A 72,089-nucleotide genomic window follows, 5' to 3' on the forward strand; every position below is an offset into this window, starting at 1 on the left:
GGTGTTCAACACAGCTAGAACACTTACAAGAACACCTTTCTCCTCACTCACTCTTGTCTACACCCAATCTTAGATCCCAAGAGCATTTGTGAGCCCCTTTGAGTGTTGTTCCAATCAAAAGATAGATTGTCTCCTTCTCCTCCTCTCCACCAAAGTGATTTGTGATTTGAGCAAGTTTTGAGCAATCCCCGTGATCTTGTTACTCTTGGAGGTTGGAGACTCCTAGGCGGTAGGAGTCTTCGGAGAGGAATCAAACCATTGTGATTACCCCCGGAAAGTTTGTGAAGGTTTGGAAGCCACCTCAAGGCTTACCACTAGTGGTTGAGAAACGCCTTCGTGGAGTTGTCTCAAAGGGAGAATAGGGTGAGCCTTCGTGGCATTGGTGTGCCTTCGTGGTAACATCCGCCCCTCTAACGGTGACATAGCTTCCCTCCAAGGAAGTGAACACCGGGATACATCCTCGTCTCTCTTGGAGTTTCGGTTATCCCTAACCCTAACTCTCTACTTGTGTTAATCCTTATTACGTACTTGCATTTGATTATTGTTTACGGGTTGCCTTACTTTACTCTAAATAGCTTACTCCTTGTCATTGCAATTATTAGGCTCACGCTCATATTCCGCACCTTTGCCTAAAATTGCTAAGTAACTATTAAAATTTGGAACTGTACCTATTCACCCCCCCCTCTAGGTCCATCTCGATCCTTTTCACCCGGGCATGGTTCATGTGGTCGAGTCGTATGAGGAGAAAATAAGGATTCACAATGGAAAGACTGTCCGCATATTTGGTCGTGCATTTTGGGCATTTGAGCAATGTGTGAGGGCTTTTCAGCACTGTCGGCCGGTCATCTCCATCGACGGCATGTTCTTGACCGGACATCAATCCTTCCTGCGATCCTAGAGCGGAACTCTCATTAAAAGCACCAATGTTGGTGTCAAAACCGGTGGATCTCAGGTAGGGGGTTCCGAACTGTGGACCTTGGATCGATGGATTGCAGGAGACGAAGGAGATAATATTTTCGGGCCCTCTTGAGGAGGTAAAACCCTACGTCCTGCTTGATTATATTGATGGTGTATGAGGATTACAGAGTTGATCTACCTCAAGATTGTACGAGCTAAACCCTAGATGAGTCAACCTGCCTATGCAGACGAAACCCTCTGGTTTATATAGACATGAGGGGTCCCTAGGGTTACATACAACCGACCTTGAGTCGAGGGTAGAGGCACCGACCTAAACTACTAAACTTGGACGATACGTGAGTCTTTGGAGCTTTCCTTCTTGAATACGAAGTTGTCATCCAGTCTGGTCTTCAATAATACGACGCATATGGTCGACCTATAAGAGATGGGCCGACCATCCGAGGACCCTTTAGTCCAGGACTCCCTCATTTCCACCTTCCGCGGTCACGGCAAGTGTCGTACTGTATGTGTGTCACTTGTAACTTAGAGTTTTCTCATTTTTCGTAGATCCGCTATTCAAAATGTTTTACCTCTTAAACCATGCATCGAAATATCGAATCGTTTCCACCGTTTGATTTCTCACATCAAGATCTTCAAACTAGATTTCATGTTGACAGGTTTTGACGAACCATTTTCTCACAAAAAAATAAACAAACAAAACAAACAAAAAACCATGCCTCTTGCGGAAAAAAATTCACGTTTTTTTGCCTCTCGCAAAAGCAAAAGCATGCGAACGTGCCTCTCGTGAAAGAAAAATCATGCCTCTCGAAAGGAAAAAACACTTTTTGCCATTTTTTTAATTTGTTTTTAGTCCAAAAGCTAAAAAGACCGTGAAAAGCCAAAACACCGAAAAGGGGAAAACATTTGAAAAGCCAAAAAATGCATGCAAAAAAAGAAAAAGAAAAATAAAATCTAGACACATGGCGATGACTGAAAACACGTCAAGTGACGGCGTGTGAGAGTGATTCTTGAAAGGTTCCCAAAGAAGCACTCATCACATAGTTGCCGAAATCACTAGTTAGCGAGTACACTTTCCAATGCTTACTCCCACCTCCACAGGTTGCGAAAAATGGCGCACTGCATGCGTGCCACTTGTCGCAACCTGATAGTTTTTCCTTTTTTCGTAGATCCGTATTTTCAAAACGTTTTATCTCCTAAACTGTGCGTCCAAATCTCAAACCATTTTCACTGTTGGCTTTCTCGCGTCGAGATCTTTAAAACTAGATCCCATGTTGATAGGTTTTGATGAACTTTTTTTCAAAAAAAAAATCGGAAGAAAAAAACTGGACGAAAAAACCGTGCCTCACGCGATAGAAAAAAACAAAAAACGTGTTTTTTTCCCGAGAGGCACGACTAGCAAAGGCAAAATCATGCCTCTTGCGAAGCAAAACCGTGCCTCTCGTGAAAAACAATAGAGCAGTAAACACTTTTTTTCCTTTCGGGAGAGACACGAGCGTGCCTCTCGTGAAGGCAAAACCGTGCCTTTCACAAAAGCAAAACCGTGCGTCTCGCAACAAAAAACAGAAACACGTTTTTTTCCTTTCGAAAGAGGCACGGGCGTGCCTCTAACGAAGGCAAAACCGTGCTTTTCGCGGAAGCAAAACCGTGTCTCTAAAAGAACAGAAAACGCATTTCCCCCCTTTCCGCGAGGCACAGACGTGTCTCTCACGAATACAAAACCGTGTCTTTCGCGAAAGCAAAATCGTGCCTCTCACGAAAAAACGCGTTTTTTTCTCTTTCCGAGAGACACGGTCATGCATCTCGGAAAAAAAAACAGAAAACGTGTTTTTTCGAGAAAAAAAACAGAAAATGCAGGTTTTAGTCCAAAGGTTACGAAAGACCGGTGAAAAATTGAAACACCAAAAAAATTCGAAAAAAACTCTAAAAAGCCAAAAACATGTGCGGAAAAAAAAATAAAAAATACGAAGGAAACGTTCAGAGCGCGACACATAACGACGGCTGAGAACACGCCAAGTGACGGCGCGCTAGAGGGTTCGCTGAAAAGGCTCTCGAATGAGTGCTCGCTAACTAGTTGCTCTCCGTAGTTGCTCCTGCGTTAGCGAGAAGAAGAAAAAAACAAAGTATTCAGAAAAGGAAAAAAGAAAACGCGCTGTTGGGCCACAACCTTTGAGGCAGCGCTGCCCTCTGGCTCTACGCGAGTCAAAGCCCAGAACGGACTCCTCGTCTCGGCGAAGGAAAAGGACGCTGGATTTGAAACGGAGAACGGACCAGAGCCAAGCTCACGAACGGTCTCGCGCGAGTTTCCCTGTTCCCCTGCCTCAGGAACCTTCCAGAACCGCCCCCTTTTTTTCCCCGTAAAAAAAAAAACACAGCTTCCAGAATCGTTGAGATCGGACGGCCGCCGTCGGGAACCTTCTCCACCCAATATAATCCCTCCCTCCTCCCACCCCTGCCTCCAATCCATCGACCTCCGCCAGCCGATTCCAATCCGTCGGTCTCCACATCCCGATCGGTCGCAACCCAAGCGGAAGCAGCCAGCCGGCCCAATCGCGGCGATGGCGGCCGACGAGGCCAAGGCCAGGGGCAACGCGGCGTTCTCGGCGGGCCGCTTCGAGGAGGCGGCGGGCCACTTCGGGGACGCCATCGCGCTCGCCCCCGACAACCACGTCCTCTTCTCCAACCGCTCGGCGGCCTACGCCTCGCTCGGCCGCTACAAGGAGGCGCTCGCCGACGCCGACCGCACCGTCGCGCTCAGGCCCGACTGGGCCAAGGGCTACTCCCGCCTCGGCGCCGCGCGCCTCGGGTTGGGGGACGCCGCGGGCGCCGTCGAGGCCTATGAGAAGGGGCTCGCCCTCGAGCCCTCCAACGCAGCCCTCAAGGACGGGCTCGCCCAGGCCCGCTCGGCCCTCCCGCGCCGCCCGGCCTCCGGCGCCGACGCCATTGGCAATATTTTCCAGAGCCCCGACCTCTGGAGCAAGATCGCCGCCGACCCCTCCACCCGCGCCTACCTCGACCAGCCCGACTTCATGCAGATGCTGCGCGATCTGCAGCGGAACCCCGGCAACCTCAACAACTACCTCTCCGACCCCCGCATGTTGCAGGTGTTCAGCCTCATGCTTAACGTGAAGGTCCAGAACCAGAACAATGGGGCTTCCGAGCCCAAATCGCCGGCGCCGGCGCCCTTCAAGTCGTCCCCGCCGCCTCCACAGCAGCAGCAGAAGCAGCCCGAGGCCAAGCCGAGGGAGCCGGAGCCCGAACCGGTGGAGATGACCGATGAGGAGAAGGAGCGGAAGGAGAGGAAGGCGGCGGCCCAGAAGGAGAAGGAGGCGGGGAACGCCGCTTACAAAAAGAAGGATTTCGAGACGGCGATCCAGCACTACACAAAAGCCATGGAGCTTGACGACGAGGACATCTCCTACCTCACTAACCGCGCCGCCGTTTACCTTGAGATGGGACAGGTGAGCTCTCTTCTCTTGGCATTAGTAATTTCCTCGTAATGTATATTACATAGTCCCAATTTTGAGCCTATTTAAATTGCTTGCTTGATTCCAGTAAGAATCTGAGAAATTTCTATATACTTAAGAGGCTAAGCATATACCAATCGTTTTAGATATGGTCTAGTTAATTAGTTGATGGGCTGCCAGTGTGTTTTGCATTAGTTAATCGTTTCCTTGTGACACATTAGTGTTTCTGATAGAGACTACTGGTATTTAGAATGATTTCACTGTCTAGGTGATCCTCACACCTTCATTATTTAATTCATTATATTAAATAAGAGCAGTGAATTTATCTCAACATATCTGCCTTCTTACCTTTTGGGTGATTGGAGCCTTGGACTTGCTCTGTAATTATGTACTCCGTATGATACTACTCCACATTTTAGTTTATTAGGCTTATGGAGCTTGAATGAATTGCCAATTGTAGTGTTGGCTGCCAATGATTTTTCACTGCCAAATGTTAATTACTTAGGCTACCGACGTCTTATGCCTCTGTTGATTTGAGAGCTAATGTTCTGTTTCTCCAAATACTAGTATGATGATTGCATTAAGGATTGTGACACGGCTGTTGAGAGGGGAAGGGAACTTCGTGCTGACTTCAAGATGGTCTCGAGGGCACTGACAAGGAAAGGAACTGCTCTTGCCAAACTTGCCAAGTCTTCCAAAGACTACGATGTTGCCATTGAGACCTTCCAGAAGGCTCTAACAGAGCATCGAAACCCAGACACCCTGAAAAGACTAAATGATGCTGAACGAGCAAAGAAGGAGCTCGAGCAACAAGAGTACTACGATCCAAAACTGGCTGATGAGGAGCGAGAGAAAGGTAAGCAGTGTGAATTTTACTGTTTTAACACTCTTTTACTTGTTTTCCTGCCCCTATTAGTCTTTTCGGTGTTGATGATGAGGTTTTCTGTTCGTGCTACTGCTCTGCAGGTAACGAGTTCTTTAAGCAGCAAAAATACCCAGAAGCAATTAAGCATTACACCGAAGCGCTCAGGAGAAACCCAAAGGATCCCAAGGTAATTCCTCGATGTTTTATATGTTACTCAATTGCTTGAGCTACAAATTTCTGTGAAGCTTGGAATTCATCAGTAAATCTGATGGGAGGAATATTTTGTAGATCTGACACTGACAGGAACCGCTTAAAATTAACAACCAATAATGTAGAGATCTTGAACTGTGAAAATAGATTATACTCCAATTGCTAAGCTATTGGCTACTTGGATTGCATATTTCAGGTATACAGCAACAGGGCTGCCTGTTACACCAAGCTGGGTGCCATGCCCGAAGGTCTCAAGGATGCCGAGAAGTGCATCGAGCTAGATCCCACATTCTCCAAGGGATACACCAGGAAGGGCGCGATCCAGTTTTTCATGAAAGAGTACGACAAGGCGATGGAAACTTATCAGGAAGGCCTGAAGCATGATCCGAGTAACCAGGAGCTGCTCGATGGTGTAAAGAGGTTAGTAACACGCAGAAAGAGCCATGAATCAGTCACTGGCTTCTCATCTTGGATTCCACCAAGCAGCACCTCCTAACCATTGCTGTCCGTTTTCAGATGTATTCAGCAGATCAACAAGGCGAACAGAGGCGAGCTCACCCCGGAGGAACTGAAGGAGAGACAGGGCAAAGCTATGCAGGACCCTGAAATCCAGAACATCCTGACGGACCCTGTGATGCGGCAGGTGAGTTAATCATCGTTAACTCCTGTTTCTTGAGCACAGAGCTTGGTTTGGCGAACGGTCTGACGATGACGCTGAGTTTTTTCTTGTCTGCAGGTGTTGATTGATTTCCAGGAGAATCCCAAGGCTGCGCAGGAGCATCTCAAGAACCCCGGCGTGAAGCAAAAGATCCAGAAGCTCGTGAGCGCAGGGATAGTCCAGATGAAGTAGACCAAGGCTGAGGAGTGTCGGAGTTTAGTTAGTTGATCGTGGAAAAACATTGCTGTGAGCTTTTTCATGTGATGCAGTACATTGGGGGTTAATTTGCCTCCAGATTTGGGTTTGTGTAAAAGTACATTTCGTGGTTGTTCTTAAATGGCTTGCATGTGATGTGATACTCTCTACCTTGTCTGGAATTTCGCACTTAATCATCGTCTCTCTCGTTTGAAAATATGAGATAGCCGCTCTCCCGAGCTTAGGGCATCTCCAATGCTCACCTCCGAAACGGACTCACAACAAAGCCTACTTATCAAGCACCTATATAAGGCCATGTTTGGTTCCAAATAAGTCATCAACTTATAAGTTAAAAAGTGCAAAAAATGACTTATTTTGCCAAACAGACTCAACTTATAAGTCACCCAAACTTATAAGTCATAAGTTGCTTCACCCCAACTTAAAACTTATAAGTCACCCATTTTTGCATGAAAAAGTGACTCAGATGACAACCAAACAGGCGTGACTTATAAGTCACTGGTTTTAAGTCACCTGACTTAAAAGTCAGGTGACTTATTGAAACCAAACAGGGCCTAATTGTTTTCTATGAAGAAGATTTACCCTGGGTCAAGCTCATGTTGGAAAGGCCCCTCTTCAAGGTCAACTAGAAGGATCTTGAGAAGGATTTTTCAGTGCTGTTTTGGCATGATAACTGATGTGAGGAGATCTTATCAAAAAAAAAAGGGCTGCATTCCTATGTCAAGAATGGAAGGACTCTGTCACTTGTTATAGCTACTCCAGATGAGGCAGATTATTCGACACCTTCATCAATTCAAGCTTACAATTAGGTTCTTGCACTTCAAAACCCTTTACCTCATAACAACCACAGTCATTGGAAAGACCGCAGTGGAAATGCCAAAACATGCTCCTTCATTCAAATGTAAGTCCTTTAGGCCTCGTTTGGTTAAGGGGGATTGGGGAGGTTTTGAGAGGGAGGGATTTCAGGGGATTGGGTGAATCCCTTTGTTCCACCCAATCCTCTCAAATCCCCGGGGTTTTGCTTCCACTAGTCCCTCGAGGAGTGTTTTAAAACACATGGATAGGAAGGGATTGAAGGGGAACGGAGAGGATTGGGCTAAGCAAACCCCTCCTACCAAATGGATGCCCGAGGATCTGTGGGGTTTCTGGGCCTCCCGGAGATTTTCCTCTCAAAACCTCCCCAATCCCCCTTAACCAAACGAGGCCTTAGAGGTTCCACTACGGACTACATACGGATGTATGTATATAGACATACTTTAGAGCGTAGGTACATTTATTTTGTTTCGGATATATATAGACATGCATTTAATTTTGCTTCGTATGTAATTTAGTCCCAAGAATGAAGGGAGTATAAGGCACTTATGGGGGACATGGAGTTTCTCAGCCCGAGCTCAAATGAGCTTGGGTGAACAGTAAAATCGTACAGTATTAATTTTTGAAAAACCTTTTTTTTTGTGATAAACATTGACAGTTTTAATATCTCACGAAATTTCATCAGAAAATCACATTTTTGTGAGGCGTGGTAAAAAAAAACAAAATCGATATTGTGAAAATGCTACTTTCAAAAGCATTTTGGAGTAACGATTTTTTTTTTTTGCCACGGCTTCTACAAATGTGATTTCGTAATGTAATTTTGCAGGCAGTTAGAACTTTTGTCAATGTCTAAAAAAAATTCAGATTTTTTTAATGTGTTTTGATTTTTTTTTGGATTTTACTGTTCACCCCGAGCTCATTTGGGCTCGGGCTGAGAACCACACTTTCCACTTATGGGAGATTACCAAGCCCCAAGAATTTTCAACTCATGTGTAACTGTGCCAGCACCCAGCAGACTCAGACAAAAAACCTTTCTGGCTTGCCACACATGATAAGAGCCAACTCCTAAAGCACTCTCAAAAGGGTTCCTTCTTGAACAACTATAGCTGCATTCTTTGTGCTCAAAACACTGAAGAAACTCTGCAATATTTGCTCTACGACTGTGATTTTGCCTACAGCTGTTGGAACTTCTTAACCCCAGGTAGAAGAGGAATGTCTTTTCGTGAGGATTTTGTTCTTGTGTTGGAAAAATTACCAGCCCTGTAGGACATCATCATTCTGGGGTGCTGGAACATTTCGGTGCAAAGGAATGGGAGGTTATTAAGAAATGCTGATCCAACCTTTCAAGCTTGGAAGCACTCTTTTAAAGAGGACCTAAACTTGCTCAATCACAGAATTCGATAGAAGTGTGATGCTTGCTTCCAAGGCTGGATAGCTTCAAGATTTATTATACGATACCTAAAACTGGCATTGCTTGATTGTCTTTCTTTCTACTAGTTCAGCTTAATTTGTTTTTCTACCTTTTGTTCCCCCCATTGTAACTTATATTTTTTATTAATGAAAATACCGTAGAACTATTGTTCTATGGTTCAGGGCCTAAAAAAGAAGACAAAAGACACAAAGGGTTTAGGGTTTAGGGTTCAGGGCCTAGAAAAGGAGAAGACAAAAGACACAAAGGGATAAAGGCAGAGACCTGGCAAGATATAGGCATCAAATGATAAACCATTGAATCAAGATTTATCAATCAATACGAACACCACGGGTACCTTGCCATCTGCAATAACAGCTACACCAAGATGCGGATAGAGCTAGGAGACTTCTTCATAAGAACAGCACACGTTGACTGATCTCTCTGTTGTTCTCATTTTTGCTATCTACTAGGACCATGAATCAGCCCAAACACTCGGCGGACCAGAGGGCATCGTGTCCCACACTAATGTTTACACGATTGGTATTGTGCTGCATTTCATATCAGAAATGACAAAGTTGTGAAGACACAAACAGTGACAATACGCAACTGCAAGCAAATTCTATGCAGCGGATGTGAAAACAGCAAATACTGGACTGAAGCATGTAAGCAAAACTTATAACAAACTGTTTTCTCATTTGTGAGAACTTGACAAGGTCATTATGAAATTATACCAGCTTGCAAAATTATGGACATTATCAGGTCCAAAAACAATGGCAAATAATATCACCCACTGGGTTTGATACTACAAAGCTACATACACCTTGATGTCCTCCTATACTCACCTGCTCTGCCGTCCTCATATATATTATCTACGAATGCCGAAGATTTAAGCAGCAGCTTCCTCTTGTTTTGCCGCAGAAAGTTGGTTCTGGATATGCTGTGGGACAACGTCGAACTTGGCAAGCTGCATTGTGTACGACGCGCGCCCCTTGGACATTCCCCTCAGACTGCTGACATACTGGAACATCTCGGCCAACGGCACGAAAGCATCAACCACCTGCAGTCAACAGCAAAGCCAGTTAAATTCTCGAGATACATTTCAGATAGAAGATCCTGGCAAACTACAAATCTAATTGAAGAAATAACTCTGAGAATAAAATGGCTATCGCTTGACCAAAAAAGGAAAAGAATAAAAGGGTTATTGAATCCTAGATGCCCGGCTAGAGTTGACAATGGATGTTAAGTGCAGCAGGAAGATTTGGTGCACTAGACTCAAAATTAGTACATCTGAGAGGTCAAACAAAAATGCATAATCATACTGCAATTTGTTCGATTTTACTCATGTCGTTATAGTGTTAATCAAAGTAGTATTAGTAGTAGAAGAAGGCCATAAAGGGAGAGAATGTACTGCTTAATACCTTAAGTCCACCTGGCTTATCTCCGAAGCTGTTAACTTGCCCTCTTCTAGAGTTCAAGTCACCAATAACATCACCCAAATGCTCCTCAGGGGTAATCACTTCAACCTTCATGATAGGTTCCAGGAGTCGTGGGCCAGCTTTTCTCAATCCTTCACGGAAGGCCCCCCTGGCTGCAATTTGGAAGGCAAGGACACTTGAATCAACATCGTGGTAGGAGCCATCAACCAGCACTGCTCGTAAATCCACAACTGGGTAACCAGCAAGGACACCGTTGGGTAAGCTTTCTTCAATTCCCTTCATCACACCGGGTACGTATTCTTTTGGCACTGCCCCTCCCTTAATTTCACTCTTGAATTCATACCCACTTCCAGCCTCCATAGGTTCAAACCGCACAATAATATCTGCAAACTGCCCTGAACCACCGGACTGCTTTTTGTGGACATACTGAGTCTCTGCAATTTTGGAAATACTTTCACGGTAGTTGACTTGTGGAGCTCCAACATTTGCCTCAACCTGTTCATACAATTTGAGTGAGTGCAACTTAAAATGACAGATAATACATAAATCTTTTTAGGTTAAGGCAGTTATGACCCCAGAAGTTCCGGTAAGAAATTCAGAAATTTTCATAAGATATTTGAGTGGGAATGATGGAAGTAAATAGCTACCAAAGCATACATGGTACACAAATTAGCCAAGTGAACATTTTACAATCTTATTTTGTAGCTTCGCAAAGCTGGTGAAGAGGGGTAGTGCAAACACACAAAGGAAATAATGCGCTTCATGGGTCTAGTGCAGCACGTAGGTTGCATTGATTGATGACCCAATTGATATAACTTGGATAAAAACATGAATAAATTGTGGGGGATGTACTGCATAAATACAAATAGTCAGAATACTAACCTTGAACTCTCTCTTTAATCTGTCTACAATGATGTCAAGGTGTAATTCTCCCATTCCTTCAATAACTGTCTGGTTAGTTTCCTCGTCTCTAGAGAAGTGGAATGATGGATCTTCCTGAGCAAGCTTTATTAATCCATTTGCCATTTTATCAGCATCAGCTTTGGTCTTTGGTTCAATAGCAACCTTAATGACAGGATCGGGAAATTCCATGCGTTCAAGCACCACAAGGTTATCTGGGTCACAGAGTGTTTCACCGGTAATTGTATCTTTCAGACCAGCAAGAGCTACTATATCGCCTGTCACTGCAACTGTTATATCCTCCTTACTGTTTGCATGCATCTCTAGAAGCCTTCCAATTCTTTCCTTCTTATCTTTGTTTGCATTGAGAACGTATGAGCCAGCGATCAGCTTCCCTGAGTATATGCGGACAAACGTTAGTGACCCCACGTATGGATCAGTCATGATCTTGAAAGCTAACCCAGAAAATGGTTCATCGTCACTAGGAAGTCTTTCAAGAACCACTTCCGGGTCGTCTGGGTCAGTACCCTTCATTGGTGGCAGGTCTAGTGGTGATGGCAAGTAATCAACAACAGCATCAAGCAATGGCTGGACACCCTTGTTTTTGAAGGCCGAACCACATAAAATGGGGACAAAGCTGGCACCTATTGTTCCTTTTCTGATTAATTTCTTCACAGTTGCCTCATCTGGTTCATTTCCTTCTAGATATCCCTCCATAGCTTCATCATCTAATTCAACAATAGTTTCCATCATCTGAAGTCTATAGTCTTGAGCCAACTCCTCAAGATCAGCAGGTATGTCTTGGTATGAAAATTCTGCACCAAGTTCCTCTCCTGTCCAGACAATAGCCTTCATTCTGATTAGATCAACAACTCCTTGGAAATTGTCCTCTGAACCAATTGGCAACTGTATCACCAAAGGCTTTGCACCCAAGTTTGCCACTATCATGTCCCTAGTTCTAAAGAAGTTAGCTCCAAGGCGATCCATTTTGTTTACAAAACATATTCTTGGAACTCCGTACTTATCTGCTTGGCGCCACACAGTTTCAGATTGTGGTTCTACCCCAGCAACACTGTCAAAGAGACATATAGCACCATCCAAAACCCTGAGAGCACGTTCAACCTCAAGAGTGAAGTCGACGTGCCCAGGAGTATCAATAATGTTGATTCTATGTTTGTCCCAGACGGCAGTTGTTGCTGCAGATGTAATGGTTATTCCTCTCTCCTGTTCTTGCTCCATCCAGTCCATAGTGGCTGTTCCCTCATGAACCTCACCAATTTTGTAGTTCCTTCCAGTGTAATAGAGAATGCGCTCTGTTGTTGTTGTTTTGCCGGCATCTATATGGGCCATAATACCAATATTGCGGTAATCCTCCAAAGGCACTTGGCGATCTGGATATACAGTGCAAAGAAGCAACCATTTAAGATATTAAGTTGAACACAACGCTTGATTTTTCAACGGGAAAATGGTAAGAGGGTGGCAAAAGTGAGTGTAAAAAAAGAATCCAAGTGGCTTGCAGACTTCAGAACATTATCTGGCCGATCTATGGCTATGTGCCTCCTTAATGGTGCAGAGGCAGAGAGTAAGCCTTCCATAATAAATAAAATCTGGTTACAGTCTAAAGAACCACTCCCTCCGTTCCATAATAGAAGAGCGTTTTTGACATACGAGTGTCAAAAACGCTCTTATATTATGGGACGGAGGGAGTACTTGAGAAAAGGTTCAGTATTTCTCACATATTATTCAGATTCAGTGCTAAATAGCCCTATATATTCAACTTCCAACAGGAACTTCCATACATAAGATCATTTTTTCCTTGTACTCTCAATAGGCCCATCAAAAGAGCTCGAAGAATCTATTATTGGATTGTTGTACAGTCAAAGCATGCTCCTGTCCGCTGCAGTGAATAAGGTTGGCTCCATTTTCCTTTTAAAATACTTATTCATGGTTTTCTTGATAGATATGGTGTTAAGTGCCATACATAAGAACAACAGGCATAAATGTAAAATAAACTTTGATACATGGCACGACGTTACTATATTACCCTAATTTAGTTGAAAATCCTCTGACAGAATTGCCATATGTTTTGCTCATCATTTTGTTTGGAAGGAAGTAACCCTCGTTAAGACTTGCAGTTTCTTGAGAACTGCAAGTACTTTGGTAACACTTATCCACACATCCCAGTAAAATGAGAACTTACACATAAATTACTTCCGCTGCCTTCTACAGACCAATTCTAATTAAAATAGAACATTATAGTATTTCACCCATGTTACTTCCTTAACTATTTATCCGGCAGACCACACTACCACACTAACAGGCGTGAGCACCACCGCCGGCACTGCTCTAATCTCCTCCCTTTGTGAAAACGGTGGATTACCTAATGACTATCCAACACAACACACCTAAACTCACCATACTGGATTGTCATCCACTGCAACTCACATAAAGAATGAAAGGTACTCCCTTGGTCATTGTATAAAGCACGGCTCTACTCTCTTGGCCATTTTTTAGACAGAAGTCTCTTGGCCATTTCATCAAACACGGGCTCTGCATAGAACAATTCTGCGCCCACACCTAGGCCTGCACACTAGCGCAGTAGCGCTACAGCGAGAACACGTCTCCCAAAGATGGGACGAACTCAAAAGGAATGCCGAAGTGGCCAGCTGAGGCTCGCTCACCATTGCCGGCCATGGCGACGACCGAGAGGCGCGGCCTGCGCGGGCGCGGGCGGAGGGCGGCGGCCGGGCCGGCCACCGCGGCGCGCCCGGCGGCGAAGCGGGACGCGGACGGCGCGAGGAAGGGGCGGTGGCCGAGGAGGAGGCGCGAGGCGGAAGCGGCGGCCACGGACGGCCGGCGCGCCGGCGCGGCGGCCCGCGGGAGCGCCTCGGCGGCCATTGCACCACCGTCTGTGACTGTGAGTGCTTGCCTTGGCCTTCGCTCCCTGCCTGCTGCCGCCTGCCTGCGCTCGTGGGTGAGCGCTGTGGTGGCCGGGCTTATGTGTACTCCGAACCGCTGCTGATGCTGCGGAGGGGAGTGTCTGCAGATAATGTGAGCCCGCGGGGCTGCGCGGACGGTTTCCCGTCTCACGTTTTGGATTTGGCGATTTTATTTCAGCTGTGTAGCTTACCAGATTTCTTTTTCACAAATAACAAAAGAATATGAAGCCTTGTGTATTCTAAAAGCATCTTTAAAGTGACCCCTTATCGTAGGGACCTTTAAAGTGAATATGAAAGCCGCAAAAAAAAGTGTTTTAACGGCTGGAGTGGGTTGCGGCCGAACAGGCACCGTAAAATTGAACCGTAATTCTGTTTTACAATTTAGTTTTGCGGAGTCCGTTCGGCCACAGCCTGCGTCAGTCCTTAAACTGAAAATATAACTTAAACAATTTGACTCTAATTCTGATAAATGGCTATAAATTCAAACAATCATGACCCAAAAGAACATGGCTTTCATCCATGACAAAAAAGATCATCAAAAGCTATCACCACCTCCATGACCATCATCATTCTCCATCACCGGCACCGAAGCCACGACCCGTTGCCGCTTGCTTCCATCTCTTCAAGATCTTCCTCCTTGCAATATCATGCAATTTTTTTGTGATGTCGTTCATGTCATTGCGGTTCATCATCGTGATCTTCTTTTCCTTTTGAAGAAGCTTGGCCAAGGCCTTGTTCTCCTCGACAAGGGCTCTTCTCTCCTCAATGACGGCCTTGCGCAACCCCTCTTCCTTGAGTAATTGCCACTTTTCTTGATTCTCTTGCGCCTCCTTCTCGGCCAACTCCTTCTTTGCCTCCAATGTCTTGGCCACCATCAACTCATTTGATTGCATCATGGCATCTATCTTGTCCCACATGCTTGATGCATCCACTTCTCTCTTAATCTTGTCCTTGGTATTTTTGTTTTCATCGGGTTTGTCATCATCCATCTTGCTGAGCGAACATCTTTTCGGTGGGGGTTCTTTGTCAATCAACTCTCACTTTTGGCCATTTTGAAGCAATTTCCGGCAATGTTTTAGTGTAAATGACTTGCCATTGGAAGCTTCCATGTCCTTGTATCTTTCTTGCACAATTTTGTCCTACAAAATGAAAACAACGTCAAAGTATGTCACATGCAACCACTCCAATGGCTACAAATCATTTGCACTACTTGGGACGTGAAAAAAAACTCACATAATCAGCTTCAACGGTTCCTCTTGAAGGTGCATTATGGACTTTCTCAAAGCAACCACTCCAACGGCTATAAATCGGCTTGATCACATCTCAACGACCTTGGAGTGACCTATAGATGTGTGGCGTCCTCGAGGGATACTTTGTCGGCTTGGCAGTTTGGTCAGTGTCGGTGCATGCATCAAGAGACACAGATTCCCAAGCCTTGATCAAGACTTGATCTTTCAATTGCGTGTAGTTCTTCGATCTCGTGCACGCTTTTGCTTGTGCTTGGTCGAACACCCCCTCCCCAATCTCATGCACCGCATTGTCTTCCTCACTGTGACCGTGCACACCATCATCCATCTCATTGTAGCCGTAATCATTGATCGCGGGCTTGATCAATATCGGATTCCCAAGCCTTCATCAGGACTTGATCTTTCAATTGTGTGTAGTTCTTCTATCTCATGCACACTTTTGCTTGTGCTTGGTCGAACACCCCCTCCCCAATCTCATGCACCACATTGTCTTCCTCACTGTGACCGTGCACACCATCATCCATCTCATTGTAGCCGTAATCATTGATCGAGGCTTGATCAATATTGACATCATTGTTGTCCAACATGTGCACAAACTCGACAGTCGCATCATGCACATCGGTGCTATAATTTCATAAGTCACGAACAATCGCAATGGCGAAAAGTGAAAACAACTAAAAAAACTCAAAGTTCCACACCTTGCGCCCATTTCGTCGAACACCTCGGGGACGACGGTAGCAGGATGGTCGACAAGTGTCCTAGGGTAAGCCCTTGGGGTGGCGATCAAGGGAGGATGTGGCGTGGTGCTCGAAGTACCTTTTGAGTCCGCCTTCTTGCGTTTCACCCCCGTCACCTTGTGCATCTTCATCGGCGGGGTGGGGATGGCCTAGACCGGATTTACAGCTACGGCGGGCAGCGTGCCCTCCCACCGGCGGCTGCGGGAGCGTCACTCTAGATGACGAAGTTGCACTGGCGCTTGCGGGGATGGGCGGTGTAGGTTTCAATGGTGACGGGTGAGACACGACCAACGACAAGAGGGTTGGTGCGTCCATGACTTCCACGACGACGGGCGACGGCTAGGAGGCATCCATGGTGGCGCTACAGAGCCGGGGAAGGTGGTATGAAGTGGGTGGAGGAAGATTAATCGTGGAGGAGGGAAAGGAGGGTGGGAACTTCCGCGTGGAAATGTTCCTCCCGCCAAATCTTGCTATTGATACAGGTCACCCTCGGGTCGGCCTCCCACCACGTGTTTCTAAAGGTTGAGGGGGAGAATTTGCCGTGCCACGCAATTTTTTTAAAGGCCACGGTCCCATACGGTATATGTTTGGACCACTTTTTTCACGCAAAAATGTAAACCGACGGTTATTTTGTAGTTCGCCGTGATATAAGGGGTCTGCTAGAGATGCTCTAACATTTGGTGAGCAACAACTCCGTATTCTTTCTTCATATAAAATTCAGCATAAAAAAAGCAATTGCCCCTTGGTGAAATATTTATCCTCAAGTTCACGTCAAAAAAGAACCCTCAAGTTACTAACAAATTGATTGGCAAAAAGTAGTTACTAACAAATATACTGTGCGACATGTATGCTCCCCCACAAAAAAACCTAGGTGATTAAGTTTCCTCCTCCTCTCGTTGGCGTCGCTGCCAATCCGTCCCACCTCCGATGACCTTTGAACCGTGCAGGTGCGGAGAACCATGCCCCCCCGCCCCCGATCCTGCGTCAACGAGGGGACCCCGCTCTCTTTCTTTCTAGGTACATCGTATTGGTTGGGGTTCTGTGGTGGAGACGATGTCTCTCAATGTGAATAATGCCCCCTACGTTCAATCCTTGTCCCAATGGCGCGTCTAGTATCATTGGAGAGCATGTGGATGTGCGTCTACGTCGGATCTTGTGAAATTTGGTCAACTAGTCTTTGATGGATATGTTTGGATCCAGTTTGTGTTCGTGTGTTTGCAGGTTTGACCATTCCAATCTACACTTCATCATCGGGGGTGGTTGCTGCCCTAGTGCGCTAGTCCCATTGGGGCCTTAGCACAGTGACTTTCCGGTCGTCTACTACAACAAGGTTTGCATGACTTCAGTGAGGGAGGAACAATGACACCAACGAGCCTTCAACTCTCTCTAGTACTTGTAGTAATCGTAGGTGGTCCATGAATCTAGTTGTATTTTTTTACCTATCGCTTTGCCATGGTTGATTATGAATAGATTGAAAGTTTTTCCTAGAAAAAAGTTACTAACGAATAAACAATTCTTAGCATAATTTCAACAATAAGAGTGTAGAGACATGAAGGTTGGTTGATAAAATGAAAAGACTCTGAGGTAATATATTTGCTAATTTGTTAAGGTCTGCATTCTTTTATTATTTATCTATTTTCATTACTTAATTTTATATTTAAAAAAATTCTAATGGATGTAGAGAAATACAATGATGAATAGAAGAATTAAGTTAAGACTGAGGTCTTATACCCCACGCGTTGTTGCAGAAATATGTTTCATTCAAAAAAAAGATGTATGAAACATTTGTATTTGGACTAACAATATGTGAACTGAGACTAAAATACAACTATTTTGCATTTGATTATTCTACAATTGTATGTGTGTTTTCTCTTGCATGATGGGGGTGGTGAGGTGGCATAAATGGTTGAGAGAATTTTTAAGTTAGTGGAAATTGAATATGAGTAACAACTGTAACATGCATAGTCCATGTTAAAATAAGTGTTTTCTCAAACACGTGGCATGATGAGGTGGCATAGTTGCATATTAATTTGGTGAGAACAACGGACAAGTTTGATGGGATCAACTATTTAGGTATACTAGCAATGTGCCCGTGCGTTGCAACGGATACAAAGTAAAAAAATACTTGTGTTGGGTTATGTAGCATAAATTCAAAATTTTCCTATGCCATATTTAGATCTTCCTATGGAGAGACCAGGAACGAGAGAGGTGAGAGTGCATCTTCATACCTTTGAAGATCGCTAAGCGGAAGCATTGCTAGAACGCGGCTGATGGAGTCGTACTCGCGGCGATTCAGATCGCGGTGTGATTCCAATCTAGTGCCGAATCACGACACCTCCGCGTTCAACACATGTGCAGCCCGGTGACGTCTCCCGCACCTTGATCCAGCAAGGAGGAGGGAGAGGTTGGGGAAGATCTCCGGCAGCACGACGACATGGTGTCGATGGAGAGATGAGGTCTCCCGGCAGGGCTTCGCCAAGCACCGTGGGAGAGGAGGAAGAAGAGAGACAGGGTTGCGCCGAGAGAGATGGAAAATCCGTGTCTCCAATGGCCAAAACCCCCGCTATATATAGGGGGAAGGGAGGGTGGCGCCCCCTTCAGGGTTTCCCACCCTAAAGGGGGGCGGCAGCCCTAGATGGGGCTGGAGGTGGTGGCCAGGAGGGGAAGAGGGGGTGGCGCACCCCTGGTGGGCCTTAGGCCCACCTGACTTAGGGTTTCCCCTCCCCCCTTTCCCTCTCTTGGCGCCTTGGGCCCCTGGTGGGAGGCGCACCAGCCCACTCTGGGCTGGTTCCCTTCCACCTTTTGGCCCATGTCACCTTTTGGGGCTGGTGGCCCCTCCCGGTGGACCTCTGAAACCCTTTCCGGTGGTCCCGGTACGCTACCGGTGACGCCCGAAACATTTCCGGCGTCCAAACCCATCCAACCTATATATCAATCTTTACCTCCATACCATTCGGGAGCTCCTCGTGACGTCCGGGATCTCATTCGGGACTCTGAACAACCTTCGGTAACCTCGTATAACAATTCCCTATAACCCTAGCGTCATCGAACCTTAAGTGTGTAGACCCTATGGGTTCGGGAATCATGCTGACATGACCGAGACACTCTCCGGCCAATAACCATCAGCGGGATCTGGATACCCATGGTGGCCCCCACATGTTCCACGATGATCTCATCGGATGAACCACGATGTCAAGGATTCAATCAATCCCGTATACAATTCCCTTTGTCTGTCGGTATAGAACTTGCCCAAGATTCGATCGTCGGTATACCTATACCTTGTTCAATCTCGTTACCGGTAAGTCTCTTTACTCATTATGTAGCACATCATCCCGTGACTAACTACTTAGTCACACTGAGCTCATTATTATGTTGTTCTACCGAGTGGGCCCTGAGATACCTCTCCGTCACACGGAGTGACAAATTCCGATCTTGATTCGTACCAACCCAACAGACACTTTTAGAGATACCCGTAGTGCACCTTTATAGTCACCGAGTTACGTTGTGACGTTTGATACACCCAAAACACTCCTACGGTATCCGGGAGTTGCACAATCTCACGGTCGAAGGAAAAGACACTTGACATTAGAAAAGCCTTAGCATACGAACAAAACGATCTAGTGTTATGCTTAGGATTGGGTCTTGTCCATCACATCATTCTCCCAATGATGTGATCCCGTTATCAATGACATCTAATGTCCATGATCAGGAAACCATGATCATCTATTGATCAACGAGCTAGCCAACTAGAGGCTTGCTAGGGACACGTTGTGATCTATTTATTCACACATGTATTACTGTTTCCTTTTAATACAATTATAGCATGAACAATAGACAATTATCATGAACAAGGAAATATGATAATTGTTGGAAATATGCCTTAGAGGCAATAATAAATTAGTTATTATTATATTTCTTTGTTCATGATAATCGTTTATTATCCATGCTATAATTGTATTGATTGGAAACACAATACTTGTGTGGATACATAGACAAAACACTGTCCCTAGTAAGCCTCTAGTTGACTAGCTCGTTGATCAAAGATGGTCAAGGTTTCCTGGCCATAGGCAAGTGTTGTCACTTGATAACGGGATCACATCATTAGGAGAATCATGTGATGGACTAGACCCAAACTAATAGACGTAGCATGTTGATCGTGTCATTTTGTTGCTACTGTTTTCTGCGTGTCAAGTATTTATTCCTATGACCATGAGATCATATAACTTACTAACACCGGAGGAATACTTTGTGTGTATCAAACGTCGCAACGTAACTGGGTGACTATAAAGATGCTCTACAGGTATCTCCGAAGGTGTTCGTTGAGTTAGTATGAATCAAGACTGGGATTTGTCACTCCGTGTGACGGAGAGGTATCTCGGGGCCCACTCGGTAATACAACATCACACACAAGCCTTGCAAGCATTGTAACTTAATGTAAGTTGCGGGATCTTGTATTACGGAACGAGTAAAGAGACTTGCCGGTAAACGAGATTGAAATAGGTATGCGGATACTAACGATCGAATCTCGGGCAAGTAACATACCGAAGGACAAAGGGAATGACATACGGGATTATATGAATCCTTGGCACTGAGGTTCAAACGATAAGATCTTCGTAGAATATGTAGGATCCAATATGGGCATCCAGGTCCCGCTATTGGATATTGACCGAGGAGTCTCTCGGGTCATGTCTACATAGTTCTCGAACCCGCAGGGTCTGCACACTTAAGGTTCGACGTTGTTTTATGCGTATTTGAGTTATATGGTTGGTTACCGAATGTTGTTCGGAGTCCCGGATGAGATCACGGACGTCACGAGGGTTTCCGGAATGGTCCGGAAACGAAGATTGATATATAGGATGACCTCATTTGGTTACCGGAAGGTTTTCGTGCATTACCGGAAAAGTTTCGGGCTCATCGGTAGTGTACCGGGAGTGCCGGGAGGGGTGCCGGGGACCATCGGGAGGGGTGTCACGCCCCAAGGGGTCTCATGGGCTGTGGGAAGAGATAAACCAGCCCCTAGTGGGCTGGAATAAGTTCCCACTAAGGCCCATAAGGTTTGAGAAGGAAAAAACACAAGGTGGAAAGAGTTTCCAAGTGGGAAGGTGGAATCCTACTCCAAGTAGGATTGGAGTAGGACTCCTCCACCTCCAATTTCGGCCAACCCTTGAGGGTTTGAGGCTGCCTCTTCCCTCCCCCTCCATCCTATATATACTAAGGTATTAGGGCTGATTTGAGACAACTTTTTGCCACGGCAGCCCGACCACATACCTCCATAGTTTTTCCTCTAGATCGCGTTTCTGCGGAGCTCGGGCGGAGCCCTGCTGAGACGAGATCATCACCAACCTCCGGAGCGCCGTCACGCTGCCGGAGAACTCTTCTACCTCTCCGTCTCTCTTGCTGGATCAAGAAGGCCGAGATCATCGTCGAGCTGTACGTGTGCTGAACGCGGAGGTGCCGTCCGTTCGGTACTAGATCGTGGGACTGATCGCGGGATTGTTCGCGGGGCGGATCGAGGGACGTGAGGACGTTCCACTACATCAACCGCGTTCTCTAACGCTTCTGCTGTACGATCTACAAGGGTACGTAGATCACTCATCCCCTCTCGTAGATGGACATCACCATGATAGGTCTTCGTGCGCGTAGGAAATTTTTTGTTTCCCATGCGACGTTCCCCAACAGTGGCATCATGAGCTAGGTTCATGCGTAGATGTCTTCTCGAGTAGAACACAAAAGGTTTTGTGGGCGGTGATGTGCGTTTTGCTGCCCTCCTTAGTCTTTTCTTGATTCCGCGGTATTGTTGGATTGAAGCGGCTTGGACCGACATTACTCGTACGCTTACGAGAGACTGGTTTCATCGCTACGAGTAACCCCGTTGCTCAAAGATGACTGGCAAGTGTCGGTTTCTCCAACTTTAGTTGAATCGGATTTGACCGAGGAGGTCCTTGGATGAGGTTAAATAGCAACTCATATATCTCCGTTGTGGTGTTTGCGTAAGTAAGATGCGATCCTACTAGATACCCTTGGTCACCACGTAAAACATGCAACGACAAAATTAGAGGACGTCTAACTTGTTTTTGCAGGGTATGATTGTGATATGATGTGGCCAACGATGTGATGTGATATATTGGATGTATGAGATGATCATGTTGTAATAGAAATATCGACTTGCACGTCGATGGTACGGCAACCGGCAGGAGCCATAGGGTTGTCTTTATACTAATATATGTGCTTGCAGATGCGTTTACTATTTTGCTAGGCTGTAGCTTTAGTAGTGATAGCATAAGTAGCACGACAACCACGATGGCAACACGTTGATGGATGATCATGGTGTGGCGCCGGTGACAAGAAGATCGTGCCGGTGCTTTGGTGATGGAGATCAAGAAGCACGTGATGATGGCCATATCATGTCACTTATGAATTGCATGTGATGTTAATCCTTTTATGCACCTTATTTTGCTTAGAACGACGGTAGCATTATGAGGTGATCTCTCACTAAAATTTCAAGACGAAATTGTGTTCTCCCCGACTGTGCACCGTTGCGACAGTTCTTCGTTTCGAGACACCACGTGATGATCGGGTGTGATAGACTCAACGTTCACATACAACGGGTGCAAAACAGTTGCGCACGCGGAACACTCGGGTTAAGCTTGACGAGCCTAGCATGTGCAGACATGGCCTCGGAACACATGAGACCGAAAGGTCGAGCATGAATCGTATAGTTGATATGATTAGCATAGAGATGCTTACCACTGAAACTATTCTCGACTCACGTGATGATCGGACTTGAGATAGTGGATTTGGATCATGTACCACTCAAATGACTAGAGAGATGTACTTTTTGAGTGGGAGTTCTTAAGTAATATGATTAATTGAACTAATTGTCATGAACATAGTCTAATGGTCTTTGCGAATTACGATGTAGCTTGCGCTATAGCTCTACTGTTTTTATATGTTCCTAGAGAAAATTTAGTTGAAAATTGATAGTAGCAACCTTTGCAGACTGAGTCTGTAAAACCGAGGATTGTCCTCGTTGCTACGCAGAAGGCTTATGTCCTTAATGCACCACTCGGTGTGCTGCACCTCGAGCATCGTCTGTGGATGCTATGAACATCCGACATACACGTTACTGATGACTACACGATAGTTCAGTGCAAGATACTTAATGGCTTAGAAGCAAGGCGCCGAAAACGTTGTAAAACGTCACGGAACATAATTGATGTTCCGAAGAGATGAAATTGTGATTTCATGCTTGTGCCCTTGTTAAGAGGTACGAGACCTCCAAACAAGATTCTTTGTCCACAAAGTAAAGGAGAAAAGCTCAATCGTTGAGCGTGTGCTCAGATTGTCTGAGTACGACAATCACTTGAATCAGGTGGGAGTTAATCTTCCAGATGAGATAGTGATGGTTCTCCAAAGTCACTGCCACCAAGCTATGAGAGCTTCGTGATGAACTATAACATATCAAGGATAGATACAATGATCCTTGAGCGATTCGTGATGTTTTGACACTGCGAAAGTAGAAATCAAAAAGGAGCATCAATAGTTGATGGTTAGTAAAACCACTAAGTTTCAAGAAAGGCGAGGGCTAGAAGGGATACTTCGTGAAACAACAAAACAGTTGCTGCGCTAATGAAGAGACCCAAGACTAAACCCAAACCCGAGACTAGGTGCTTCTCTAATGAGGGGAACAGTCATTGAGGCAGAGCAACTCTAGATACTTGGTAGATAAGAAGGCTGGCAAAAGTCGAGAGGAGTATATTTGATATACATAATGTTGATGTGTACTTTACTAGTACTCCTAGTAGCACGAGGGTATTGGATACCAGTTCGGTTGCTAAGTGATTAGTAACGCGAAATGAAAGCTACGGCGTAAACGGAGACTAGCTAAAGGCGAGGTGACGATACGTGTTGGAAGTGTTTCCAAGGTTGATATGATCAAACGTCGCACGCTCCCTCTACCACCGGGATTGGTGTTAAACCGAAATAATTGTTATTTGGTGCTTGCGTTAAGCATGAACATGATTGGATCGTGTTTATTGCAATACGATTATTCATTTAAAGAGAATAATGGTTACTCTGTTTGCTTGAATAATCACCTTTAATGGTTTATTGAATCTCGATCGTAGTGTTACACATGTTCATAATATTGGTGCCAAAAGATACGAGGTAATGATGATAGTACCACTTACTTGTGGCACTGCGGCTTGAGTCATGTTAGTATAAATTGCATGAAGAGGCTCCATGCTGATGGATCTTTATACTCACTTGATTTTGAATCACTAGTGACATGCAAATCATACCACATGAGCAAGGCCTTATTTTCATTGAGATGAAACAATATAGTAACTTGTTGGAAGTGATACATTTGATGTATGCAGTCCAATGAGTGCTGAGGCACGCAGTGGATATCATTATGTTCTTACTTCACTGACCACTTGAGTAGATACAGGAGTATTTACTTAATGAATCACAAGTCTGAAATATTGAAAAGTTCAATTCCGTTTCAGAGTGAAGTTCGTCGTAACAAGAGGATGAAGTGTCTACGATATGATCATAGAAATGAATATCTGAGTTACGAGTTTTTGGTACACAGTTAAGACAATGTGGAAATTGTTTCACAGTTCATGCCACCTGGAACATCATAGTGTGATGATGTGTCTGAACGTCATAGCCACGCACTATTTAGTATGGTGCATACTGTGATGTCTCTTATCGAATTACCACTATCGTTTATGGGTTATGCATTAGAGACAACCGCATTCACTTTAAATAGGGCACCGCGTATTTCCGTTGAGATGACACAGTATAGACTGAGGTTTGGAGAAATCTAAACTGTCGTTTCTTGAAAGTTTGGGGCTTCGACACTTATGTGAAAAAGTTTCAGTCTGATAAGCTCGAACCCAAAGCGGATAAATGCATCTTCATAGGATATCCAAAACAGTTGGGTACATCTCCTATCTCAGATCCGAAAGCAAAGTGTTTGTTTATAGAAACGGATCCTTTCTCGAGGAAAGGTTTCTCTCGAAAGAATTGAGTGGGAGGGTAGTAGAACTTGATGAGGTTATTGAACCATCACTTCAACCAGTGTGTAGCAGGGCGCAGGAAGTTGTTCCTGTGGCGCCTACACCAATTGAAGTGGAAGCTGATGATGGTGATCATCAAGCATCGGATCAAGTTACTACAAGCCTCGTAGGTCGACAAGGTCGCGTACTGCTGCAGAGTAGTACGGTAACCCTGTCTTGGAGGTCATGTTGTTGAGAAACAGTGAACCTACGAGTTATGGAGAAAGCGATGGTGGGCCCAGATTCCGACAAATGGCTGCAAGCCATGAAATCCGAGAGAGGATCCATGTGTGAAAACAAAGTGTAGACTTTGGTAGAACTACTTGATGGTCATAGGACTATTGAGTAAAAATGGATCTTTAAAAGAAGACAGACAATGATGGTGATAAGTCACTATTAAGAAAAGCTCGACTTGTCGCAAAGATGTTTTCGACAAGATCAAACAGTTGACTATGATGATACTTTCTCACTCGTAGCGATGCTAAAGGTCTGTTGGAATTATGTTAGTAGTTGCTGCATTATTTATGAAATATTGCACGTAGGATGTCAAAACATTGTTTCCTCGACGGTTTCCTTGAGCAAACATTGTATGAGATACAACCATGAGGTTTTGTCGACCCTAAGGATACTAACAAGTATGCAAACTCCAGCGATCCTTCAATGGACTGGTGCAAGCATCTCGGAGTTGGAATAAGCACTTTGATGAGATGATCAAAGATTTTGGGTTTGTACAAGGTTTATGAGAAACTTGTATTTCCAAAGAAGTGAGTGGGAGCACTATAGAATTTCTGATAAGTATATGTGGTTGACATATTGTGGATCAGAAGTAATGTAGAATTTCTGTAAAGCATACAAGGTTGTTTGAAAGGAGTTTTCAAAGGAATACCTGGATTGAGCTACTTGAACGTTGAGCATCAAAGATCTATGGAGATAGATCGAAAGCGCTTAATGGAAGTTTCAACAAGATGCATGCCTTGACAAGTTTTTGAAGGAGTTCAAAATAGATCAGCAAAGAAGGAGTTCTTGGTTGCGTTGTAAGGTGTGAATTTGAGTAAGACTCAAAACCCGACCACGACAGAATAAAGAGAATAGACGAAAGTCGTCTTCTATGCCTTAGCCGTAGAATCTAAAGTATGCCATGCTGTGTACCGCACCTGATATGTGCCTTGACTCAAAATATGTTGAGAGGTACAGAGAGTGATCCATGATTGAATCACTAGCAGCGGTCAAAATTTATCCTTAGTAACTAATGGACTAAGGGATTTTTCTCGATTATGGAGGTGGTTAAAGAGTTTGTCGTAAAAGGTTACGTCGATGCAAGCTTTGACACTAATCCGAATAACTATGAGTAGTGAAACGGATTCGTATAATAGAGTAGATATTTGGAGCATTTCCGAATAGCACGTAGTAGCAGCATCTATAAGATGACATAAAGATTTGTAAAGGACACACGGATCTGAAAGTTTCAGAACCGTTGACTAAAACCTCTCTCACGAGCAAGACGTGATCAGACCCCATAACTATATGGGTGTTGGATTCATTGGAATCACATGGTGATGTGAACTAGATTATTGACTCTAGTGCAAGTGGGAGACTGTTCGAAATATGCCCTAGAGGCAATAATAAATTAGTTATTATTATATTTCTTTGTTCATGATAATCGTTTATTATCCATGCTATAATTGTATTGATTGGAAACACAATACTTGTGTGGATACATAGACAAAACACTGTCCCTAGTAAGCCTCTAGTTGACTAGCTCGTTGATCAAAGATGGTCAAGGTTTCCTGGCCATAGGCAAGTGTTGTCACTTGATAACGGGATCACATCATTAGGAGAATCATGTGATGGACTAGACCCAAACTAATAGACGTAGCATGTTGATCGTGTCATTTTGTTGCTACTGTTTTCTGCGTGTCAAGTATTTATTCCTATGACCATGAGATCATATAACTTACTAACACCGGAGGAATACTTTGTGTGTATCAAACGTCGCAACGTAACTGGGTGACTATAAAGATGCTCTACAGGTATCTCCGAAGGTGTTCGTTGAGTTAGTATGAATCAAGACTGGGATTTGTCACTCCGTGTGACGGAGAGGTATCTCGGGGCCCACTCGGTAATACAACATCACACACAAGCCTTGCAAGCATTGTAACTTAATGTAAGTTGCGGGATCTTGTATTACGGAACGAGTAAAGAGACTTGCCGGTAAACGAGATTGAAATAGGTATGCGGATACTAACGATCGAATCTCGGGCAAGTAACATACCGAAGGACAAAGGGAATGACATACGGGATTATATGAATCCTTGGCACTGAGGTTCAAACGATAAGATCTTCGTAGAATATGTAGGATCCAATATGGGCATCCAGGTCCCGCTATTGGATATTGACCGAGGAGTCTCTCGGGTCATGTCTACATAGTTCTCGAACCCGCAGGGTCTGCACACTTAAGGTTCGACGTTGTTTTATGCGTATTTGAGTTATATGGTTGGTTACCGAATGTTGTTCGGAGTCCCGGATGAGATCACGGACGTCACGAGGGTTTCCGGAATGGTCCGGAAACGAAGATTGATATATAGGATGACCTCATTTGGTTACCGGAAGGTTTTCGTGCATTACCGGAAAAGTTTCGGGCTCATCGGTAGTGTACCGGGAGTGCCGGGAGGGGTGCCGGGGACCATCGGGAGGGGTGTCACGCCCCAAGGGGTCTCATGGGCTGTGGGAAGAGATAAACCAGCCCCTAGTGGGCTGGAATAAGTTCCCACTAAGGCCCATAAGGTTTGAGAAGGAAAAAACACAAGGTGGAAAGAGTTTCCAAGTGGGAAGGTGGAATCCTACTCCAAGTAGGATTGGAGTAGGACTCCTCCACCTCCAATTTCGGCCAACCCTTGAGGGTTTGAGGCTGCCTCTTCCCTCCCCCTCCATCCTATATATACTAAGGTATTAGGGCTGATTTGAGACAACTTTTTGCCACGGCAGCCCGACCACATACCTCCATAGTTTTTCCTCTAGATCGCGTTTCTGCGGAGCTCGGGCGGAGCCCTGCTGAGACGAGATCATCACCAACCTCCGGAGCGCCGTCACGCTGCCGGAGAACTCTTCTACCTCTCCGTCTCTCTTGCTGGATCAAGAAGGCCGAGATCATCGTCGAGCTGTACGTGTGCTGAACGCGGAGGTGCCGTCCGTTCGGTACTAGATCGTGGGACTGATCGCGGGATTGTTCGCGGGGCGGATCGAGGGACGTGAGGACGTTCCACTACATCAACCGCGTTCTCTAACGCTTCTGCTGTACGATCTACAAGGGTACATAGATCACTCATCCCCTCTCGTAGATGGACATCACCATGATAGGTCTTCGTGCGCGTAGGAAAATTTTTGTTTCCCATGCGACGTTCCCCAACAATAATAACCATTTTATTATTGCCTCTAGGGCATATTTCCAACAGTCTCCCACTTGCACTAGAGTCAATAATCTAGTTCACATCACTATGCGATTGCAATGAATCCAACACCCATACAGTTCTGGGGTTCGATCATGTCTTGCTTGTGAGAGAGGTTTATTAGTCAACGGGTCTGAACCTTTCAGATCCGTGTGTGCTTTACAAATCTCTATGTCATCCTATATATGCTACTACGCCCCATCTGGAACCATTCCAAACGATTGCTCCACTATACAAATCCGGTGTACTATTCATAGTCCTCCGGATTAGTGACAAAGCTTGTATCGACGTAAGTCCTTTACGACGAACTCTTTAATCACCTCCATAATTAAGAAAAATTCCTTAGTTCATTAGTTACTAAGGATAACTTTGACCGTTGTCCAGTGATCCATTCCTGGATCACTCTTGTACCCCATGACTGACTCATGGCAAGGCACGCCTTAGGTGCGGTACACAGCATAGCATACTTGTAGAGTCTACCGCTGATGCATAGGGGACGACATTCTTCCTTTCTCTTTCTTCTGTCGTGGTTGAGCTTTGAGTCGTACTCAAATTTACACCTTGCAACATAGCCAAGAACTCCTTCTTTGCTGATCTATTTTGAACTCCTTCAGAAACTTGTCAAGGCATGCATTTCGCTGAAAGTTCCATTAAGCACTTTGATCTATCTTTATAGATCTTGATGCTCAACTCTCAAGTAGCTACATCTAGGTTTTCTTTGAAAAACTCTTTTCAAACAACCCTTTATGCTTTACAGAAATTCTACATTATTTCCGATCAACAGTATGTCAACATATATTCATCAGAAATTCTGTAGTGCTCCCACTCACCTTTTGGAAATACAAGTTTCTCACAAACTTTGTATGGAACCAAAAACTTTGATCATCTCATCAAAGTATATATTCCAACTCCGAGATGCTTGCTCCAGTCCATAGAAGGATCACTGGAGCTTTGCATACTTGTTAGCGCCCTTTAGGATCGACAAAATCTTCTGGTTGTATCACATACAACCTTTCCTCAAGGAAACCGTCGAGGAAACAATATTTTTACATCCTATCTGCAAGATTTCATAAATGATGCAGCAATAGCTAACATAATTCCAACTCAGCATCGCTACGAGTGAGAAAGTCTCATCGTAGTCAACTCTTTGAACTTTGTCGGAAACATCTGCGTGACAAGTCGAGCTTTCTTAATGGTGACTTTTCACCATCACCGCCTGTCTTCCTTTTAAAGATCCATTCACAGTTAATAGTCTTATGACCATCAAGTGGTTCTTCCAAAGTCTATACTTTGTTTTCATACATGGATCCTCTCTCGGATTTCATGGCCTCCAGCCATTTGTCGGAATCCAGGCCCACCATCGCTTCTCCATAGCTCGTAAGTTCATTGTTGTCCAACAACACGACTTTCAAGACATGGTTACTGCACCACTCTGTAGCAGCAGTACGTGACCTTGTCGACCTACGAGGTTTCTAGTAAATTGATTTGAAGTCTCATGATCACTAACATTAGCTTCCACTTCAATTGGTGTAGGCGCCACAGGAACAACTTCCTACGCCCTGCTACACACACTAGTTGAAGTGATGGTTCACATAACCTCATCAAGTTTCCACCAAAACTCCCACTCAATTCTTTCGAGAGAAATTTTTCCTCGAGAAAGGACCTGTTTCAAGAAACAAACACATTTGCTTCTGTATCTGAGACAGGAGGTACACCTAACTGTTTTTGGTGTCCTATGAAGATGCATTTATCCGCTTTGGGTTCGAGCTTATCAGGCTGAAAACTCTTTCACATAAGCATCGCAGCCCCAAACTTTTAAGAAATGACAACTTAGGTTTCTATAAACCATAGTTCATGCGGTGTCATCTCAACGGAATTACGTGGTGCCCTATTTAAAGTGAATGTGGTTGTCTCTAATGCCTAACCCATAAACGATAGTGGTAATTTGATAAGAAATATCATATTATGCACGATGTCTAATATTGCACGATTATGATATACGGACACACCATTAGACTATGGTGTTCCAGGTGGCATGAGTTGTGAAACATTTTTCACGTGAAACAATTTTCACCTTGTCTTAAACGTTTACCAAACTCGTAACTCAGATATATATGATTATCTCCATGATCACATCGTAGACATATTATCCTCTTGTCACGATGATCTTTAACTTCACTTTGAAATTAGTTGAACCTTTTTCAATAATTCAGACATGTGTTTCATCAAGTAAATACACTAGTATCTACTCAAATCATTTGTGAAGTATGAACATAATGATATTCACTGTGTGCCTCAGTACTCATCAGACTGCACACATCAAAATGTATTACTTCCAACAAGTTACATTCTAGTTCCATCTCACTGGAAAAAGAGGTCTTCAGTCATCTTGCCCATGTGGTATGATTTGCATGTCTCGAGTGATTCAAAAATCAAGTGAGTCAAACGATCCATTCGCATGGAGTTTCTTCATGCGTTTATACCAACAGGCATGGTTTACATGTCTCAAACGTTTCAAAATGAGTGAGTACAAAGATCCATCAGCATGGAGCTTCTTCATGCATTTTATACCAATATGACTCAAGCAGCAGTGCCACAAGTAAGTGGTACTATCATTACTACTTTGTATCTTTTGGCAACAATATTATGAACATGTGTATCACTACGATCGAGATTCAGTAAACCATTCATTCTAGGTGCAAGACCATTTAAGGTATCATTCAAGTAAACAGAATAACCATTATTCTCTTTAGATGAATAATTGTATTTGCCATTAACATAATCCAATCATGTCTATGCTCAACGCAAACACCAAATAACAATTATTTAGGTTTAACACTAATCTTGATTGTGGAGGGAGCATGCGATGTGTGATCATATCAACCTTGTAAACACTTCCAACACACATCGTCACCTCGCCTTTAGCTAGTCTCTGTTTATTCCGTAGCTTTTATTTCGAGTTACTAACACTTAGCAACCGAACCGGTATCTTATACCCTGGTGCTACTAGGAGTACTAGTAAAGTACACATCAATATCATGTATATCCAATATACTTTTGTCGACTTTGCCAGCCTTCTCATCTACCAAGTGTCTAGGGTAGTTCCTCTTCAGTGACTATTCCCCTTATTACATAAGCACTTAGTCTCGGGTTTGGGTTCAACCTTGGGTATCTTCACTAGAGCAGCAACTGGTTTGCCGTTCAATGAAGTATCCCTTCATGCCCTTTCCCTTCTTGAAACTAGCGGTTTCACAAACCATCAACAATTGATGCTCCTTTTCGATCTCTACTTTCGCGGTGTCAAACATCGCGAATAGCTCAAGGATCATCATATCCATCCTTGATATGTTATAGTTCATCACGAAGCTCTAGTAGCTTGGTGTCAGTGACTTTAGAGAACTATCACTGTCTCATCTGGAAGATCAACTCCCACTTGACTCAAGCGATTGTAGTACTCAGATAATCTGAGCAGATGCTCTATGATTGAGCTCTTCTCCTTTACTTTGCAAACAAAGAATCTCGTCGGAGGTCTCATACCTTTCAACAAGGGCACAAGCATGAAATCCCAATTTCATCTCTTGGATCATCACGTACGTCCCGCGACGTTCGAAACGTGTTTAATGCCTTAATTCTAAGTTGTTCAAGCAACACGCAGTGAACTATCATGTAGTTATCAAAAACATGTATGTTGGATGTTCGCAACATCTACAGACCATGCTTGGGGTTCAGCATACTGAGCGGTGCATTAAAGACATAAGCCTTCTGCGTAGCAATGAAGACAATCCTCAGTTAACGGACCCAGTCCGCACAATTGCTACTTCTATCTTTCAACTAAGATTTCTCTAGGAACATATCAAATACCGTAGAGCTATAGCGCAAGTTACATAATTTGCACGGACCTATTTGACTATGTTCATGATAATTAAGTTCATCTGATGAACTCCCACTTAAATCGACATCCCTCTAGTCATCTAAGTGATACATGATCCATGTCGACTAACCCGTGTCCGATCATCACGTGAGACGGACTAGTCGTCATGGTGAGCAACTTCATGTTGATCGTATTCAACCATATGATTTATGTTTGACCTTTCGGTCTCTTGTATTCGAGGTCATGTCTGTACATGCTAAGCTCATCGAGTCAACCTAAGTGTTTCGCGTGTGTAAATCTGGCTTACACCCGTTGTATGCGAACGTTAGAATCTATCACACCCGATCATCACGTGGTGCTTCGAGACAAGGATCCTTCGCAACGGTGCACAGTTAGGGGAATACGTTCTCGAAATTTTATGAGGGATCATCTTATTATGCTACCGTCATTCTAAGCAATAAGATGAAAAACATGATAAACATCACATGCAATCATATAGTGACATGATATGGCCATTATCATCTTTGCTCTTTCGATCTCCATCTTCGGGCATCGCATGATCATCATTGTCACCGGCGTGACACCGTGATCTCCATCATCATGATCTCCATCATCGTGTCTCCGTGAAGTCGTCACGCCAACTACTACTACTACTATAGCTAACCGTTAGCAATGAAGTAAAAGTAGTAAACACATGGCGTTGCATCTCATACAATAAATTAAGACAACTCCTATGGCTCCTGCCGGTTGTCATACTCAACGACATGCAAGTCGTGAATCCTATTACAATAACTTGATCATCTCATACATCACACATGTAACATCACAACTTTGGCTATATCACATCACATGTCAACCCCTGCAAAAACAAGTTAGACGTCCTCTAATTGTTGTTGCAAGTTTTACGTGGCTGATTTGGGTTTCTAGCAAGAACGTCTTCTTACCTACGTGACAGCCACAATGATGATATGCCAACGCTATTTACCCTTCATAAGGACCCTTTTCATCAAATCCAATCCGACTAGAGTGGGAGAGACACACACCCGCTAGCCACCTTTATGCACGGTGTGCATGTCGGCCGATGGAACCTGTCTCACGTAAGCGTACGTGTAAGGTCGGTCCGGGCCGCTTCATCTCACAATACCGCCGGAAGAGAATAAGACTAGTAGCGGCAAGCAATTGACAAATCAGCGCCCACAACCTTTTGTGTTCTACTCGTGCATGGAATCTACGCATAGAAAACCTGGCTCAGATGCCAGTGTTGGGTTATGTAGCATAAATTCAAAATTTTCCTACGCCATATTCAGATCTTCCTATGGAGAGACCAGCAACAGAGAGGGGAGAGTGCATCTTCATACCTTTGAAGATCGCTAAGCGGAAGCGTTGCTAGAACGCGGTTGATGGAGTCGTACTCGCGGCGATTAAGATCGCGGTGTGATTCCGATCTAGTGCCGAATCATGGCACCTCCGCGTTCAACACACGTGCAGCCCGGTGACGTCTCCCGCACCTTGATCCAGCAAGGAGGAGGGAGAGGTTGGGGAAGATCTCCGGCAGCACGACGACATGGTGTCGATGGAGAGACGAGGTCTCCCGGCAGGGCTTCGCCAAGCACCGTGGGAGAGGAGGAAGAAGAGAGACAGGGTTGCGCCGAGAGAGATGGAAAACACGTGTCTCCAATGGCCAAAACCCCCGCTATATATAGGGGGAAGGGAGGGTGGCGCCCCCTTTAGGGTTTCCCACCCTAAAGGGGGCGGCAGCCCTAGATGGGGCTGGAGGTGGCGGCCAGGAGGGGAAGAAGGGGTGGCGCACCCGTGGTGGGCCTTAGGCCCACCTGACTTAGGGTTCCCCCCTTTCCCTCTCTAGGCGCCTTGGGCCCCTGGTGGGAGGCGCACCAGCCCAATATGGGCTGGTTCCCTTCCACCTTTTGGCCCATGTCACCTTTTGGGGCTGGTGGCCCCTCCCGGTGGACCTCTGAAACCCTTTCCGGTGGTCCCGGTACGCTACCGGTGACGCCCGAAATATTTCCGGCGTCCAAACCCATCCAACCTATATATCAATCTTTACCTCCGGACCATTCAGGAGCTCCTCGTGACGTCCGGGGTCTCATCCGGGACTCCGAACAACCTTAAGGAACCTCGTATAACAATTCCCTATAACCCTAGAGTCATTGAACCGTAAGTGTGTAGACCCTATGGGTTTGGGAATCATGCTGACATGACCGAGACACTCTCCGGCCAATAACCATCAGCGGTATCTGGATACCCATGGTGGCTCCCACATGTTCCACGATGATCTCATCGGATGAACCACGATGTCAAGGATTCAATCAATCCCGTATACAATCCCCTTTGTCTGTCGGTATAGAACTTGCCCGAGATTCGATCGTCGGTATACCTATACCTTGTTAAATCTCGTTACCGGTAAGTCTCTTTACTCGTTCTGTAGCACATCATCCCGTGACTAACTACTTAGTCACACTGAGCTCATTATGATGATGTTCTACCGAGTGGGCCCTGAGATACCTCTCCGTCACACGGAGTGACAAATCCCGATCTTGATTCGTACCAACCCAACAGACACTTTCGGAGATACCCGCAGTGCACCTTTATAGTCACCCAATTATGTTGTGACGTTTGATACACCCAAAGCACTCCTACGGTATCTAGGAGTTGCACAATCTCACGGTCGAAGGAAAAGACACTTGACATTAGAAAAGCCTTAGCATACGAACAAAAGGATCTAGTGCTATGCTTAGGATTGGGTCTTGTCCATCACATCATTCTCCCAATGATGTGATCCCGTTATCAATGACATCTAATGTCCATGATCAGGAAACCATGATCATCTATTGATCAACGAGCTAGCCAACTAGAGGCTTGCTAGGGACACGTTTTGATCTATTTATTCACACAATGTATTACTGTTTCCTGTTAATACAATTATAACATGAACAATAGACGATTATCATAAACAAGGAAATATGATAATAACCATTTTATTATTGCCTCTAGGGCAAATTTCCAACAACTTGTTCACAAACTTGAAAGATAATACTCTAGTTTTGATATACATTTATCACTACAAATATATTATGTTTCGATTAGAATATATTACTTGTGCTATTTTGGTGAGGTGAGGGGGGGTGTGGTTGGTTTCAGAGGTATTTCGTAAATAGCTGGAGCAAAGAAGTGCGCTATTATTGCAAAAAGGCCACTACTTACCTCACAGTCGCTAGATGCAGATCTAATGGTCAGAAATGATGGATCAGAGACACACCATCATCACCAACTGAGTTTTTTTTATAGAAGTAGGGATATGCTTACATCAAGATTCTGAGACCATCGGACGACCACTACTACGCTACAATGAGCCTATAATGCACTGTTTCTATCACTCCTCTACCGGAGCCGCCTTGACCCTTTTTATGATAGCCGAGAAGTCTTCATGCAAGCACGTGACATCAAATCTCGCCACATGAAGAAAAACAATAACCTCCCCGTACCTAGAAGACGATGGGTATTTACGTCGGAACTCTATCGTCTGCGTAGAAATGAACGAATTCGAGGAAGATCGGAGCCTGGAAGACAAACTCAAAGAAGAAGCGTCGCTATCCGTCCGAACGCCCCCTCCCCCGCCCCCGCCCGCCTCCCGCGCGGCCACCGGAGTGGCAAGCAAAGAGGAGATGAATCTATGGGCTCGGAGGTGAAGGCTGGAGGAAAGAGTTTTCCCTAGCCATATAGAGTTAGTGAAGACAACAAAATCATACGGAAACCATTTTCAACAAATACCATTGTTACAACCATTGGATATAGTCTCAATTTGTCGTGGTGCAATGCTTTGGTTGAATTCAAAATGATGTGAATAAATAAATGATAGCTATCGATAACCTCCTCATACATTCTGTAATATACCCTATAACAAATAAGGGAAGTGATTCCCTTTAACCGTCTAATTCTGTACAAGCATCCGTCATCCTTAAGTCCGTTGAATGGCTTTTAATCAACGATGTGGAGCTAATCCTTTCGTACCCACATTTTGTAACTGATTCATTTTCCAGAAAGGGGTACTGAAACTAGTCCCTTGTTGCGAAACCATCAGGGCTAGATTCCGCAGCGGTTGGACTAGAGTGGGCAAAAAAAAAAAACGAGCACACAACCAATGTTGCAGGAAAAAAACCCAACAATACAAACTATGTTACAAACAAAATTCCGCAATACAATCTATGTTGCATAAAAGAAAACCGTAATATAAACTTTGTTGCAAGTATTACTGCAGCAGAACCTTTGTTGTGAAGTGAAGAAAAAGTTTGGTTGATTAATTGTATCAAATCCAAAGGTTCACAAGGCGACGGATCTTTTCAAAAAATTCACCTGACGCGTGGCAGTTCCCTGACAATAATACAACTCCTTCGAGTTAAATTCATAAACTATATATAAGCGTTTTCCCCTCATGAGATATTTATACAGATGACATCTTTCTGAATATTGTCGGCTGCACCGAACTTTTCCTTACGGATGACTGAAAAGAGCATACTTAATACATAGATTTTTTTTCCCTCCAAAAGGGCTTAGGTTTACGATTAATACGGTACTTGAAGATATCTATTCGGATCGAACCGCTGAATCAGCAACAAGCCATGCAAAATCATCAGAAATTGTGAGAGAAATGCGGCAGGGATAAAAAGGTGCCAGCGAAGCGGCCACGTCTCCACGTTCTGGACCACGAGCGACCATGCAAAGCAAAGCCCAAGTGGGCGTCCAAATTTGGAGCGTTCCAAAGCTCACCGCGCAAAGCATCCGGCTGCACCAATCCGGCGGCCCGTTAACAACGACACGCTCGCCCCCAATTCTTTCTTTGCTCCTTCTCTCACCTGTCGCGCATTTTGACGGTCTGTCGTCCGTCCACGTACTTGGCAGCTCTGAGGATAGCAATTTAAGCATGGGAGTCTTGTACCAGCCACAGGTATCTGTCACTAATTGATAAGTACAATGGACCGTATAGGTGGCGCTTTCAACGCTGACAACTACGAGTACACGATTGTATCTGTTCTCCGCCTAGCAGCACAGGTCGATGAGCGTGCAGCAAATCGGGAGAGCGTCCCGTTCTCGAGCGTGTGAATGCGTGATTTTCTAGCGGTGCCGGAAGGTGCATCTATTTCTTTTCGACGATGTGAATGGCGTTCCCTGAAAATAGGCGGTGAAAATGGGGGTCTGCAGGATGATGCACAGCGCTGGTCGCGTCCCCTGGGTTTTTTTTCTTTTTTTCTGGGTTCACTGGGTTTTCTCGGTTTTTTCTGCTTTTGTTTAATCTTTTATTTTCTCCCCTTTTCCCTGTTTTTCATTTTTTTTCTTTTGTATTTCACCGTTTTTAATGGGTTTATTTTTCTTTTCTATCCTTTATTTTTTCATTGTCTTTCTTCGGTTTTCTTTATATCATTCTCGGTTTTCATTATGTTTTCTTCGATTTCGATTCCTTTTTTCTTATTTTCAACAGTTTTCTTCAACTACCATATTACTATTTTTTTGAATACATGATTTATATTTTTTATACACATTTAACATTTTCCAAATGCTTGATTAATATTTTGCAAATACTTGTTCAACATATTTCTCAAAAGATTGATTATACTTTTTATAAACATTATAAAAAATATCATTTTTAATACATGGTTAATATTTCTTATTTATATTTAACATTTTTAAATGCTTGATTAATTTTTTTAAAATACTTGTTAAACATTTTTATATACAGGATCAAAAACTTTAATCATGTTTTTAATACATGGTTAACATTTTTCTATACCATTTAAAATTTCCAAATGCTAGATCAACATTTTTCAAATACTTGTTCAGCATATTTTTCAAATGCTTGATTAATATTTCTATATACATGGTAAATGAATTCCATCATTTTTTAATATATGGTCACTATTTTTTCTATATACATTATAACATTTCCAAATGTTTGATTAACATTTTTTTAAAGTTTCAAATGCCTGATTAGCATTTTTATATGCATGGTAAACAAATTTGATCATATTTTTTAAACATGGTCAGAAAAATTCTATACACATTTAACATTTTCCAAATGCTTGCTAAATATTTTCCAAATACTTGTTCAACATTTTTTTAAATTCTTGATTAACATATGTTGTATACATGATCAAAAAAAATTATCACTTTTTTTAATACAATGTCAACCATTTTCTATAGACATTTAACATTTTTTTAATTCTTGATTAATCTTTTTCAAATACTTGTTCAAATGTTTTTCATGTGCTTGATTAACATTTTTTGAATACATTAGCAATTTTTTACTACATTTCTCATATATGTGATAAACATTTTCTCTATACACACTTAACATTCTTCAAATGCTTGATCAACATTTTTTGATGTTTTTAATAGATAATTTTTGTAATATATATTTAGAATATTTTAAAACAGTAAAAAGAGTAAAAAACAAAGCAAAGAACGAAAGCAGAAATCAAAAAAAAGAAAAAAAAGGTTGTAGCCTCCCGCATGGCTGGGTCCGCCCAACTGGAGCTCCCGTGACGCAGCTTCCCTCGCCTCGCTTACAATAATACATAGGGGCGTCCGATGAAGGTCCCCTAACACGAACGATACATCGCCTCAAGGAGGGGGAATGAGCCAACCAACTTGCGCCTATGGGCCTCAATCTATCGAGTGATATAAAGAAATACATGAAATTGTGAGGGTAAACTACAAAATACCTACAAGAATAGCAAACCTCAACTATCGAACCAGGGCATTCTCGTGCGAGCCACCGGGGTGTCTCCTTCCACTGTTGTCCTCTGACGGCACCCCTCCCCCGACAATCTCGGTCACTCGTGGTGATGAGAGTCACTGAATTCACGTGGGCAGATCTTTTAATCCTTCATAGTCTAGGTTTTTAGGTTGTTCATCGTCTAGATTCGGCGGGGTTGATGGCAGTGTCGAATAAAGATTATTTAGATCCATCCCCGTCGAGGGGATCGGTCCTGTGGTTGGGGATGGATTTGAAAACTAGTGTGTTGAAGCAAGGATGGTTTTGCGGCCACGACATCTTCATGGTGGACATGTGTCATCGGGCTCTGCCGTTGTGAAAGGATCGATATGGTTGACTACCGGGGGGGGGGGGGGGGTGAATAGGCAACTAACAAATTTTAAGCTTTTCTTTAAACAAATTAGGTTTAAAAACAAATAGGTTGTGTAGGTATGCAACTAGGTGAGCAACATATATGATGCTAACAACAACAATAATAAGCAAAGAGTAAACAAGTAAAGGTAAGAAATAACCACAAGTGGAAATCATGAAGACGAGGATGTGTTCCTGAAGTTCCTTCCTTTTGAAGGGAAGTACATCTTCGTTGGAGCGGTGTGGAGGCACAATGCTCCCCAAGATGCCACTAAGGCCACCGTATTCTCCTCACGCCATCACACAATGCGAGGTGTCGTGATTCCACTAAGTGGTGTCCTTGAAGGCACCAACCGAACCTTTACAATAAGGTTGGGGCTCTCTCCACAATTTAATTGGCATCTCCCAACAAGACCACGAAGCTTCACCATAATGGAATGTGGCTCCGAGGTGACCTCTTTCGTCTAGGGTGCTCAAACACCCAAGAGTAACAAAATCCACGCAAGAACTTGGGGGAATCAATTTTTCTTTGGTGGAAGTGTAGATCTAGATCTCCTCCTTCAATCCCTAGCAAGACAACAATTTTGGGTGGCTAGAGAGAGAGATCGGGCAAGAAAGCTTCAGTGCATCAATGGTTGAGAGAGAGAGGTAAGAGATAAGGGGGAGTAAGAAGGAAAACCCCTTTATATATCCCCCCACACATTTCTAACCGTTACAACTATTTTGCCCACAGAGGTACAACCGATCGCGAGGCCGGTACAACCGGTGTTCTTATATTAGCGGAACAACCGGTCAATCACCGCCCTACAACCGGGCCAAAACAGAAAGTTGGCCTAGAGGTGTCACCAGCCATGGCCGCTGGGCGTGGCTATGTCCCAAGCGGTACAACCACTTGGAACACCGGTAGTACCGACTATAATTAACATAGCGGTACAACCGGAACACCACCGCCCAACAACAACAGTGAAACAGAGCCGTGATCGGTTGTGGACCAGTGTAGGGCTGGTACAACTGTCCAACAGTTGAGCGGTACAACCGCCCATAGCAGCGGTACAACCGGTCAGTTAGAAAAACATGAGCTTCTCTCTCAATGATGCGATGGAACACGATGGGTGCAACAGTGTGTGAGAAGAATTGATTCACGCATAGACTTCCAATGTGGATTCCCTCTTAATAGTACGGGATCCCTACGACCAAAGAGAATAAACACGTAGGGAACACGTCTTTGATCTTTTCCGTTTGGAGGGAATACCTAACCGTCTTGTGTCTAACAAAATGATCCCTGCATACTTGACACCCGGTTGGATAACATAGTGAGTTGTCATCATCACCAAAACACTTAAGCAGGAGAATGCCCTTACAATCTCCCCCTTTTTGGTGGATGATGACAACAAAACAATTTTCAACGATGATCTCTAAAGTAGAAGTGGAGCTCCCCCTTGACAGAGCTAGGAATTGGAGCTCCCCCTTGGTTTTAGAGACCATCCACAGGGTACATACAGAAATTTAAAATCAAGGAGCATATGTACGAGATAACGAGTAGAGATTTAAAAGATACGGGAATTAATAAACATAGTCTCCATAGAAACGCAAATAGTCTCCACACGATAGATTCCAGACGAACTAACAAGCAAATAAGAGTTCAACTTGAAAAACAACACGAAAGATACGACGAAATGACTCCAAAGCCCCCCATGCAAATCCCGTCATGATATAGCTCTCCCCCCTTTCACATCAAGACACCAAAAAGGAAAAGAGCGATGCTAGCGCCCCGGTGCTCAGTAAAGCTCGTCAGATCTGTCAGACTCCTTGGAATCACCACTAGCAGACTCATCATCACCATCACCATCATCACTAGTAGACTCATTCGGAACAACAACAACATAGGAGGTAGCAGGCTGACCCGAGACCTCATCATATTTCCAAGAGCTATGACCATAGATCCACTTCTCCTCAGGGGTGATGGACTTCTCGGAACCACTGGCATCCTCAAGATTGAGAGCCCTCATAATGTGGATCTATCTGCATTGATCAAGCTTCTCGTTGACATGGGCTTCATAGAGCTTCTGCTGAACATGAGCTTGGAGGCAGAAGGTCTTCTTCAACTTATCTGAGAACTTGGAGACCCAAGAGGGCTTGGCAGCCACAGGAATCTCAAAGTCACTGTCACTGGAAGTAGCAAAAACATCCTCAGGTGCGTCATCGGGGAAGCGAGGAGCAGCATGCTTCTTCTTCCAGAGTTGCTTGACCTCATAATGAGTGAGTTTCTCAGGAGAAGAGAGAGGCTCTCCAGGCCTACGAATTGCCCGCATAGCGTTGAGGAACAACATAACGAATGGAGCATACTTGGGGACCAATTTGTAGTAAACTATGGAGTAGAGCTCCTCCCATAACCATTTGGACGCATCAAATGTGGCCCTAGTGCCAGCCATCTCCCGCATAGCAACAAGCGAATCAACAAAGTAACCATGAATCTCATCTTGATTGCCCACCTTGGACAGGAGAACATTCCGGAAGACACGATGTAGAATATCATAGATCGGCAGCAGGTCCTTAGAGGAGCCAACAATCCCACACCCGGGAATGTATAAGGGAGCAAGCTTCACCTTATCCATTGGCTGAGCACGATCATGAGGACGAATGGCGCCATTCCCAGTGAGATCGGTATCATCATACCCAAGTGCATTGTAGAAGGCATGCCACGGTACCTTGAAAAGCTCATCACGACATGTGAAGGTAAGGGTGCGAGCGTCATCAATGCCAAAGTGAACCGTGGCATGGAAATGGTGAATGAGTTGCACATCAAAGGGACAATTGAGTGTCATGAGCTTGAGCTTGTCAAATTCGTCACATAGAGTATAAGCTTCTCCAAAGTATTCCATGTTATTCTTCTAGTGCTCAATGTCAATAGTCCACTGCTTCGCAAACTTGTTTTTGTGATAGTCATAGAGCTCATGCACAATACACATCTGAAGCGCATTCCCAAACTGAGGGGTGGTCCAGTTGGGAACAATGGGTACCACATATGGATTCTGAAAGCGAACCTTCTCCCAATCAGCTTGCTTCCATTCGTGCACTGGCTTGACAGATTTATGCTTTTGTGGCCAAGACTTTTTTGCACGGCGAGAGGGATTGGCAGGGATCACCACTTCCTCGTGCTCAGAGTCATCCACGAGCCTACACCCTTGATCATGCTTCTTGGTGTTCTTCTGAGGAACAGAACGAGAACCAGAGCCTTCCGCTGACACATACCAGAAAAACACACACAAAGAAACCCAAAAAAGATGAGACGATTGTGCGAAAAAACAAGAATATATTAGGTATGCAAAGTAAAACAAAGAAGCAGTGACATCGGAACGAGGCAGGCCCGTTGTACTGGTCACATGAGCGGTTGTACCACTAATGCATGCAGTTGTACCACTGTTTGAGGTAGACCAGTACATCCGGATCTGAGACCAACACTAGTGATTCTAGGTACTACATCATAACTAATAGAAATCATATATAGGATCTCCTCCTATTATTAGTTTGTTCAAAAATGCGGGAACCTAGCAATGCCCTATGAAAAAGTAGATCCAAGGAAGAGGATCCAGAATCAAGAAGGAGGAAGCGCATTTACTGACATCCATTCGAGGATATCAGGGAAGGGAGGGCCTTCACGGAGAGAATCCGAAGGGAGGCACCAGACCCAGGGCGCCGGAGACACTCCATCGTGGTGGAGACGGTGGTACGCGACAAGGGCACTGAGGGGAGAAGTTGGGCACGAAAGGGAAACTAAGTACCCCTTTGGCCTGGCCATCCCGTTTAAGCGCCGGTTGCCGCAACGGTTATACCACTCCTAGGAGCGGTTGTACTGGTCGTGTAAATCCTGGGAATTAGCGGTAGAACCACCAATCGTCGTTGGTTGTACCGCTTGGGGGCAACGGGGGATTAGTGTTTGTACCGCTTTAGACACCGGTTGTACCGCCCTACCTTAGTCTCTGCCACCAGGAAAAAATGCGCAAAATGGAAAGGAGAGGGTTTGAGGGGTTGGGACAAAGAGCAGACAAGGGAGTATGGTGGGGAAGTTACAAGGTGAGAAGGAAGAACGACACAAAATAGGAATACACACCTTGAAGGATTCCACACCTAAAGCTATAAGAGAGGAAAAAAGATGGAACGAAAAGAAACACCAAGGTCAAAGACCTCACTGAGAGGGGGCGGTGGCTGAGGCCACCTATGTTTGAGCGAACTGGTATGGCACCGCGAAGATTTTAACCTTGGGCCCATGACCAAAACTCGTCTTTGTGACACAAATACCATCAAAAATGGTGAATGTGAAAGATTTGATTGTTTTATGCATAATAGGAGGAGGGACAGTTCATTGAGAGAACTAGAATCCCCCTAAATTCATGCCTACATCTAAACAGAATATAATGATGAGAGTGGTGGGATGTGCCACATTTCAATGTACATTGCTCAAATAAATGATATCTAGCTCATGCCTTAACTCGTGAAATCTTTCTTCATTCAAAGACTTTGTGAAGATATTTGCAAGTTGTTCATTAGTGTTGAGGTAAATGAGGTCAAGCTCCCCACGCTTTATATGCTCCCGGATGAAGTGGTGATGAATACTGATGTGCTTCATCTTGCAATGTTGAACCGGGTTGTTGGATATTAAGATGGCACTAATATTATCACAATATAGAGGCACTTTGTCACAGGTGCCACTGTAATCCTTTAAAGTTTGCGTCATCCATAGTAACTGAGAACAACAACTTGCAGCAATTGCATATTCAACCTCGATGGACGAGAGAGAAACAAAGTTTTGTTTCTTGGAAGACCAACTTACCAGAGAGCGGCCAAGGAATTGGCAACCTCCTAAAGTTGACTTCCTATCCACACAATCTCACTCTCAATCCGAGTCCGAATATCCCGCGAGATCAAATGACGCCCCTTTGGTATACCATAAGCCAAATTTGGGGTATGAGCCGAATATCGAAAGATTCGCTTGATCGCCACATAGTGACTTTCCTTACGTGCGGATTGAAATCATGCACAAATTTCCACACTCAACATAATATCCGGTCTAGTTGCACAAAGGTAAAGCAGAGATCCGATCATAGAGCGGTATACCTTTTGATCCACAGCTTTACCATTGGGATCGCGATCAAGATGGCAGTTGAGAGGCATTGGAGTGTTGGCCTTGGCAGGTTTGAGATCATCCATCTTGAACCTTTTGAGCATGTTTTGAGTGTATTTTTCTTGATTGATTAAGGTTCCTTGACTTCGTTGCTTGACTTTGAATCCAAGGAAAAAACTTCAACTATCCCATCATAGACATCTCAAACAATTTAGTCATTAGAGCAGCAAATTCTTCATTAAAAGCTTTGTTAGGAGAACCAAAGATAATATCATCAACATATAGTTGGCATATGAAAAATTTCCCCTTGACCTTCTTAGTAAAAAGAGTGGGGTCGATTTTCCCAACTTCAAATCCACGGTCATGTAACATCTCGTTAAGGTGCTCATACCACGCACGTGGGGCTTGTTTAAGGCCATAGAGTGCCTTATCTAGAACATACACATGATTATGGAACTTGGGATCCTTGAACCCCGGGGGTTGTTTGACATAAACCAACTCTTTAAGGGCACCATTAAGAAATGCACTCTTCACATCCATTTGGTGTAATTTGAAGTTATGATGAGAAGCAAATGCAAGCAACATGCGAATAGATTCAAGGCGAACGACAAGAGCAAAGGTTTCACCGTAGTCGATACCCTCAACTTGGGAGTAGCCCTGTGCTACCAATATCGCCTTGTTTCGAGTGACGACACTGTTCGTATCTTGCTTGTTCTTAAAGATCCACTTTGTCCCAATGACATTGTGGTTCTCCTTTGGTCTTGGCACCAGTCGCCACACTTTCTTGCTCTCGAAGTTGTTGAGTTCTTCATGCATGGCTTCAACCCAGTCCATGTCTTTGAGCGCCTCTTGTACCTTTAGTGGTTCAATGCAAGAAACAAACGCATGATGGGCACTAAAGTTTGATAATTGACGACGAGTGGTTACCCCTCTCTGTAAGTTGATGTAGACATTCTCCAGCACATGATAAAGATTTTTAAGTGTTTTGGCATTCTTGGCAGCGCGTCTTTCTTGAATCTCCTCAGGGGTAAGTGATACGTCTCCAACGTCTCTATAATTTTTTATGGTTCCATGCTATTATCTTGTCCTCAGGGGTAAGTGTGACGCCCTCGGCTTAATCGTACGCTAACCATACACGCAAATGCGTACGATCAAACCCAAGGACTCACGGGAAGATATCACAACACAACTCTAGACACAAATAAAATAACATCAGCTTCATATTACAAGCCAGGGGCCTCGAGGGCTAGAATACGAAAGCTCGATAAACACACGAGTCAGCGGAAGCAACAAATATCTGAGTACAGACATAAAACATGGGGTGCCTTAGAGAAGGCTAGCACAAAAAATACAACGATCGAACGAGGCGAGGCCTCCTGCCTAGGAACCTCCTAACTACTCCTGATCATCAGCGGCCTCCACGTAGTAGTAGGCACCGTCGGGGTAGCAGTCGTCGGTGGCGGGGACCTCCATCTCCTGGGCTCCATCATCTGGTCGCAGCAAACGGATCAAGAGGACAAGGGGGGAGCAAAGCAGCGGTGAGTACTCATCCAAAGTACTCGCAAGTCTTACATCAAAACTATTCTAATAATGCATCAGTATCAAAGAAGGGGGTTATATGTGGACTGACTGCAGCAATGCGAGAATAGAGAGAGAAGGCCTAGTCCTATCAAAGACTAGCATCTTCAGGGTCTTGCAACAATAGACGAGAGTAGAATAGGGGTAACACATTAATAGTCATATTGTTGAAGCAATATTAAAGTGAGGTCACGCCTAAAGATCCTCCCTCGACTCCCTGCGAGGAAGCAATCCCGAGGCAAACTAAATCCAGTTAAGTAACAATTGTAGTTGTAAAAGATCGGGGCACAACTCCAAGTCGTCCTGTAACCGTGGACACGGCTATCCGAATAGTTAATTTTCATCCCTGCAGGGGTGCACCACATGTCCCGTCATGCTCGATATCCATATACGCAAATACATACATCACATCTCATACATACATACATACGCATTTAATACATCATTTATTATTTTTATTTTATTTTTTCTCAAAACTCTCATCTCTCTCTCTGTTAACAGAGAGACACACAACTCTCTCTGCTCCAACTCAACCTAGAGGAACCAAATATTCAAACCTTCCTACCGGAGTCTAACGTCGACGGATCGAGGCCCCGTTTGCCGGAACAGAACCGGGACAGCGAGGAGATCGACATGGTGGGAGGAGCCCGAGGAGGGGCTCACCAACGGTGACGAGACGGTCCGATGAAGCCGGAGTTCGCACGAAGGTGACGGTGGAGACGGCGTGGTTCCGGTGGAGACGGGCGTGCCGGCGAGGAGGAGCCGGCCGGAGGTTCGCCGAGAGGGGCCCCGGTGAGGAGGGCCCCCCGGAGATGGAGCCGCCGACGGGGAGGGGCGGCCACCGTAGAGGTGAGGGCCGCCGGAGACGGACCTCCCGGAAGGGGCCGGCCGCCGAGATGGGGTGGGGGGCCGAGGTGGCCGGCGCCCCTGCCGGCGGGGTGGAGGCCGGGGGGGGGGGGGGAACTCGCCGGCGGAGAGAGGGGAGGGGCCGCCGGGGGAGGAGGAGGTCGTGAGGTGGGGGGCCGCCGGGAGAGGAGGGTCGGTGGAGGGAGGCCGTGGGGGGCTGCCGGCGGGAGGAGGAGAGGCCGCCGGGGGGGCTGCTGGCGGGATGGGAGAGGGGCTCGGTGGGGGGGATCTGGCGTGGGGGGAGAGGGGCGACGGGAGGGAGAGGAGTCGTGGGGATGGAGAGGGGGATCTGGCGTGTGGGAGTGAGAGAGTCACGAGAGGGAGGGAGTGTCGGTGGGGATGAGGGAGAGGACCGAGAGAGGGGGGGCTCTCGCGCGTGGGGGTGAGGGTGGGGCCCCCCACGAGGGGGAGGCTGGCGGCGGCTCTCAGGGGGGGAGGGAGTAGCGAGGGGAGGGGCTGCTCGCCAGGGGGGGACTAGGGTTTGGACCAGGGGCGCGGTTGGGCTGGCCAGCTGGGCCAAAAGGCCCAGCTCGGCCAGGGGGTGGGGGGTTGCTTCTTTTATTATTATTATTATTATTATTATTATTATTATTATTATTATTATTTTCTTTTTAATTTCTTTTCTTTCTTTTATTATTTATTTTACTATTTGATTTTTTTCTTTTTAAACACTTTCTTTTATTATACTTTATTTTATCATTATTATTTTTAATACTTTCCTTTTTTATATATATCCTTCTTAATATTTGTAATGAACTTATAAAGTATTTTTCCCTTGCTTTCAAATTTTTGATCCGGACAGACTTGAATCAACGCGGGTCTGAGATGGGAATTCGATGACGTGGCATCATTAGCGGTTGATCACTGTAGCTTAATTACAACAATTACTGTTGCAAAAGTCGAGGATGTCACAATTCTCCCCCACTAACAAGAATTCTCGTCCCGAGAATTAAGAGGTAGAGGGAAAAAGCCCGGGGTATTCATCACGAAGATGATCCTCGCGTTCCCAAGTGGCTTCATCTTCAGAGTGATTTGACCACTGCACCTTAAGGAACTTGGTGACCTGGCGACGAGTCTTACGTTCAGCTTGGTCGAGAATGCGGTCCGGATGCTCTTTATAAGAGAGGTCTTGCTGTAGCTCAAGCATATCATGATCCACTGCTCGAATAGGGTCCTTGAAGCAGCGACGGAGCTGAGAAACATGGAAGACATCGTGAACCTGAGAAAGGTTCGCCGGCAGTTCCAATTGATAAGCCACTCTTCCACGCCTTTCGAGAACGGTGAAAGGACCAATATAACGAGGAGCTAACTTGCCCTTGATTCCGAAGCGGTGTGCACCTCTCATTGGTGTGACACGAAGATAAGCCTTTTCGCCAGGTTGATAGACCATATCTTGATGATGACGGTCATACTGACTCTTCTGACGAGACTGAGCAGCCTTCAGATTCTCATGAATAATGCGGACTTGATCTTCGGCATGTTGAATAATATCCGGACCGAAGAGTGATCGTTCCCCAGTTTCTGACCAATTCAGAGGAGTTCGACACCTTCGCCCATACAATACTTCGAAAGGGGCCATCTTCAGACTAGCTTGATAGCTATTGTTGTAAGAGAACTCGGCATACGGGAGAGATTCCTCCCATTTCTTACCGAAAGAAATGACACAAGCTCGAAGCATGTCCTCGAGAATTTGGTTGACTCGTTCAACTTGTCCCTGGGATTGAGGATGAAATGCAGTGCTGAAGGATAGATGAGTCCCCATAGCCTTCTGAAAACTTTCCCAAAATTTTGAAGTGAACAAGCTGCCACGGTCCGAACTGATTACCAACGGAATACCATGAAGTGAAACAACTCTTGACATATAAAGATCTGCCAGCTGACTAGCATTAATCGTTTCTTTGACGGCCAGGAAATGTGCAACTTTGGACAGTCGATCAATGACGACTAGAATAGCATCATTACCTTTCTGAGATCTGGGAAAACCAGTGACAAAGTCCATTTCAACATGGTCCCATTTCCACTCAGGAATAGAGATAGGTTGTAGAGTTCCAGCAGGCTTTTGATGTTCTGCTTTGATACGCCGGCATATATCACATTCTGCCACATAGCGTGCAATGTCTTGTTTCATATTGGGCCACCAGAATCTCTGCCGGATGTCTTGGTACATCTTGGTACTACCCGGGTGAATAGACAATGGTGTGTCATGAGCTTCTTCCATCACCTTCCCAGTCATCCTGAGATTTTCCTTCTTATTTGGGACGAATAGGCGACCCTTGAAATACAAGGCGCCACCTTCATCAACAGTGAAAAAGGAGGGTTTACCCTTCGCAATATAGCTCTTAATCCTGTCGACATCATCGTCAAAGTCTTGCAGATTCTTTATGGAGCTCACAAGATCTGGTTCAAACACTAGGTTACTGAGGGAACCCTGATTAACAACACGAAGGTTCATCTTTTGACAATCTTCAGGAGGGGGAACAAGGTAACCCTGAGGAACAATGTGGAGGTTCAGCTTACGGAATTCCTCTTGCAGACGATCGTGAACCTGATGAACCTGAAGGTGGTTGCAGTATGACTTGCGACTCAAGGCATCAGCCATTACGTTAGCCTTGCCAGGGGTATATGATATACTACAGTCAAAATCTGCTATACGCTCCATCCATCTTTGTTGACGCAGGTTCAGCTCCGGTTGAGTGAACAAGTACTTCAGACTTTGATGGTCGGTGTAGATTTCACAGCGATTACCGACAAGGTATTGTCGCCATCCCTTCAATGCATGAATTGTTGGGTAACGTAGCATAAATTCAAAAATTTTCCTACGCATGTTCAGATCTTCCTATGGAGAGACCAGCAACGAGAGAGGGGTAAGAGCATCTTCGTACCTTTGAAGATCGCTAAGCGGAAGCGTTGCTAGAACGCGGTTGATGGAGTCGTACTCGCAGCGATTCCGATCTAGTGCCGAACAACGGCACCTCCGCGTTCAACACACGTGCAGCCCGGTGACGTCTCCCGCACCTTGATCCAGCAAGGAGGAGGGAGAGGTTGGGGAAGAAGACCAGCAACACAACGGCGTGGTGTTGGTGGAGAAACAAGGTCTCCCGGCAAGGCTTCGCCAAGCACCGGCAGAGAGGAGGAGGGAGAGGGCAGGGCTGCGAGAGAGAGAGAGATTAAACCGTGTCTCAAACAGCCCCGAACCCCATCTATATATAGGGGAAGAGGGAGGGGGCGCAGCCCTTAGGGTTCCCACCCCTAAGGGGTGCGGCAGCCCTCAGATGGGGAAGGGGTGGCGGCCAGGGCAAGGGGGAGGGGTGGCGCACCCCTCTGGTGGGCCTAAGGCCCACCTAAATTAGGGTTCCCCCTTCTTTTCCCTTCCCCTGCGCCATGGGCTGAGTGGGGAGGCACACCAGCCCAACTAGGGGCTGGTTCCCACCCCCACTTAGCCCATCTTACCTCTTGGGGTCGCAGCCCCCCTTCGGTGGTCCCCCGGGACCACCTCCGGTGGTCCCGGTGGTCCCGGTACGTTAGCGGTGATGCCCGAAACACTTCCGGTGTCCGAAACCATCCGTCCTATATATAAATCTTTACCTCCGGACCATTCCGGAGCTCCTCGTGACGTTCGGGATCTCATCCGGGACCCCGAACAACTTTCGGTAACCTCGTACAACAATTCCCTATAACCCTAGCGTCATCGAACCTTAAGTGTGTAGACCCTACGGGTTCGGGAGACAGGCAGACATGACCGAGACACCTCTCTGGCCAATAACCATCAGCGGGGTCTGGATACCCATGGTGGCTCCCACTAGCTCCACGATGATCTCATCGGATGAACCACGATGTCAAGGATTCAATCAATCCCGTATACGATTCCCTTTGTCTGTCGGTATAGAACTTGCCCGAGATTCGATCGTCGGTATACCTATACTTTGTTCAATCTCGTTACCGGTAAGTCTCTTTACTCGTTCCGTAGCACGTCATCGTGTGACTAACTCCTTAGTCACATTGAGCTCATGATGATGTTCTACCGAGTGTGCCCAGAGATACCTCTCCGTCACACGGAGTGACAAATCCCGATCTCGATTCGTGCCAACCCAACAGACACTTTCGGAGGTACCCGTAGTGCACCTTTATAGTCACCCAGTTACGTTGTGATGTTTGATACACCCAAAGCACTCCTACGGTATCCGGGAGGTGCACAATCTCACGGTCGAAGGAAAAGATACTTGACATTAGAAAAGCATTAGCATACGAACAACACGATCTAGTGCTAGGCTTAGGATTGGGTCTTGTCCACCACATCATTCTCCCAATGATGTGATCCCGTTATCAATGACATCCAATGTCCATGATCAGGAAACCATGATCATCTATTGACTAACGAGCTAGCTAACTAGAGGCTTGCTAGGGACACATTGTGATCTATTCATTCACACATGTATTACTGTTTCCTGTTAATACAATTATAGCATGAACGATAGAAGATTATCATGAACAAGGAAATATGATAATAACCATTTTATTATTGCCTCTAGGGCATATTTCCAACAGTCTCCCACTTGCACTAGAGACAATAATCTAGTTACATTGTGATGTATCGAACACCCATAGCATTATGGTGCTGATCATGTTTTGCTCGTGGAAGAGGTTTAGTCAACGGGTCTGCAATATTCAGATCCGTGTGTACTTTACAAATATCTATCACTCCAGTTTGGACATGGTCCTGGATGGAGTTGTAGCGGCGCTTGATGTGCTTCGTCTTCCGGTGAAACCTGGGCTCTTTGGCTATGGCAATGGCTCCAGTGTTATCACAGAAGAGTGTCAGAGGACCCGACGCGCTTGGAACCACTCCAAGGTCGGTGATGAGCTCCTTCATCCAAATTCCTTCATGAGCCGCTTCTGAAGCAGCTATGTACTCCGCTTCACATGTAGATGCTGCCACGACTTCTTGCTTGCTGCTGCACCAGCTCACTGCCCCACCATTCAACACATATACGTATCCGGTTTGTGACTTAGAGTCATCCGGATCTGTGTCGAAGCTAGCATCGACGTAACCCTTTACGACGAGCTCTTCGTCACCTCCATAAACGAGAAACATTTCCTTAGTCCTTTTCAGGTACTTAAGGATATTCTTGACCGCTGTCCAGTGTTCCGCACCGGGATTACTTTGGTACCTCCCTACCAAGCTTATCGCAAGGTTTATATCAGGTCTGGTACACAGCATGGCATAAATTAGAGAGCCCACGGCTGAAGCGTAGGGGACATAACTCATCTTCTCTCTATCTGCTGCCGTGGTCGGCGACTGAGTCTTACTCAATCTCATACCTTGCAAAACTGGCAAGAACCCTTTCTTTGAGTTTTCCATATTAAATTTCTTCAATATCTTGTCAAGGTATGTAATTTTCGAAAGACCTATGAGGCGTCTCGATCTATCTCTATAGATCTTGATGCCTCATATGTATGCAGCTTCTCCAAGGTCCTTCATAGAAAAACTCTTGTTCAAGTAGGCCTTTATGCTCTCCAACATCTCTATATCATTCCCCATCAATAATATGTCATCCACATATAGTACGAGGAAAGCTACAGAGCTCCCACTCACTTTCTTGTACAGACAGGCTTCTCCGTAAACCTGTATGAACCCAAACGCTTTAATCACCTCATTAAAGCGAATGTTCCAACTCCGCGATGCTTGCACCAGCCCATAGATGGAGCGCTGGAGCTTGCATACTTTGTTAGCACCTTTAGGATCGACAAAACCTTCTGGTTGCATCATATACAACTCTTCCTTAAGATTCCCGTTAAGGAATGCTGTTTTGACGTCCATTTGCCAAATTTCATAATCATAAAAGGCGGCAATTGCTAACATGATTCGGACTGATTTCAGCTTCGCTACGGGAGAGAAAGTCTCTTCGTAGTCAACTCCTTGAATTTGTCGAAAACCCTTTGCGACAAGTCGAGCTTTGTAAACGGTTACATTACCGTTTGCATCAGTCTTCTTCTTGAAGATCCATTTATTTTCTATGGCTCGCCGGTCATCGGGCAAGTCCACCAAAGTCCATACTTTGTTCTCATACATGGATCCTATCTCGGATTTCATAGCCTCAAGCCATTTGTTGGAATCCGGGCCCGCCATCGCTTCTTCATAGTTCGAAGGTTCACCGTTGTCTAACAACATGATTTCCATCACAGGGTTGCCGTACCACTCTGGTGCGGAGCGTACCCTTGTGGACCTTCGTGGTTCAGTAGTAACTTGATCCGAAGCTTCATGATCATCATCATTAACTTCCTCTTCAGTCGGTGTAGGCACCACAGGAACAACTTCTTGCGCTGCGCTACTTTCCTGTTCGAGAGGGGGTGTAATTACCTCATCAAGTTCTACCTTCCTCCCACTTACTTCTTTCGAGAGAAACTCTTTCTCTAGAAAGGATCCGTTCTTGGCAACAAAGGTTTTACCTTCGGATCTAAGATAGAAGGTATACCCAATAGTTTCCTTAGGGTATCCTATGAATACGCATTTCTCCGCTTTGGGTTCGAGCTTTTCTGGTTGAAGTTTCTTCACATAAGCATCGCAGCCCCAAACTTTAAGAAACGACAACTTAGGTTTCTTGCCAAACCACAGTTCATACGGTGTCGTCTCAACGGATTTAGACGGTGCCCTATTTAAAGTGAATGCTGCAGTTTCTAATGCGTATCCCCAAAATGATAGCGGTAAGTCGGTGAGAGACATCATAGATCGTACCATATCTAATAAGGTGCGATTACGACGTTCAGACACTCCGTTGCGCTGCGGTGTGCCAGGCGGCGTCAGTTGTGAAACGATTCCACACTTCCTTAGGTGTGTGCCAAATTCGTGACTCAAATATTCTCCTCCACGATCAGATCGTAGACATTTAATTTTTCTGTCACGTTGATTCTCAACCTCACTCTGAAATTCCTTGAACTTTTCAAACGTCTCAGATTTGTGCTTCATCAAGTAAATATACCCATACCTACTCAAATCATCGGTGAGAGTGAGAACATAACGATAACCACCGCGAGCTTCAACGTTCATTGGACCACACACATCAGTATGTATTATTTCCAATAAGTCGGTGGCTCTCTCCATTATTCCTGAGAATGGAGTCTTAGTCATCTTGCCCATGAGGCACGGTTCGCATGTGTCAAATGATTCAAAGTCAAGAGACTCTAGCAGTCCATCAGTATGGAGCTTCTTCATGCGCTTAACGCCGATATGACCAAGGCGGCAGTGCCACAAGTATGTGGGACTATCATTATCAACTTTGCATCTTTTGGTACTCACACTATGAATATGTGTAACATCACGATCGAGACTCATCAAGAATAAACCATTCACCAGCGGAGCATGACCATAAAACATATCACTCATATAAATAGAACAACCATTATTCTCTGACTTAAATGAGTAGCCGTCTCGCATTAAGCAAGACCCTGATACAATGTTCATGCTTAAAGCTGGTACTAAATAACAATTATTGAGGTTCAAAACTAATCCCGACGGTAGATGTAGAGGTAGCGTGCCGACGGCGATCACATCGACTTTTGAACCATTCCCGACGCGCATCGTCACCTCGTCCTTGGCCAGTCTCTGCTTATTCCGCAGTTCCTGCTTTGAGTTGCAAATGTGAGCAACAGCACCGGTATCAAATACACAGGAGCTACTACGAGCGCTGGTAAGGTACACATCAATAACATGTATATCACATATACCATTAACGTTGCCGGCCTTCTTGTCCGCTAAGTATTTGGGGCAGTTGCGCTTCCAGTGACCTTTTCCCTTGCAGTAGAAGCACTCAGTCTCAGGCTTGGGTCCGTTCTTTTTCTTCTTCCCGGCATCTGGTTTACCGGGCGCGGCAACAGCTTTGCCGTATTTCTTGAAGTTCTTCTTACCCCTGCCTTTCTTAAAACTAGTGGTCTTGTTGACCATCAACACTTGATGCTCCTTCTTGATTTCTACTTCTGCAGACTTGAGCATCGAGTACAACTCAGGAATGGTTTTCTCCATCCCTTGCATGTTGTAGTTAAGCACAAAGCCTTTGTAGCTTGGTGGGAGAGACTGGAGGATTCTGTCAATGATAGCATCATCCGGAAGTTCGACTCCAAGTGAAGTCAGACGACCGTGTAACCCAGACATTTTGAGTATGTGCTCACTGACATAACTGTTCTCCTCCATCTTACAGCTGAAGAACTTGTCGGAGACTTCATATCTCTCGACACGGGCATGAGCTTGAAAAACTAGCTTCAGCTCTTGGAACATCTCATATGCCCCGTGTTGCTCAAAACGTCTTTGGAGCCCCGTTTCTAAACTGTATAACATGCCACACCTGACCAGAGAGTAGTCATCACTCCGCGCTTGCCAGACGTTTAGAACGTCCTGCGCTGCTGCGGGAGCGGGAGGGTCACCTAGCGGCGCATTAAGGCCATAAGCCTTTTTAGCTGCTTCAAGGATGAGCTTCAGGTTGCGAACCCAGTCCGCATAGTTGCTACCATCATCTTTCAGCTTGTTTTTCTCTAGGAATGCGTTGAAGTTGAGGTTGACGTTGGACATCTACAATATTTATAAAGACAACTTTTAGACTAAGTTCATGACAATTAAGTTCATTTAATCAAATTAAGTATGAACTCCCACTTAAATCTACATCCCTCTAGTCATCTAAGTGATACATGATCCATGTTGACTAACCCGTGTCCGATCATCACGTGAGACGGACTAGTCACCATGGTGAGCAACTTCATGCTGATCGTATTCAACCATACGACTCATGTTCGACCTTTCGGTCTCTTGTATTCGAGGTCATGTCTGTACATGCTAAGCTCGTCGAGTCAACCTAAGTGTTTTGCGTGTGTAAATCTGGCTTACACCCGTTGTATGCGAACGTTAGAATCTATCACACCCGATCATCACGTGGTGCTTCGAGACAATGAACCTTCGCAACGGTGCACACTTAGGGGAATACGTCCTCGAAATTTTAGGAGGGATCATCTTATTATGCTACCGTCGTTTTAAGCAATAAGATGTAAAACATGATAAACATCACAATGCAATCGTATAGTGACATGATATGGCCATTATCATCTTTGCTCATTCGATCTCCATCTTCAGGCATCACATGATCATCATCGTCACCGGCGTGACACCATGATCTCCATCATCATGATCTTCATCATCGTGTCTCCGTGAAGTCGTCACGCCAACTACTACTATCACTACTACTATGGCTAACCGTTAGCAATGAAGTAAAAGTAGCAAGCACATGGCGTTGCATCTCATACAATAAATTAAGACAACTCCTATGGCTCCTGCCGGTTGTCATACTCATCGACATAAAAGTCGTGAAACTTATTACAATAACATGATCATCTCATACATCATACATGCAACATCACAACTTTGGCCATATCACATCACATGTCAAACCCTGCAAAAACAAGTTAGACGTCCTCTAATTGTTGTTGCAAGTTTTACGTGGCTGATTTGGGTTTCTAGCAAGAACGCCTTCTTACCTACGTGACAGCCACAACGATGATATGCCAAAGCTATTTACCCTTCATAAGGACCCTTTTCATCAAATCCAATCCGACTAGAGTAGGAGAGACAGACACCCGCTAGCCACCTTTATGCACGATGTGCATGTCTGTCGGTGGAACCAGTCTCACGTAAGCGTACGTGTAAGGTCGGTCCGGGCCGCTTCATCCCACAATACCGCCGGAAAAGAATAAGACTAGTAACGGCAAGCAAATTGACAAACCATCGCCCACAACTTTTGTGTTCTACTCGTGCATGGAATCTACGCATAGAAAACTTGGCTCGGATGCCACTGTTGGGTAACGTAGCATAAATTCAAATTTTTTCCTACGCATGTTCAGATCTTCCTATGGAGAGACCAGCAACGAGAGAGGGGTAAGAGCATCTTCGTACCTTTGAAGATCGCTAAGCGGAAGCGTTGCTAGAACGCGGTTGATGGAGTCGTACTCGCAGCGATTCCGATCTAGTGCCGAACAACGGCACCTCCGCGTTCAACACACGTGCAGCCCGGTGACGTCTCCCGCACCTTGATCCAGCAAGGAGGAGGGAGAGGTTGGGGAAGAAGACCAGCAACACAACGGCGTGGTGTTGGTGGAGAAACGAGGTCTCCCGGCAAGGCTTCGCCAAGCACCGGCAGAGAGGAGGAGGGAGAGGGCAGGGCTGCGAGACAGAGAGAGATTAAACCGTGTCTCAAACAGCCCCGAACCCCATCTATATATAGGGGAAGAGGGAGGGGGCGCAGCCCTTAGGGTTCCCACCCCTAAGGGGTGCGGCAGCCCTCAGATGGGGAAGGGGTGGCGGCCAGGGCAAGGGGGAGGGGTGGCGCACCCCTCTGGTGGGCCTAAGGCCCAACTAAATTAGGGTTCCCCCTTCTTTTCCCTTCCCCTGCGCCATTGGCTGAGTGGGGAGGCACACCAGCCCAACTAGGGGCTGGTTCCCACCCCCACTTAGCCCATCTTACCTCTTGGGGTCGCAGCCCCCCTTCGGTGGTCCCCCGGGACCACCTCCGGTGGTCCCGGTGGTCCCGGTACGTTAGCGGTGATGCCCGAAACACTTCCGGTGTCCGAAACCATCCGTCCTATATATAAATCTTTACCTCCGGACCATTCCGGAGCTCCTCGTGACGTTCGAGATCTCATCCGGGACCCCGAACAACTTTCGGTAACCTCGTACAACAATTCCCTATAACCCTAGCGTCATCGAACCTTAAGTGTGTAGACCCTACGGGTTCGGGAGACAGGCAGACATGACCGAGACACCTCTCTGGCCAATAACCATCAGCGGGGTCTGGATACCCATGGTGGCTCCCACTAGCTCCACGATGATCTCATCGGATGAACCACGATGTCAAGGATTCAATCAATCCCGTATACGATTCCCTTTGTCTGTCGGTATAGAACTTGCCCGAGATTCGATCGTCGGTATACCTATACTTTGTTCAATCTCGTTACCGGTAAATCTCTTTACTCGTTCCGTAGCACGTCATCGTGTGACTAACTCCTTAGTCACATTGAGCTCATGATGATGTTCTACCGAGTGGGCCCAGAGATACCTCTCCGTCACACGGAGTGACAAATCCCGATCTCGATTCGTGCCAACCCAACAGACACTTTCGGAGGTACCCGTAGTGCACCTTTATAGTCACCCAGTTACGTTGTGACGTTTGATACACCCAAAGCACTCCTACGGTATCCGGGAGTTGCACAATCTCACGGTCGAAGGAAAAGATACTTGACATTAGAAAAGCATTAGCATACGAACAACACGATCTAGTGCTAGGCTTAGGATTGGGTCTTGTCCACCACATCATTCTCCCAATGATGTGATCCCGTTATCAATGACATCCAATGTCCATGATCAGGAAACCATGATCATCTATTGACTAACGAGCTAGCTAACTAGAGGCTTGCTAGGGACACATTGTGATCTATTCATTCACACATGTATTACTGTTTCCTGTTAATACAATTATAGCATGAACGATAGACGATTATCATGAACAAGGAAATATGATAATAACCATTTTATTATTGCCTCTAGGGCATATTTCCAACATGAATGACTGCGGCAAGCTCGAGGTCATGAACTGGGTAGTTCTCTTCATGAGCACGCAGTTGACGTGAAGCATAAGCGATCACCTTGCGATCCTGCATTAGGACACAACCTATTCCTTGACGAGAAGCATCACAGTATATGACGAAATTCCTTTTCGTATCAGGAGGAGCAAGTACTGGAGTGGACGTCAGTTTGTCCTTGAGTGCCTGGAAACTTTCCTGACATTTATCAGTCCATTCATACTTAACACCTTTGTGAAGCAGGTTGGTTAAGGGCTTCGCAATCTTGGAGAAGTTCTCGACGAATCGACGGCAATAGCTGGCGAGTCCGAGAAAACTTCTGACTTGCTTGACATTCTTCGGGGGAGTCCAGTCAAGAATAGCTTGAATTCGTTCGGGGTTGACCGCAATACCATCCTTGGAAATCACATGACCAAGGTAAGTCACTTCGTCTAGCCAAAACTCACATTTGGAATACTTCGCATAGAGTTTATGCTCCCGAAGCTTATCCAGTACAAGACGAAGATGCTCAGCATGCTCTTCTTTGTTCTTTGAAAACACCAGAATATCATCCAGATATACCACGACAAATTTGTCGAGGTAGTCCATGAATATATAATTCATCAGTCGAGAGAAGGTTGCCGGTGCATTGGTTAAGCCGAAGGACATGACGGTGTACTCGTATGATCCATATCGAGTAACAAAGGCGGTCTTTGGAATATCCTCCTTGCGAACACGGATCTGGTGGTATCCCAATCTCAAGTCGAGCTTAGAGAAAACGGTGGAACCAGCAAGTTGATCATACAAATCATTTATCCGAGGGAGAGGATATTTGTTTTCAATAGTGGCCTGGTTGATAGGACGATAGTCTTGAACCAATCGATTTGTCCCATCCTTCTTCTTAACAAAGAGAGAAGGTGCTCCCCAAGCAGAGGAACTCGAACGGATGAAACCCAGACGGAGCGAGTTGTCAATTTCTTGCTTAAGTTCAAGGAGTTCATGTGGTGGCATTTTATAAGGACGCTTGGAAATAGGAGTGGTACCGGGTACCAAGTCAATGACAAACTCGACAGCTCGAGCAGGGGGAATCCCCGGAAGTTCTTCTGGAAAAACATCTTGGAATTCTCGGACCACTGGTATGTTTTCAATCCCTTCAAGAGGCGACGCATTTAATGCATTCAAAGCATACAGTCGTGCCTCAGCGTTACGGACGAGATGAGCATGGTAGCTTACTAGTTCATCTGAAGGGTGTAGGAGGTGGACGGTCTTGGTGGCACAAACGATCGATGCCGTATGAGCTTTCAACCAGTCCATCCCCAATATGAGATCAATGTTGGATGACTTTAGTAGGATGGGGTTGGCAAGGAATTCTAATCCTTCAATTTCAACTGGAACATGGGGGCAAACCACAAAGGTTCGGCATTCGCCCCTAGGGGTGTTTACCACTATCGGGATGTTCATCTCTTCGCTCCTAATGTCATGCATGTATGCAAAATTTTCCGACATAAAGGAATGCGATGCTCCTGTATCAAACAATACAGAAGCAGGTACTGAGTTAACGAGAAGTGTACCCATCACGGTAGCAGGCTGGTCTTGAGCTTGACCCATATCAATGTTGTTGGCCTGACCACGAACATAAGCAGGCTTAGTGTTGAAGTTGCGGTTCTGGTTGTTGCCACGACCAGCTGCGGGAAGTGCCAGCTGATTCGGATTCTGCCTACAGTCTCTAGCACGGTGACCTGGACGGCCACACTTGAAGCACAGCCCGTCCTCAGGACGGGAAGGAGGAACTCGAGGCGGTGGAGCTGGGAGCCTTGGCTGCCTAGGTGGTGGAGGAGGCAGGCGAGGTGCAGCATAGGACGGCCTCGGAGTAGGAGCAGGTGCATGGTACATGTTGTTGGGAATCCAGATCTTCCGCTTTTGTGCAGATGAGCCCGAAGATGAGCCCATGTCACGGTTGCGCTTGCTGCTATCTTTGTATTCCTACAGACCAGTCTCAACCTGAATAGCCTTGTTAACGAGGGTGGCGAAATCAGCATAGTCCTGAACAAGGAGTGTCAGCTTGATATCAGGGTGGAGGCCTTCACGGAACTTCTCCTGCCTGCGTGCATCAGTCGCAATGTCTTCTTCAGCATAGCGAGATAATTCCAGAAATTCCCGCTGATAAGCATCCACAGTCTTGTTGCCCTGGACCAAGTTGCGGAACTCACGCTTCTTCTGGTCCATGATTCCCTGGGGAATGTATCGAGCACGGAAAGCAGCCTTGAACTCTGCCCAAGTGATGATAGTTCCAACGGGCTGAGAGCGCCTGTGGCTGTCCCACCATTGGGCAGCGGGACCCTTCAGAAAGTAGGCGGCAAAGTTGACATAGCTCGCCAGGGGCACATTGGCAGACTCCAGCTCATAAGAAATGTCACGGAGCCAGTCATCAGCATCAAGAGGCTGAGTTGAGCTGCGGTAGATCGCAGGGTTGAGACGGCAGAAGTCTTGCAGTGTCACGCCTTGTGGTTGGTTCATGTTCGGCCTTTGGAACTGATCCATGAGCCCTTGCATAAACTGGCGGTTCAGCTCAAACTGTTGGATCATCCCTGCCATATACTCAGGAGGCGGGGGTGGTGCATCGTTGGTAGGGGCACGCGGGCGGCCAACTGGTCTAACCATCCTGTTAAATATTTAGCAGGGGTAGTTTAGCTTAAAGTAATTGCAAAGGCATCGCACACATTCATGAAGTAATTAAGCATTATGAAAGCGAAATGCGATAGACACTCCATAGTAGTTGAGTTCGACATACAGACCCATACATAAGTTCGATTACAGACTAACGTTTAAAAACTCGAAATTTGGCGATAGCCCGGACGCATTTGACGATACCCTGGACTCACTAGGCGGCGCGCAGGCACGCGGTGGAAGAGTACCACAACGAGATGTAGCGATAAGGCTACATCAACGTCGGAGAGGACGATCGAATCCTGGTAGCTGGCGGTGATAGAAGGTAGGGACAGGACCCTGTGTCCCGTTGTGACTCTGGTGAGGGTACCACATCCAGTCGAGCAGCTGAGGTCCAAGTGCAGGGGTTCTACCCCCAACATCAGTCCACTCGAGAGCTGATGGTAGCTCTGTAATGCTCGGCTCGCGGATGCGCATAGGTGGAACCCTCGGACAGTGTGATGGCTGTAGCTCTGTCAACGCGTCGTAAAGACGAGCGCGCGTAGCATACAGCTCCACAGTCAGAGCTCGGAAAGCACGATCCATTGCCTCAGTGTACTGCACCAGAATCCGCGCGTCGTAGCGACGCGTCACGTAAGGGGCGCAGACAGCGACGTAGGAACGGTCGCTGCGCTCCCGAACGTCAGAAGCGTAGGCAGTGAGATCAGACCCAGTCTCATCCCCAGCAGGAGCATGCGGGATGTATCTGAAAATAAGATTGACGGATGTCAATGACAGTGTGTGTAATGCATATTCAGGAGAAAAAGAGTAGATAGTCCAGCGCTCCGGATCGATGTGATTCGAGAACCTAATGTTAGAGTTAGTAAAATCTTTGACCCGAAAGAGAAGAGAAAGTAGAGCCCAGAGTATAGGAAAGGAGTAAAAGATACTAATACCACCCAATTGAGATGTGGGCCCGTAAGCCACAACATTAGTGTTAGTAAAGTTTTTCAAATACTAGACTCAACTTCGGCCAAGGAGTTGGAAAGGGGGCTACCTACAGGCAGTTGGCTCTGATACCAACTTGTGACGCCCTCGGCTTAATCGTACGCTAACCATACACGCAAATGCGTACGATCAAACCCAAGGACTCACGGGAAGATATCACAACACAACTCTAGACACAAATAAAATAACATCAGCTTCATATTACAAGCCAGGGGCCTCGAGGGCTAGAATACGAAAGCTCGATAAACACACGAGTCAGCGGAAGCAACAAATATCTGAGTACAGACATAAAACATGGGGTGCCTTAGAGAAGGCTAGCACAAAAAATACAACGATCGAACGAGGCGAGGCCTCCTGCCTGGGAACCTCCTAACTACTCCTGATCATCAGCGGCCTCCACGTAGTAGTAGGCACCGTCGGGGTAGCATTCGTCGGTGGCGGGGACCTCCATCTCCTGGGCTCCATCATCTGGTCGCAGCAAACGGATCAAGATGACAAGGGGGGAGCAAAGCAGCGGTGAGTACTCATCCAAAGTACTCGCAAGTCTTACATCAGAACTATTCTAATAATGCATCAGTATCAAAGAAGGGGGTTATATGTGGACTGACTGCAGCAATGCGAGAATAGAGAGAGAAGGCCTAGTCCTATCGAAGACTAGCATCTTCAGGGTCTTGCAGCAATAGGCGAGAGTAGAATAGGGGTAACACATTGATAGTCATATTGTTGTAGCAATATTAAAGTGAGGTCACGCCTAAAGATCCTCCCTCGACTCCCTGCGAGGAAGCAATCCCGAGGCAAACTAAATCCAGTTAAGTAACAATTGTAGTTGTAAAAGATCGGGGCACAACTCCAAGTCGTCCTGTAACCGTGGACACGACTATCCGAATAGTTAATTTTCATCCCTGCAGGGGTGCACCACATGTCCCGTCACGCTCGATAACACTCTGGCCGGACATACTTTTCTGGGTCCTGCCCGGCCTCGGAATATCGACACGTCGCAGCCCCACCTAAGACTAATCAGAGAGGCCAGCCCGCCGGTCTAAATCCTAAGCACAAAGGGTTCGTGGGCCCAGTTCCCCTTCACGCTCCTGCACGTGGCGTGGGCGGCCGACGTCAGTCCTAGCATCCCTTAATCACAAGCGCGATGCATCTCGGGACCACTCGGGCGCGCGCCGCTACATTGCTGGCATCTGAAAAGCTTCGGCTGATACCGCGACGCCGAGTACCCATAATTCTTCCCGCGTAGCCGGTTAGTGCGAAAAGGTCTCCGACCAACCCAGATCAAATACCCAAATCCATTAGCATTTTAACTAGGCCAGCAACACAGTCTCACGGGAATCCACCCGGCTTACAACTAATCACCAATGATCCCAGTAACATGGTCGAGTAACTGTGTGGTCGTAATATCGGGGGGAATCCGAGGTATCACCCTCGTTGGATCCCGAACGATGTACCCGTCAAGGTGGGCTTAGAGGAATCACCCTCGGGGGTCCCACACTCGCGGGGTTGCACGACAGAGGCGTCATCGGGAATGGTGAAAGAGGAATCACCCTCGATAACCACGACCGACTAGCTATACTACAGAGATATCATCAGGAGTACTTAGCGAGGTGTCACCCTCGGTACCCGATAGTATCCCTATAGCGTCGTACAACGAAGGGGGGTGAATGTGCTGTGTCGGGTCTGGCTCGTCGATTAGAGATCGAGAATTGAAAACAAGCGGGGCAACTGTCTACGGGGTCAGAGGGGATGACTGCTCCACCTATACTAAGCAGATTAAAAGTACAGGACTGAAAGTAGCAGTTCATCAAAAACAGGCTATGCATCAGATATAGGAGCTAACTACAACAGTAGCAAAATACTAATGCAAGCAGTAGGAAGAAAGACATAGGCGATATAGGAATGATCAAGGGGAGTTTGCTTGCCTTGCTGCTCTGCGGCAAAGGACTGATCGGCAGGGTCGTAGATGTACCCGGCAGCAGCGTCAGTCTCGGGGTCTACCAGTAAGAAGAGGGGGAAGAAACAATAAATAATAGCACCGATGCAACACAAAGCATGACATGGAAAGATGCAGGCTAGACATGAGCTAACGCAACAACATCCGTCATAGACGGGTCGGAAGAATATCTGACGATATTTTCCGGGTCTCGGGCTACTACCGGTTATACTGGAAACGATGGAAAAGTTCCATGTTTGCTATGCTAGGGACGCGTGACAGACGAACGGGCCGTGTATCCGGGTTCGTCTCGTTTTGCTGATCAACTTTCATGTTGAAAATAATTTGATCTGACTTACGGATTATTTAATATTAATTTTCAAAGTTTTATTAATTATTTAAGAATTAAAAACAGATTTAAAAGATTTAGTAAAATCCTATTATGACATCATCGCGATGTCATGCTGACATCAACATTTGACCGGTCAACTGACCTGCGGGTCCCGAACGTCATAGGCACAAGTTTTTATTAAGATTAATTATTTATTAATCAGATTAATTCAACGAGGGACCCACGTGTCATATTCTAATTATGTTAATTAATTATTTTAACTAATATATCTGTTTATTTAAGAAAAATATTATTTTTATAATTTATATTAACTCTCGCGTGGGGCCTCCCTGTCATAGATAGCGGGTGCATTGGCCCCACCAGTAAGTGACCCTAGGCCATTTACTCATCTTTTTTATTAGATACCTAACCGTGCAAATACCGTATTCCTCTAAATATCCATATACGCAAATACATACATCACATCTCATACATACATACATACATACATACGCATTTAATACATCATTTATTCTTTTTATTTTATTTTTTTCTCAAAACTCTCATCTCTCTCTCTGTTGACACAAAGACACAGAACTCTGTGTGCTCCAACTCAACCTAGAGGAACCAAATATTCAAACCTTCCTCCCGGAGTCTAACGTCGACGGATCGAGGTCCCGTTTGCCGGAACGGAACCGGGACGGCGAGGAGATCGACATGGTGGGAGGAGCCCGAGGAGGGGCTCACCGACGGTGACGAGACGGCCCGATGAAGCCGGAGTTCGCACGAAGGTGACGGTGGAGACGGCGTGGTTCCGGTGGAGATGGGCGTGCCGACGAGGAGGAGCCGGCCGGAGGTTCGCCGAGAGGGGCCCCGGTGAGGAGGGGCCCCCGGAGATGGAGCCGCCGACGGGGAGGGGCGGCCACCGTAGAGGTGAGGGCCGCCGGAGACGGACCTCCCGGAAGGGGCCGGCCGCCGAGATGGGGGGGGCCGAGGTGGCCGGCGCCCCTGCCGGCGGGGTGGAGGCCGAGGGGGGGGGACTCGCCGGCGGAGAGAGGGGAGGGGCCGCCGGGGGAGGAGGAGGTCGTGAGGTGGGGGGCCGCCGGGAGAGGAGGGTCGGTGGAGGGAGGCCGTGGGGGGGCTGTCGGCGGGAGGAGGAGAGGCCGCCGGGGGGGGGGGGGGGCTGCCGGCGGGATGGGAGAGGGGCTCGGTGGGGGGGATCTGGCGTGGGGGGAGAGGGGCGACGGGAGGGAGAGGAGTCGTGGGGATGGAGAGGGGGATCTGGCGTGTGGGAGTGAGAGAGTCACGAGAGGGAGGGAGTGTCGGTGGGATGAGGGAGAGGACCGAGAGAGGGGGGGCTCTCGCGCGTGGGGGTGAGGGTGGGGCCCCCCACGAGGGGGAGGCTGGCGGCGGCGCTCAGGGGGGGAGGGAGTAGCGAGGGGAGGGGCTGCTCGCCAGGGGGGACTAGGGTTTGGACCAGGGGCGCGGTTGGGCTGGCCAGCTGGGCCTTTTGGCCCAGCTCGGCCAGGGGGTGGGGGGTTGCTTCTTTCTTTATTATTATTATTATTATTATTTCCTTTTTAATTTCTTTTCTTTCTTTTATTATTTATTTTACTATTTGATTTTTTTCTTTTTAAACACTTTCTTTTATTATACTTTATTTTATCATTATTATTTTTAATACTTTCCTTTTTTTATATATATCCTTCTTAATATTTGTAATGAACTTATAAAGTATTTTTCCCTTGCTTTCAAATTTTTGATCCGGACAGACTCGAATCAACGCGGGTCTGAGATGGGAATTCGATGACGTGGCATCATTAGCGGTTGATCACTGTAGCTTAATTACAACAATTACTGTTGCAAAAGTCGAGGATGTCACACTTACCCCTCTCTGTAAGTTGATGTAGACATTCTCCAGCACATGATAAAGATTTTTAAGTGTTTTGGCATTCTTGGCAGCGCGTCTTTCTTGAATCTCCTCAGGGGTAAGTGATACGTCTCCAACGTATCTATAATTTTTTATGGTTCCATGCTATTATCTTGTCGACTTTGGATGTTTTGTATGCATTTTATATCTTTTTGGGACTAACCTATTAACTCAGTGCCAAGTGCCAGTTCCTATTTTTTCCGTGTTTTTGACCCTTTTCAAAGAAGAATATCAAACAGAGTCCAAACGGAATAAAATCTTCGAAATGATTTTTTCTGGAACAGAAGATACGCAAGGAACTTGAGAACCAAGTCAAAGGCTCCCGGGAGAGGCCACAAGCCCCCTAGCCACGGCCTGGGGGGGCGCCTACCAGGCTTGTGGCCCCCCGTGGCTCCTTTGCCCTACCTCTTCCGCCTATAAATTCCCTAAAAATCTGAAACCACGGGAGAGAGCGACGAAAATACTTTTCCGCCGCCGCAAGCTTTTGTCTCTGCAAGATCCCATCTGGGGACCGTTCTGGTGCCCTGCCGGAGGGGGGATTCGTACATGGAGGGCTTATTCATCAACACCATTGCCTCTCCGATGATGCGTGAGTAGTTCACCACAGACCTTCGGGTCCATAGCTAGTAGCTAGATGGCTTCTTCTCTCTCTTGGATCTTCAATACAAACTTCTCCATGATCTTCATGGAGATCTATCCGATGTAATCCTCTTTTGCGGTGTGTTTGTCGAGATCCGATGAATTGTGGATTTATGATCAGATTATCTATGTTTATTATTTGAGTTTCCTCTGATCTCTTATATGCATGATTTCGTATCCTTGTAATTCCCTTCGAGTTGTGGGTTTCATTTGGCCAACTTGATCTATAATTCTTGCAATGGGAGAAGTGCTTGGTTTTGGTTTCATACCGTGTGGTGTCCTCACCCAGTGACAGAAGGGGTAGCAAGGCACACATCGTGTTGTTGCCATCAAGGGTAAAAAGATGGTGTTTATATCTATTGCATGAATTTATCCCTCTACATCATGTCATCTTGCTTAAGGCATTACTCTGTTTGTTATGAACTCAATACAATACATGCATGCTGGATAGCGGTCGATGTGTGGTAGTAATAGTAGTTGATGCAGAAAGTATCGGTCTACTTGTCTCGGACGTGATGCCTATATGTATGATCATTGCCTTACATATCGTCATGACTTTGCACGATTCTATCAATTGCTTGACAGTAATTCGTTCACCCACCGTAATACTTGCTATCATGAGAGAAGCCTCTAGTGAACACTATGGCCCCCGGGTGTACTTCACATCCTATATTCACATCTACAAAAAATACCAAAAATACTTTGTTGCACTTTTCACCTTCATATCTCACCTTGCAATTAATCGTGAAGGGATTGACAACCCCTTTATCGCGTTGGGTGCAAGTTTGTTTGTTTTTGCGCAGGTACATTGGTGACTTGCCTTGATACTCCTACTGGATTGATACCTTGGTTCTCAAACTGAGGGAAATACTTACTGCTACTGTGTTGCATCACCCTTTCCTCTTCAAGGGAAAAACCAACGCAACCTCAAGAGGTAGAAGTAAGCTGAGAAGCCTGAATGCGACCTTTGCTGCCTTTTTGAGTTTGCCCTTGATCTTGAGCTTGATTTTGTTCATGTACTTGCTCTTGATCTTGAACTTGGTCTAGATCTTGAGCTTGCTCTTGATCTTGAGCATTCTCAGAGGGGTGAGCAGGATCAAGGACACCATTTGGTGCAGGACCATCTTGAGGTTGATCTTCTCCTTGATCGGGATTACGGGGATGAGGGTCTTTAGAGCGTTCTTCGTAAGCATGTGCGTCTTTCATCGGTGATGGTTCCACATGAGTGGAACATTGTCCTTACCCTTCAGTCACAAGGGGTTCCTCAACGAGCAGGAAGTATCCCACACCCATACTTCTTATGGCTTGGGGAGGAATTTCATCATCTACATCACAAATACCACTTTGCTCCACTTGGGAACCATTATTCTCGTCAAACTCCACGTTACACGTCTCCTCAATGAGTCCAGAGGACTTGTTGAGGACACGGTAAGCACGAGAGTTTGAAGGATAACCAACAAATATGCCCTCTTGAGTTCTAGGTTAAAATTTGCACAAACGAGCACCTTTCTTAAGAATGAAACACTTACAGCCAAACACCCGGGAGTACTTGAGGTTGGGCTTGTTGCCGGTAATAATTTCATATGGAGTCTTGTTCAAGCCTTTGTGAAGGTAGAGCCGATTGGATGCATGACATGTGGTGTTGATGGCTTCGGCCCAAAAGTTATACGGGGATTTAAAATCCGCCATCATGGTTCTTGCTGCATCCATCAATGTCCGGTTCTTCCTTTCCGCCACACCATTTTGTTGAGGAGTGTAAGGAGCAGAGTATTGAAGCTTGATTCCTTCATCAGTCGGAAATCCATTTAGGGTGTAGTTCTTGAACTCGGTGCCATTGTCATTTCTGATCATCAATATCTTTGCATTGTGTTGGCATTGAGCTTCATTAGCAAAGTCGATGACGGTTTGTTGAGTCTCACTCCTTCTCTTAAAAAAGTATATCCATGTATATCTTGAGTAATCATCCACTATCACCAAGCAATACTTTCTTCCCCCAAGACTATCATAGGATGGAGGACCGAAGAGATCCATGTGGAGGAGCTCCGAGGTCCTTTTTGAGTAGATGGTAGTCGTGGGCGGTGAGCTGTCTCATGAATCTTTCCTTCAATACATGCACTGCAAGCACGATCTCTGGCAAAACTCACATTTGTTAGTCCGAGAAAGTTATCCCCTTTGAGGAGACTTTTCAAAGATCTCATATTGACATGGGCTAGCCGACAATTCCGAAGCCATCCCACATCAACTTTAGCCATTAGGCAAGTCGCGGTCTGTGTGGGTTGCTCCGAAAAGTTAACCACATAGAGACCATTCTCGACATGCCCAACAAAGTCTACTTTAAGAGTCTTGCTCCACAAAAGGGTCACTAAGTCAATGCCAAAGAAGGTACTAAAGCCCATAAGTCCAAGTTGATGAACGAAAAGTAAATTGTATGCAAGGGTCGCAACAAGCATAACCTTTTCAATGGTAAGTTCCGGAGAAATTACCAGCTTGCCGAGACCCAATACCTTTGAAATCGTATCATCACCAAAGAAGACTTGGGTGGAAATGGATGGGTCGGGATGAACGTCCACCACCAAGTCCTTGCTCCTAGTCATATGATTTGTTGCTCCACAATCAAGCAACCATGACACCCCACTAGAAGCAAACTCCTGCATAAGATCAATGCTTGGATTTAGGTACCCATTCTTTAATGGGTACTCTTATGTCAGTAATGATGGTCTTAGGAACCCAAATAGACCATGCAATGTAGTCATCATAAGAGCCAACAAACTTGGCAAAAACATTTCCTTCACTCGCATGACACAACACATAGGAGGGGTTAAAGTCGTCGGCTGTGTTGGGTAGAGGGGTATTGCCCTTCATGACATTACCACCCTTAGCTTGGTTCTTTTTATTCCCATGAGTATCCGCCCTAAATTTAACAAAGGTTTCCATAAGCTGGGGAGGTTGCTTGGTCTTCTTCTTGTTGTTCTTCTTCTTGGGCTTGGGTGCAAACCCAATTCCTTCCTTTGCAACCACTTCCTTTTGACTGCTTAGAAGGTCATTAAGATGCTTTTCACCTTGGATGCATGTCACAAGGCCTTTCTCAAGCTGCTCTCTTAATTTGGAGTTCTCCTCTACAAGATGTGCATGCTCACAACAGGGGTTAGTAGCATGGACATTATCAATTAAAACAAACAGAGAGCAAGTGGCTATTTCCTTAGTGAGTTTTACTTGAGTTGAGCATGACACTCTTTTAAAGAGACATGAGCACTCTTTAAGGCCTTGTGAGCCCTGTAAAGTGTTGCAAGATCTTTATTGAGTCTACCATGATCAAGCCCAAGTGCACTATTTTCAGATTGAAGCGCACTAGTAAGAACAAGAGCATGATCAAGATCTTTCTTTAACTTAGCAAGGTCATCGTTAGATGACTCCTCAAGAATTAAACGAAGTCCTTGATCCTTTTCAAGAGCAATGGAAAGATCCGCAATCTCATCGGCATAGTCACAACTATGACCTTGTAGGGTAGAGGTGGTATCTTCATAAGATTCAATAATGTCATTGGCCTTTGATAACCCACAAGTATAGGGGATCGCAACAGTTTTCGAGGGTAGAGTATTCAACCCAAATTTATTGATTCAACTCAAGGGGAAGCGAAAGAATATTCTCAAGTATTAGCAGCTGAGTTGTCAATTCAACCACACCTGAAAGATTAGTATTTGCAAGCAAAGTATCAGTAGCAAAGTAGTATGATATCAACGGTGCCAGAAAATGGTCTGTTGACGGCAGACTATTCCTGACTTGTTGTATCAATGGCGCCAGAAAAGTCTTGCAGCAGGTAACAGCAAAGTAACAAGTAACATCAGTAGTGACAGCAGTAGCAAGTAACAGCAGTAGCGGCAAAGTAACGTAGCAAGGATCAGTAGTAAAAGACTCGTAGGCATTCGATCGGTGATGGATGATTATGCCGGTTGTGATTCATCATGTAACAGCTATAACACGGCGAGATAAGTAACTAGCTTCCGTTCGTCAATCTAATATAGGCATGTATTCCGTATGTAGTCATACGTGCTTAGGGAAAAGAACTTGCATGACATCTATTGTCCATCCCTCCCATGGCAGCGGGGTCCTAATGGAAACTACGGGATATTAAGGTTCTCCTTTTAATAAAGAACCGGACCAACGCATTAACACTTGGTGAATACATGAACTCCTCATACTATGGTCATCTCTGGGAGTGGTTCCGGCTATTGTCACTCCGGGGTTGCCGGGTCATAACACATAGTAGGTGACTACAACTTGCAAGATAGGATCTAAAACACACATATATTGGCGACAACATAATAGGTTCAGATCTGAAATCATGGCACTCGGGCCCTAGTGACAAGTATTAAGCATGGCAAAGTAGTAGCAACATCAATCTCAGGACATAGTGGATACTAGGGATCAATCCCCGTCAAAACTAACTCGATTACATGATTGATCTCATCCAACTCATCACCGTCCAGCAAGCCTACGATGAGACTACTCACGAACGGTGAAGAGCATCATGGAATTGGCGATGGAGGAAGGTTGATGATGACGATGGCGATGATTTCCCCTCTCCGGAGCCCAGAACGGACTCCAGATCTGTCCTCCAGATGAAGAACATGAGGTGGCGGCGCCTCCGTATCGTAAAACGCGATGAATCCTTCTCTCTGATTTTTTTCCGGGCGAAACGGAATATATAGAGATGAGATTGGAGGCGGTGGAGCCTCGTGGGCCCCACAAGCCCTCACGGCGCGGCTAGGGGGGTGGCCGCGCCCCTGGGCTTGTGGCCCACTGGCTCACCCCCTCCGGTGGATCTTTGCGCATGTATTTTTCATTAATTCTAGAAAAATTCTCCGTAAATTTTCAGGTCATTCCAAGAACTTTTATTTCTGCACAAAAACAACACCATGGCAATTCTGCTGAAAACATCGTTAGTCCGGGTTATTTCCATTCAAATCATGCAAATTAGAGTCCAAAACAAGGGCAAAAGAGTTCGGAAAAGTAGATACGAGGGAGACATATCAGCCTTACCGAGTTGTTTCGAGAGAGAAACAGAATGCTTCT

General features: G+C 45.7%; 2 protein-coding genes across 2 annotated transcripts; one reads left to right on the plus strand and one right to left on the minus strand.

The window, feature by feature from the left end:
• The first annotated feature begins 3,309 nt into the window (after positions 1–3,309).
• Positions 3,310–6,473, plus strand: LOC123427367 (hsp70-Hsp90 organizing protein-like). The gene is made up of 6 exons (XM_045111389.1): positions 3,310–4,376; positions 4,950–5,238; positions 5,349–5,434; positions 5,654–5,877; positions 5,974–6,100; positions 6,194–6,473. The coding sequence occupies exons 1-6, from the start codon at positions 3,474–3,476 to the stop codon at positions 6,305–6,307; spliced, it is 1,743 nt and encodes a 580-aa protein (XP_044967324.1). The 5' UTR covers positions 3,310–3,473; the 3' UTR covers positions 6,308–6,473.
• A 2,733-nt stretch (positions 6,474–9,206) lies between these two features.
• Positions 9,207–13,900, minus strand: LOC123427368 (elongation factor G-2, chloroplastic). Its single transcript, XM_045111390.1, has 4 exons — positions 13,570–13,900; positions 10,871–12,279; positions 9,971–10,483; positions 9,207–9,609 (listed from the first exon to the last, which is right to left on the minus strand). The coding sequence occupies exons 1-4, from the start codon at positions 13,784–13,786 to the stop codon at positions 9,439–9,441; spliced, it is 2,310 nt and encodes a 769-aa protein (XP_044967325.1). The 5' UTR covers positions 13,787–13,900; the 3' UTR covers positions 9,207–9,438.
• Between the last annotated feature and the right edge of the window lie 58,189 nt (positions 13,901–72,089).

The sequence above is a fragment of the Hordeum vulgare genome, chromosome 2H, assembly GCF_904849725.1.
Source record: "Hordeum vulgare subsp. vulgare chromosome 2H, MorexV3_pseudomolecules_assembly, whole genome shotgun sequence".
Lineage (NCBI taxonomy): Eukaryota > Viridiplantae > Streptophyta > Magnoliopsida > Poales > Poaceae > Hordeum > Hordeum vulgare.

Excerpts from the sequence above, each read along its gene's own strand:
- LOC123427368 (XM_045111390.1), bottom strand. The coding sequence starts at position 13,786 with ATGGCCGCCGAGGCGCTCCCGCGGGCCGCCGCGCCGGCGCGCCGGCCG. Across the intron at positions 10,484-10,870 it reads GATTAAAGAGAGAGTTCAAG|GTTGAGGCAAATGTTGGAGC; the intron begins GTTAGTATTCTG and ends TTGTATGAACAG. Across the intron at positions 9,610-9,970 it reads ATAAGCCAGGTGGACTTAAG|GTGGTTGATGCTTTCGTGCC; the intron begins GTATTAAGCAGT and ends TGTTGACTGCAG.
- LOC123427367 (XM_045111389.1), top strand. The coding sequence starts at position 3,474 with ATGGCGGCCGACGAGGCCAAGGCCAGGGGCAACGCGGCGTTCTCGGCG. Across the intron at positions 4,377-4,949 it reads TTTACCTTGAGATGGGACAG|TATGATGATTGCATTAAGGA; the intron begins GTGAGCTCTCTT and ends TCCAAATACTAG. Across the intron at positions 5,878-5,973 it reads CTGCTCGATGGTGTAAAGAG|ATGTATTCAGCAGATCAACA; the intron begins GTTAGTAACACG and ends GTCCGTTTTCAG.